General features: G+C 42.2%; 1 protein-coding gene across 1 annotated transcript; it reads left to right on the top strand.

The window, feature by feature from the left end:
* Positions 1 to 31,613: 31,613 nt before the first annotated feature.
* LOC126203857 (fatty acid-binding protein, muscle-like) lies at positions 31,614 to 71,161 on the top strand. The gene is made up of 3 exons (XM_049938233.1): positions 31,614 to 31,771; positions 57,564 to 57,835; positions 70,758 to 71,161. Exons 1-3 carry the CDS (start codon positions 31,693 to 31,695, stop codon positions 70,806 to 70,808), a joined length of 402 nt encoding a protein of 133 aa, XP_049794190.1. The 5' UTR covers positions 31,614 to 31,692; the 3' UTR covers positions 70,809 to 71,161.
* The last annotated feature ends 928 nt before the right edge of the window (positions 71,162 to 72,089 follow it).

Here is a 72,089-nt window from a genome sequence, read left to right as displayed (position 1 = left end):
GGAAGAGTCCCTAGATAACAGAACGCAGCGTGTCATTCTCAATGGAGAGACGTCTTCCGAAGTAAGAGTGATTTCAGGTGTGCAGCAGGGGAGTGTCGTAGGACCGTTGCTATTCATAATATACTTAAATGACCTTGTGGATGACATCGGAAGTTCACTGAGGCTTTTTGCGGATGATGCTGTGGTATATCGAGAGGTTGTAACAATGGAAAATTGTACTGAAATGCAGGAGGATCTGCAGCGAATTGACGCATGCTGCAGGGAATGGCAATTGAATCTCAATGTAGACAAGTGTAATGTGCTGCGAATACATAGAAAGAAAGATCCCTTATCATTTAGCTACAATATAGCAGGTCAGCAACTGGAAGCAGTTAATTCCACAAATTGTCTGGGAGTACGCATTAGGAGTGATTTAAAATGGAATGATCATATAAAGTTGATCGTCGGTAAAGCAGATGCCAGACTAAGATTCCTTGGAAGAATCCTAAGGAAATGCAATCCGAAAACAAAGGAAGTAGGTTACAGTACACTTGTTCGCCCACTGCTTGAATACTGCTCAGCAGTGTGGGATCCGTAGCAGATAGGGTTGATAGAGGAGAGAGAGAAGATCCCACGGAGAGCAGCGCGCTTCGTTACAGGATCATTTAGTAATCGCGAACGCGTTACGGAGATGATAGATAAACTCAAGTGGAAGACTCTGCAGGAGAGACGCTCAGTAGCTCCGTACGGGCTTTTGTTGAAGTTTCGAGAACATACTGTAACTAACCTGTTTCTACGGGTTATTACGTTATTATTGGGAATGTAAATACTTATTTCTTGGGAAGTTAACGTGAGAAGATTAGGGTCGCCACCGACTCTAACCATACAACTAATAAAAGGTTTGGTCGAGTCGGAAAATAAATTAATTTGATCACAGACCAAAAACTCACAAAAATGCATACGTTGTGATGTCGCTCATAGCGGATACAATGTAATTAATAGTATTGACCGCGCACTGTTCACGGCAATCAAACATTTAAAATAAAATAGAAAATGCATGAACACTGCATACGATCAGCTCCCAGAACAAACTTGAAAATAGTACTTACTCTAAAGCACTTGTTTTAAAATAAAAAGGGACACTAATCACTGGACATATGCGTAAGGAAACGCGTTAGATGTGCTAACGGGAAAGCTATGAGGTGAGTGGCTTAGGTGCAAAAACGTAACCTCAGAACACAAGAGAAAATTGTGGATAAAATCATTTATTCCTAAGACATTAAGGAAAAGCATCGATACATTCACCGTTATAATCTACTCCTAAAATCATTGGTGTGAATCATTCATACCACTGCTGTTGCCTGACCGCAATAACTCGTAAAGCGGTACACGTTTCGCAGTACACCCGCGTGCCCACGTGGTTTGTGGAGACGCACTTCGTAGGTATCGTGTCCAAGTTGCAACAATATCACATCACACAATCATGAGCGGTTAAAGTTCTTTAAAACAAGCATGAGACCGGACAGTTAGTGATGACGGTAGCCCAACAAAACTTTAATGTTCCACCGCGAGGTCGGCTCCCCACGGACGAAAGATACATTAAGCAAGGAAAATTTACGAGAAGGCAAAGCTATTAATATTTAGAAAAATGAAAGCTTTTACGGGCACAGCTGAAGGCAAACAGACATTCATACAGAAGCGAGTGCTCACTTCTTATCGACACCTTTGTGTGGCGCTTTTCCGGTGGATCCAAGTCTGGTATAGAAATTTACTAAGTGAAACATCTGCCAAAGTTTTACATTCCTTGCTGCGACAAGGCAAAGCAATCTTTCAGAGTTGAAAAGCGAGACCAAAAGCTAACAGCTCTCCCCTCGCCAAGTAACAACGCGCCACGCTGTCAGTCTAACTCACCCTTCTTCGACTGGAGCACAGCTGTGGACGCTTCCCGTACCGGCGGCAGACTGCCTCCCGCTTCTTCTCCAGCCTCTTCCACGCTCCGCGTGGCCCGGAAAACCCAAAGATGCTATTTCCGCCACCAACCTAACGCAGGTGGATTTCTCACAAGTAGCGAAAACCTCTTTGCCTACTTGACCACTACGAGAGTTGGCTATTCTGTACAACTGCTGCTGAATCTGTACGACTATCGCAGACTTTCTGCAGCAGACTACGCCACCGTCTAGCAACGTGACACACAACCACATTCATTCAATCACACCACTATGATAATTATGAGGAAAGAGAAACAAGGAAAAGAAAGAGAAATGGTAATGAAAATGGGCTACCGGACTAATGAAAGCTGGCTGCAGGACCCTTTCATCACCTTCACCGAGGAGTCAAGCAGTATATTGCTCCCTCCTACATATGTCTCGCGAAGAGACCATGAGGATAAAATCAGAGAGATTAGAGCCCACACAGAGGCATACCGACAATCCTTCTTTCCACGAACAATACGAGGCTGGAATAGAAGGGAGAACCGATAGAGGTACTCAAGGTACCCTCGGCCACACACCGTCAGGTGGCTTGCGGAGTATGGATGTAGATGTAGATGTAGACTTATATGAGCCTTTTCTAAGTCATTTTGACCTCCTGGATCCAGAGTACTGTTATGAAGTGTTCTATGTACGTCGTAATGTTGTGAGTGAGTTGTTATGAGGAATCCGTGAATATCTCCATAAAATTTCAATCTTCTTTCTCTGATACCTGCCGCGAGATTTTCGTTTTTTTTTCGAAATTCCGTTTGTATCCATCTTCTGTTCTTCTGGAGCCAAGTATCTTTCATAGAATTTTGCGTTCTTCTTTAAGGAAATCTTCAGGTCACCTATTTTTCTTCAAGCAAATTGTCAGTCTACTGTAGACATAAGCACTAATGTGTCCATTCTTTACAGAGCCGAAAAAGCAAGTTACATGAACAACGTAGAGGAAATGGAAATCTATACACATTTGGCAAAATAGGGTCCCAAGTTATATCCGATAGTGAAAAAGTTGTTTAGTCAACAATAGTAAATCGTTTCAAATGCGTGTCTGCATCGAATTGTATATGAACGGCAGAGAGATCGCGTAGTAATATTACGAGGGATATTCGGAAAGTAAGTTCCGATCGGTCAAGAAATGGAAACCACTGTGAAAACCTAATAAAGCTTTGCACATATGTGTTCGACAGTGTCTCTGGTATGCCTGTCGGTTACATCACTTCGCTGTTTTCAGTTCTCAGCGCATGGTGAGCACATGAAGATGCGTAGAAAATAGTGTCTCTCGCCAAGTATGAGGTCCTGGTGAGAGATTTCGCCTGATGTTATGCAGCCCACATTACAGAACTGTCATACGGCTCCTGCTTTGTGACAATTCTCGGTCGCAATGTGCAGGGGCAATGAAAATGCTCCTGCAGCGTTTTCGATGGGAAGTGTTTGATCACCCTTACTACAGCCCGTAATTGGCTCCCTCTGTGTTTCATCTCTGCTCACATTAACTACTGGTTATGAAGACAACATCTGCGCACAGACAACGTGTTATATCCTAGACAGTAATGCCAACCGAGCCCGCTGCCAAAAAGGTTGGCAGCATCAAAGTCCGGACGCCGTCCGCATAAGCAGCGCCAGCGATACAGGAAATCGCCGCAAGTCTGCGCGCGCCACCGCTGGCTTCTGGCTTCTTAAGCGCTGGAGTCGCGAGCGCTAGGACAGTTCTGGATTCGCCGCTCAGTTGTAGACTCGCCACCGAATTGTGTACCTGCTAGTCAGTTGTGTGTTCATCGCAGCAGAGTTGTTTGTCGTCAGCCGACGCTGACCAAGCCGCTCCGACTCGAACTAGACAGATTTCTGTAGACCATGTTCACCACTGTGTTCTGTATCGTCGTCAATAAAGATAAGTACCGACTTTCATTTAATCCGAGTGTTTGGGTTTTCATCTTTCTGTTCACTGTTCCAGCGGACCGGTCGGCCCGCTATTAAAAGTGTGGCGGTGACTTCGTAGGCCGTTTCTACAGCGAAGTGTTGTCGCTACGAAGGCCGTCACAAAACAACGAGCTATAGATGAGCGTAGAGAATTGGCGGAAAGCACAGGCGGCTTCCTTCTATGACGAGGGTATTGGAAAGCTGCTACAGCGCTACGACAAATGTCTAAGTCGGAGTGGTGACTATGTAGAGCAGTGGCGGTAAGCTGTAGGTAACTGTTGCAGATAAAATATTTCTAATTTTCAAAGTGATTTCCATTTCGCGATCAGTCGGAACTTACTTTACAAATAGCCCTAACATATACACTGAAATGCCAAAAAGACTGTTATAGGCAGGCGTATTCAAATACAGATATATGTAAACAGGTAGAATACGGTGTTGTGGTCGGCAACACCTATATAACACACACAAATGTCTGGCGCAGTTGTTAGGTCGGTTACTGCTGCTACAATGGCAGGTTATCAAGATGTGAGTTTGAACGTGGTGTTATTGCCGTCGCACAAGCGATGGGAGTCAGCATCTCCGAGGTAGTGATGAAGTGGGAATTCTCCCGTACGACCATTTCACGAGTGTACCGTGAACATCAGGAATCCGATAAAACATCAAATCTCGGACGTAGCTGCGGCTGAAAAAAGATCCTGCTAGAACGAGACGAACGACGAGTGAGGAGAATTGTTCAACGTGACTGAAGTACAGCCCTTCCACAAAATTGCAGCAGATTTCAGTGTTGAGTCATCAACAAGTGTCGGCGTGCGAACCATTCAACGAAACATCATCGATATGGGCTTTCTGAGCCGAAGACCACCCACTCGTGTACCCTTGATGACTGCACGACACAAAGCCTTACGGCTTACCTGGCCCCTATTAGACTGTTGATGACCGGAAATATGTTGCCCAGTCAAACGAGTCTCGTTTGTATCGAGTGGTTGGACGTGTACGGGTATGGAGACAACTTCATGAATTCATGGACCCTGCATGTCAGCAGGGGACTCTTGAAGCTGGTGGAGTCTCTCCAATGGTGTGGAGCGTGTGCAGTTGGAGTAATATGGGACAACTGATATGTCTAGATACGACTCAGACAGGTAACACATACGTAAGCATCCTGTCTGATCACCTGCATCCGTTCATGTCCATTGTGCTTTCCGACGGACTTGGGCAATTCCAGCTTGACAACTAGACATTCCACAGGTCCAGAGTTACTAAGGCTGGCTCCAAGAACACTATTCTGAGTTTAAACACTTCCGCTGGCCACCAAACTCCCCTGTCATGAATATTATTTAACATATCTGGGATGCCTTGCAACGTACTGTTCAGATGAGATCTGTACTCTTACGGATTAGTGTACAGCGCTGCAGGATTCATGGTGTCAGTTCCCTCCAGCACTACTTCGGACATTAGTGGAGTCCATGCAATGTCGTGCTCCTTCACTTCTGCGTGTTCGCGGAGGCTCTATAGGGTATTAGGCGGGTGTACCACTTTCTTTGGCTCTTCACCGTATTTAGGCTTTATTCACTTATTAAAGAGGTCATCATTTATTAGGGTAATTTTGCGTTGCTACTGCAAGTGAAACGTCCCCTTTAAATAATTTTACTGGACTGTGCTTACACTGACACACAATATTTTTAGCGCAACGCAATCTGACTTTCAATAATCTCTACAAGAGAATGGCCCTGACTAACATTAACCTGTACTTTTAACAATTTTACATAATACACGACTGTACTTAAACTGACACACAATATTTTGTTAGCGCAACGCAATCTGACTTTCAGAATTCCCTACAAAAGACCCCTTTGAACAATTTTACATACGACTGTGCTTAACCTGACACACAATATTTTTGTTAGCGCAACGCAATCTGACTTTCAAAAAAATCCCTACAAAAGAATGGCCCTGACTAACATTAAACTATACCTTTCACAAATCACTTACCTCACAAAAATCTTCGCTGCTCAAGCTACTGCAATACAGCGAGCGCCACTACTGCCAGCTAAATAAAAGATTCAAACTATGGAAGGCACTAACTACTGATAGGGATAGTTAGCAAATGAAAGATATTAATAGAGAACAAACAATGTATTTACCTTGATATCATCATATATATAACAGTTCATGACAAATTACAAAACTCCGCCATCTCTCTCCCCACATCCACCACTGCTGGCGGCTCACCTCCAACTGCCCAACGCTACGCGCTGTTCACAGCCAGCTGCCTAACACTACAATGGCAGACAACAATGCAAACTAGCCACAGACTGCACACAGCACAGCCAGTGATTTTCATACAGAGGTGGCGTTACCAATAAAAAAACCTAAACAGCCTACTTACATAGCCCCCATGCTCCCCACAAAAAATTTTACAAATTTTGTTGGTCACTGGCCAATACATATTTGTTAAAATTTTTTTTTCACAATTACAATAACGAAGAAATCAAATGCACACACTTATTGATACAATGTTGGTCAAAAGCAAACATTTTCTCACAGTCCATAAAGACAGTCCTGATCGTTGATCACAGTAAAATTGCCGTGTTTTTCACAAAATCTGAGCAGTAAAAGACAATGCACATAGACGTAGTGGATTTCCATGCAGTCTTGAAGAAGTAGTGTTGCCCTTCCAACGGAAAGACAGTGCTGACTCTTGACATGCTGACAGGTAATGGGCCACAACAGAGCAAACCCACAGCCGAGTCATTCGACGTTTTGAAGAGTATTGGTGGGTAGGTCATCACAGAGCAGACCCACTGTAGTCCTGGTAGAGATTACGGTATTGGTGGGCCACCAGAGGCGCAGACCCACTGCAGTCCTTGTAGAAATAATGGTACTGGTGGGCCATCAAAGATGCAGACCCACTGTAGTCCTTGTAGAGACGGCCAGCAGCCATCTGTTGTGACTGTGCAGGTGCACAATCACCATTGAAGAGTCTTGTGGATAATTTAGCAAGTCCATAACCACCACTTGTGCACTCACAAAGTTTTTGGAATTGTTCTTAGAACCAGCAATGCTGTTATCCAGTCCCTTGCTGAATTATTAACACACATACAAACACTAACAGTCCCTACTTCTCACATATTGTCCATATACTATGACCAACAGAAACGTGTGCAGTGAAATGTAACTTACATGTTACTTAATTTGATGAACTGCTGTCAATTACAATTTTATAACATAAGAATACAATTACAAAGGTACAAAATACATCATTAGAGAACATAACAATACAGAGAACATTTGCAATAATACAGGCTTTACAAAAGAATCGAAACAACATATACAACAGTGTTACAGGAATTATGACATAAGTAAATACATAAAAGATCAGAATAACTTTTGAAACATCAACTTTACACATGAGCATTAAAACAAAACAGAATAAATAATATCTAAGCATATTTACAAGTTAAATAACATATTATTAATACCAATTATATTTGAGGATAACAGTATTCCTCGTCATAGTGAATAGTATTAGAAAAGAAAAAATTCTATGAAACTACACAGAGACAGGAAGAAAACAAATACACAAGGCTACACAAACACATAGGGGAATAACACAATGGAAAGGACAGGGTTCGTTTTCAGTGTAACTTTTGGTACTGCAGTCCCACCCAAAACTTCATTCCATAGATCTTTCGTCTTATTTCCACATTTGTTTCCACCAAAAAAATCCTATTCAAGCATGCTTTCTGTATATATATGTTCACATATTTCTTACCTCATTATTTATTTTCCATTATCTTACTTCATCATTTATTTCCATGAAAATCCTACCTAAACCTGTTGTCCCTAAACCCTACTTTTTTTGGTTATATCCTCTTTCAAAATACTGTTTTGGCCAAACCATTTTCTTATAGATTTTCAATGTATTTCTTCCAATTCATCACAACTCGTTCTCTTATATAGTCTACCCCCTCTTAAGCTAACTTAAATCTACTGAGCTCAGATATATATACCAAGGGACGAGGCAATGCAGCATCACATAAAACAATTAATATAAACAGCACTGAAAAAACGCAGATTTGCGAAGCAAGCAGCATTAAGAAATTAGCAAAGCAATTGTAATATTACAGCTAATCTAAGGCAATGTGCAGCAAACAATAAAAATAAATCATTAGTAAAACTGGCTTAACAGAATAATACAAAGCCAAATTCAGTAACACTATGCCTGGCAAACAGCAGCAACTTATACCTAAACATGACATAGCTCAAGCAGAAAAAATATTACACTAAAAATGGCCATGTCTAATACCTATGTCACATCTTAACACTAGAGTGATGCATGACGAGAACTTACACTAGCAGATAAGTTACCAAATCGTAAAGAAATTGTTTATGCAATTCCTGTGAAGGGAAATGTCTTTTTATGCTCCCTCATTTTTTGGAAATATATCACAAAACTATTATTTACTGGATCTGGAGACAGAAAATATTTATATTAGTACATCTATAAAATTTTATTTTAACCAATGCTGCAGTGCAGCTAGAAACTAGATATCAAATGAAATAAGCAACTATGTACAAAGCATGTGGCATTTCATAAGTAGTAAAAAAATATCTCATCTAGAAAGACAGTAGTCATAATCAGGTGTGTAGACAAACTATTTCTTGTCATTTCATTAGGCATTTCAGTAAATATCAGAAAGTACGATATGTTTCCAAGTAATGAGCGTGTCGCATTTGCGATGCTTTCTACAAAGGAACGTCAATAGCGAGGATAATGACCTCCCTTTTTTTTTCTACCTGTGCCGCTGCTCGCAATAATGGCTTTTTCTCCAGGCGTCTGACACACCTGGCCGCTCACCTGGGTGCCCACGACGCATTACGTGCGGGTGGTCACTGAACTTTCTTACCAAAATATTTACGACACCAGTTTCCGCTACAGTGACAGTCTCATATAAAAATATTTCGCAGGTCAAGAATTTGGGTTACAAATCTGTAGAAACAAAATCCTATAAATATAAGTGTCCAAAAAAAATATTCGTCAGCATTGTGATACAGTCACGCATTTACACAAATTTCATAACTCTTAAAGTACGATTCTTGGTTTCCAACATACTTCTTCACAAGTCAGAGGCCCTAAATCACTATTCATTACTCCTTACCTTATTACACATATACAAATTCGTCGACGCTTCTTCAATACTTCATCATAAGATACATAGCATAATCAAATTCCTCATATAGCATCAGCTTCTTTATCATAAACATACCACAACAGCGTAATACACATCGTCATCATAACATCATAAAACCTCAGCCAAATCTGAAAATCGTCGTAGCTTCCTGGAATAATTTCAAAACCGTAAAAAAATATTCTCTGCTCATTTCAATAGTGTCATCTACCTCAAACGTACCTTAAAAATCATGATCTCATACCAAATACATCATTCAAAGCTCTCATAGTATCACAATGGTTCCGAAAAAATATGAACAGTTTACAAAGTACAGACAAAATACAATTTCATAAGTGTGAAGGTATCCAACTGTGTAATTGCGTAAACATCTGTCACTGACGTAGTAAGAAAAAATGTTTGTCTCTCAGTTAAATGATCTGATAGCTGTGTAATTCTGTGTTAGAGAAATATGGTACCGATGTGTAAAGTTGTATAAGCAAATACCATATTAGCTAGGGCTCCTTGTGCGTGCCAAACACATGGTACACAAAGTAAGCGTGTACCCCCCTGAGGATTAATGTAATTATACCCTCAGGAGTTACAGATTACAGCAATGGAATGAAATGTATCACGGAAAACTTTCTTTGTAATTTAAAAATCTTGAAAGATAAATGGCTTAAGTACAAAATTAATCTCTCAAATGCGTGTCCTGTAGCACTAAACTGTGCGTCATGTTGTAAGATAATCTCTGTGGAAGTCTCGTAGTTATCGTCCTCCGAATGCTAAGTTCTGCAGAAGTCAATGTACTTACCTCATGATAAACAAAAGTGAAATGCTTTGCGTATAGATATCTTAGTTATTATGCTTATTGGCGTGATGAAGAAAGTACTGTACTGTAACGTATTGTTGTGCCACGAAAAAGGCTGTCTCATTGTTGCTATACCACAAAAGTTACTACTAAAACATGTTTTTCTTTCCAGAAGAATTCAGAAAACTGTACAGATATAAAACAGATACACTGCAAAAGCAACATTGTAAACTGTCACTCATTAGTAGCGTCGTGATAAAATCGTGTAGCTGTCACATAAACTAACCTCTGTGTCATCTGGTATCTCTCAGAAAGCACTTTAAATCCAGAATGTATTTTCAAGTAAACCAAAATGTTGCATTAAATCTCATTAACAGTACTGGTAAATGTTCTAATGTGAGCCTTATAGTCGTTACGTAATCGTGCAGCTAACAAGCAAGAATGTACAAATACAACTCTGTGTCGTCTGTTCACTATAACAATACATTCGTAATTTCTGTTTAAAAATGTTCCCTAGGTTCTAGACTGGATGTTTAACTTCAAACATTGTTGTATGTTAACAGATTCTAAGTCTGACAAAGCTTACTAGCAATGTAAAGTGAAAAGTTATATGGCAAAGACAAAGTTAAAAAGCAGATCATCTCTCAATAAACGGATTTATATGCGAAATATGGTGTAACCCTTTGCTCTTCCTAGTACGCAGAGTTTGAACTTGAATGCAATTATCGTGCGGTATACGTCAGTAAAGAATACTGGAATTTTTCTCAAGGTTAGCGTCTATGTTATTTTTCTCAGAGCCAACCGGCGCAGGTGTCTGCCTGCGGTGCGGGTCATTGCCTATTGTCTCTTTGTTGGCGCGCGTCGTTAATGGGATTCGGAGACCGAACTTCTAGAAATTCGCCTTGCCGAGAGGGCCCAGCTCTGTTATAATCCCGCCAGTTCTGATGAAATTCAGGTCTGTCGTTATGTCGGTAGTTTACATAGTTTCTTGTTTGTCGGTCATGTGGTGGAGAATTTCTCCCGGAACCGTAACTGCACGCCGAACTGTTGCGTCTGAAGTTATTCTGCCTCCTTTTTTTTTTTTTTTTTAATGAACAACTTATAGTCAAAATCATCGTGTTGGCGAGTAGCATATCGGTCATTGTTACGTCGTTTCGGCGGTTCCATCTCAAAATTCGATGTACCTTGCCAATTTCTTTCATAATTTCCGAAGTGTCCTGTGTTATTATTTTGTGGCTGTTCCATATTTCTAAGTCCCTCTTCCCGTATTGGGGTGCGAGTGTCCTCTGAAATACGTAATTCTTGTACTACTTGTGCCAACTGATCTTGCACTTCCCGGATTTCTCTTTTGTACTGTGTATTGATTTGATTTTGATTTTGTTTGAATTTTCTAATTTGTTCATACTCTTCAGTGTCAGTGAAGGCTACAGATGTTGTGTCATTCAGATCATCATCTACCTTTGTAGATAAGTTAGTGAACTGATCTGAAAGTTCGGCTACTTTATCCGATAGTGTACTTATTTCCTCAGTGTGATTTTCTGAACCAAGTTTCAGAGTATCTACTGTGTCCTTTAGGTTTTCCTGAGTTTTTGCAAGTTGCATAACCGAATCGGTAGATGCAACTGAGTCAAATTTAGCTTGTAAGGTCTCATGATTTTCATGAACAGTAGTTTGCAGTTCTTTTATGGCTGCTTCGTGATTCTGTAGTGCATTTTCATGACGCGAAAAAATAGGTTGGAAATGCTCACAAATTTGTGTTTTTACGTCGTTACAGACTTTTTGACATTTCGATTCGATGTTATGTAACTCAGTAGTTAAATCTTCACGTGTTTGTTCAACCGTGGAGACTAACTTTTGAAGATTTTGTTCCATTCTGTCTAACTTTTCAAGCTTTTGTCCCATTTGTTTCTGATTTTGTTCCATTTGTTGCATTAATTGCAATAATAATGTATTAGTGTCTGGAATCTGTTTCTCTACGCTTTTCGGCGGTGCATTTGCACCGGCAACATTCACATTTTGACAAGTGGAAAATGTGTCTTGACTCATTTGAGAATACGGTGAGGACCCAAATCCTGAATCCACAGCATTTGCGCGATTGTTTCCTGTCATTTCGGATTCCTGAGGCGAGCTGTCGCCGACCGATCGATCGATAATGCTTCCCTGTTCTCTAATTGTTTCGCTGTCTACACCATTGTTTGCCGCCCGCTCCATTTCCCTATGCACAATTACCAAATTATTACTTTGAACATCAGTTATTTCATTACTCGGTGGCGCTAACACACTGCTTTCGTTTTCACTGTCATTTCGCAGTTTACTTTGGAGCCTAGTATTACGTTTTTCACACGCCATTATTGTCACAGTATTTCACACGACAACACAGAAAAACACAATTTGAAGAGCAAAAATAAGAGAACACATTAACATAACACTGAAAATAATATATAGTTAATTGCAGCTGCGAAATACTTGGTGCAAATCTACATGCATGCCACAACTATTTTACTGTACAACAATGAAAAACTACAACTACAATGGAGATTCTCTCTACAATTACGCGCTAGCAATAAACAAAATCTACACTAATTACACAAACTACAAGAAAAAATCAGAAGATTCCAGTGAGGTATCCTCAGCTAAGGGTCGACATATGAAACGTCCCCTTTTGACAATTTTTTTACATACGACTGTGCTTAACCTGACACACAACATTTTTGTTAGCGCAACGCAATCTGACTTTCAAAAAAATCCCTACAAAAGAATGGCCCTGACTAACATTAAACTATACCTTTCACAAATCACTTACCTCACAAAAATCTTCGCTGCTCAAGCTACTGCAATACAGCGAGCGCCACTACTGCCAGCTAAATAAAAGATTCAAACTATGGAAGGCACTAACTACTGATAGGGATAGTTAGCAAATGAAAGATATTAATAGAGAACAAACAATGTATTTACCTTGATATCATCATATATATAGCAGTTCATGACAAATTACAAAACTTCGCCATCTCTCTCCCCACATCCACCACTGCTGGCGGCTCACCTCCAACTGCCCAACGCTACCCGCTGTTCACAGCCAGCTGCCTAACACTACAATGGCAGACAACAATGCAAACTAGCCACAGACTGCACACAGCACAGCCAGTGATTTTCATACAGAGGTGGCGTTACCAATAAAAAAACCTAAACAGCCTACTTACACAAGCAACGAATTTTGTAGACAATTTACAAGCTCTGTTGTATTTAAATTACGACAGTATGAATTTGATACAATATGTTGAGGTTGCAGAACGGCAAACACAAGAGAAATTTTCAGAAATGCTATTGTACTACTGGAGATTTATAATATCAGAGCGTGATGGGAAATACTGTGACTATAGAAATCACTAAATAACTCGGATTTGAGCGCTGTCCAGCAACCAAGGCAGGTTTGAACCTCAAAAGCGGTCGTGGAGGAGTACTCAACATTTACTCTGATATTTCAGTATCGGAATACAGTGAAAGGTTGGTTCGGGACGCGGGTACTGTAATAGTTTACCTTTCTAAGCAGGCACAAACAAGACCTGTGGAGACTTTCTGAAGTTACATTCAGTTTTACACGGTAGAGTTGACTCCGAAGAACATAGGCATCCTGTACTCTATATATGTGTGTTTCACTCATGGACTTAATGGTGTCAGTCGGAAAGATAAACTACTAATTTTTGTGCTGGAGAAGAGTAAACAAATATTGACTATAGTCAAATCCGAAAAATAATCTCTCGAGAATTTGGCATTTCTCTATTTCTGCGACAAAGGACACATGCAGTCACAGACAATAAAGTTTCGAACTGCGGAAACAAGGACCAATGTGCTTCAGCCCTAGGCTGAACCTACAAACTTGAGGAGCAGTTATAATAGTAATGTTATAAATGCTTCATATATGTGAATATAATCCGCCCTGCCTCGGTACCACTTTACACAAGCAATCCAAGAAATGGAACATTCAAAATACTTATGTTTAACTTTTATTATTTCAGTCAACATTGAAAATGGAAGACATAAAACTAATGCTACATAATCATTGAAATTGTAAGAAATTATATGGTCCTAGCAAACGAAATTTTTTTTGTCAAAGTTGAGGAAGCGTTCTTTTTAAAATTTATTTTATATTTCATAGAGTTTAAAGAGTACTAATCTAACGAAGTTTTTGCTGATTATTTTTGTTAATATGCATCATTATTCAGTCGTTCGCAGTTTTGCTGTTTCCGATAGCAGTATTGGTATAAAAATAGTATACGCGTACATTTTCGAATATATGTAACTTCATTTTCTAGCTCGTTCGCTATAGGATGTTCAGTCAGATATGTAACTTTAGCACTTAACAAACACAAGAAACGAGTTTCCTTACTCATACACTGCCTAGCAAAAAAATGAATCACATTCTTAGATGTCAACGGAACTTTGAGTACAAACGCACTCTCGGAGGGTACGTAAATATCTATAGAGTTGCAATTCTCTCTGACAGGCAGAATGACCACCAGAGCGCACTAGTGTTGTTACCAGGCCTGGTTGGATGTACCAGAGGCGTGAACAGCGTCAGAACTTGCCTGATCATTGTGAAGCACATGGAGGTTCCATGTACTGATGTGAGACAGCGTCATCAGCATTTGACGACATTTGAGGGGCCTTCCGTTTTGACAGTGCCCCGTGTTGGGCGCGTGGAAAGGTAAGGGCAGGGTTCCGGCCGACCACAACATGGGAGGTTTACTATATTGTGAGCGAAGCACATCGTAACCCCTTCAGATCTGCGGCTTCCATCCGATAACAAGTGATGGACTCGAAATTGCAACATTCTCTGTCATCCCGCACTGTAGGTCGGAGATTAGCAGCAGTCGGACTTGGCAATTACTGTGCGATGTGTGGGCCGCCATTGGGACCACAACACAGAGGACTGCATTTGGAATGGTGCCTTGAATGGTAAACAAGGACTTCTGACGAATAGCGTCGCATTATGTTCGATGAATCGCCGTTTTGCACTATCCCATAGTTGAGTATGGTTCACATGGCTCTAAGCACTATGGGACTTATCATCTGAGGTCATCAGTCCCCTAGACTTAGAACTACTTAAACCTAACTAACCTAAGGACATCACACACATCAATGCCAGAGGCAGGATTCGAACCTAAGACCGTAGCAGCAGCGCGGTTCCGGACTGAAGCACCTAGAACCGCTCGGCCACAGCGGCCGGCTAAGTGAGTATGGCTACTATGTATTGTTGCCTGACGCTGAGGCACTCCTGAGGAAAGCGAGATCCCCAGGTAAGTCCCTGATAGAACATGTGTGTAACCAGCTTAAACAACAGCGCCATACCAGAGCCAGAACCCAGTGTATCAAAGACCAGTTACAACATTCTAGATGAGCTTTGACCGAGAGAGGATACAATGGCCTTACCTCATCCTTCCCAAAAGAATAAGCGTACACATCCAGGTCATAGGAGACACAATGTCATACTAATAAGTGGGCTTATACTGCCAAATTATTTTTAAATTTGACTCTGTATTGTACTTACTGAAATAACGTCACATACCCTCTCTGCTTCATTTAGCTCCCTCCTTCCTTTGTGGGTGTTCCAGTTATTTCGTCGTGTAGTGCACAAAAGAAGTACGCTTACCTTTTAAATATTAAAGTAATCGCTTCTGTCGAGATGCAACACGTTTTGTGCGCCGCCTGTCATACTTGATTCTTGTACTACGCAAGATCTTCAAATTCATAGAACCATTTATAAAAATAACGATCTTTTTAAAATCGTGTCATGTCTTTAATAAAATTCTGCTTAAGCATATGTGCAGTAGTCTCACAAGTTATATGTTGCTCTTGCATTTTCTGTGATCATTGACACATCATTCAAAAAATCTTTGTGATGACGTTTTCTTATCTCTTCAAATATAGCAACAAACTTCCATAGACCATCTACCAAGCCATTTCGTTAGCTATCTATCCCCAATTCATTTACATTATACTCATAATTACGGTGGCCCCTCCGTTCCGTTCCTTGACCCAAGGGTTTCTTTTCCAGTTCTGGCAATTCCAAAGTGCAACTCTCCATTGCTCACATTAAAAGTCAATGACCTACAGCCATATATCAAAACTGGTAACACACATTACCTCATAACAATGGGCTAACATTAGCAAATTATACAACAGGAATATAATTAAAGGTTCAGTGCTTGGCACCATCCTGTTCTTTGTCTACATAAATGATTTACATGGCACAGAGGAAGACTCTTCATTAAGTGCAGTGTTTGCTGACGACACAAATATTTTGATAAATGATGCAGACTCAACTATATTAGACACAGTCAGTAGAATAATCGAACAGGCTTAACAACTGGTTCACAAGTAACAGCTTACAAAAATTCAAATTATGCAATTCCAGATAAATAAAAACAATTTACATGTATCAGAAATAGAGATCAACAGTCATACATTGGATGGCGCTCGGAGTGTGAAGTTCTTGGGCATCCAGGTATACTCAGGTGGCACCAGTATGTGGATGAGTCGACTGGAAAGCCCGGATTTGCCTTCTTCGCACTGAGAAATCTGTCACAGAAGAGTAACACAAAATGCATAGTTTCACTCATTTCTATCCTATGGCATAATCCTCTGGGATACTGCAGCTAACATGAAAAAAGTGTTCTATAGAGGTGCGCAATAAGAATCTTATGTAAAATTGAAAACCAAACTTATTACAGAGGCCTCTTCAGAACTTCTTACATTTCCATGCCTGAACACAAATTTCCTAATTGTGTTTGTGATGAAGATAATTCAAAAACTCCAACATGGAAAACAGTCCTATTGGTATCCTGGAGATACGAGCACTGCCTGGTGACATCACAATCTTGTTGGTAGTCAAAGATGGCTGACCTGTAACATGGCGTACACTACGTGCTTGCCAGATCACTTGTGCTAACTATAGAATCCAAGATGGTGGACTTCTATGTATGAGCATAGGCTACTGGTTGATACGTCACTTGTGATAAGTACAGGATTGAAAATGAATGTGGAGATACGAGCTCAGCTCTGTGGTGTCAGAATCCAAGATGCGGATCCAAGATGGCTGACATGAAGATATGAGCACAGACCTAAGATGTCAGAATCCTAGATGACTGACTGGACCATATGAGCCAGTCCTACAGGCCTGAAAGGATTCATGTCTTCTAAGTACAGACTGCAATATAGCCACTGGATTATTATCTGATGTCACAGGTCACTTGTGCTTTGTTTAGAAACGTGTCCCAGATTCAAACCGGTAGAAAATTAAGAAATCCCACTGGATTTTTTAATGCCAGACTGTCCTCAATTTGAAACTCTGTCGCCGACTTTTTCTGCTAAAAATTAGCCCCACCAAGTTTAGAATCCCAAGAACTGAATTGCTTTAAGTTTAAAACTGTTTGCTGTTTAAGCAGTAACAGTTCATGTGTAGTAGGATAGGATGGGGACGTCTTCATCTATATTTGACATGCCAGAGAGGGTTCCACAATCCACATGTTAGCTGCTGTGCGCAGTCTGCACTGACAGTCTCCTCATCTCCCTTCCACAAAGCACCAATGTGACATGGGCATTTTGTTAGAATTTTTACTGAAACATAGGGCAATTTGTTAGTTTCACTGCAATTTCGTCTGTAATTTGGGATAAATTTTTTACAGTTTCTTTGTAATGGGAGCATTTTGTTATAATTTTTGCTGTAACATGGAGGCAATTTGTTACAATTTCATTTCTTACAATTTTTGCTGCAACGGGGTGTTTTGTTACAATTTTGTATAACATGGACCACTTTGTTACAATTTCTGTTGTAACATGGAATCAGTGGTCAAAACCAAGAGAAGCTATACTAGAAAATCAGTCTCTTATGCATTTTGTTTCATGGACATACATTTTGTACTCTCAGTTTTCTAGAATAGGAGCACTATTTCCATTATGTCAGGATATATTTAATACATTTATAAGAGCTACAAAAAACTTGAAGATCCAGTGATTATTCGCATCACTTCTTACTTTAATCAACCTATTCGATTTGCGTATCGAACGAGGAAAAAATTACTGTTCCATAATCACTATCATGATTATTATGAGGTATACATGATGTCCTGTAGAACTTCATATGCTGAATACACAACTTGTGTGATTAGCCAAGCATGCAGTACATGTTGGGAATAAATAATATTAAAGAACCCCAGGTTTACAGAATTTAATGTTTTCAAAAACTTTGAACTTTTCCAATCATTTGCCGAAATGTAAACTGCAATTTTATTATGACTAATTAGATAAGAAAATCAATGGACAAATAAAAAACTCAATGAGTAAGAAATACAGAGACATTATTAGCACAGAGATAGATGGTAAACATGACAGCAGCGTATTGATATTTCGCAGAAGAAAAGGGACTGTGGCCCTCTGCAACGTGTATATTATGATGAATCCAATGAAATTTTAAGACAATTGAAACTGTTGAAAGTATTGACTGGTGCAGGAAACGCTACTCATACATAATTTATTTTAGAGTTCAGAGAAAGACACATTATCGAATAATGGAGCTGGTTGTTCAAGAACTCCACAAAATGGCAAGCGAAACATTCTCATGAAGATATGTTATAAAACAGGGTTTATATGACTTACGACACGCAGATCTTGTAGAAATGAAGCAATATTTAAAGAAAAATAAAAATTTCAAATATATTTCATTGGTCATTGATACATATTCCAAATTTTCTTGGGCACTACCTCTGACAACAAAGATGAGAACAGCACTTGCACAGGTGAAGGACCATTTGCTGTACATAGGCATGAATTTCTGCCCACTAAACCCCCAATAGATCATGATGGTGAGTTTGTCATAGATGTTTAAGGCAGTACTAAAGTGATATGGAATACACCACTATTCAGTATTCCTGCAGATGAAACAAAATATTATGGAACTTTTGATCAGAACAATAAAAATCCATACGCGAATGTGTTTTAATGTTTGTAGATCACACAAATGGATAGATGATCTTTCATAAATGATTGAACAGTATAACCAAAATGAACATCAAATAGTAAATATTAAACAAATTGAAATTCATGATAAATAGCTTATAAATGCAGTACAGTCATGTTAAAATGGTTGGTCCACGCAAACAGAAATTTAATATAGGTGATTTACTACTTATTTCAAAATACAGCAATGTCTTCAAGAAACGATACCGACCAAATCGGTCAGGAAATGTATGTACAGTGTACAAGGTGCAAAGGACAAATCCAAGAAATTATGTTTTTAAGAATAGCAGAGGAAACGAAGTAGCAGGAAACTTTTACGTTGAGGAATTGCAGGGGAACATTGAACCCAATGTGCTTTGCATAGAGCACATCATAAGATGTCGAGGGAACAATGTGCTGGTTTATTGGGTTGACTCCCCTTCGTCGCACATTAGCTGAGGTGGGATCTCAAAGATCTCAAAGACGTGGATAAAACGAGACACTCAAACCCTGAAACACACAGTGGCATAGTATGCATGGTAGAAAGCACATCAAATATTGTTTACTTGATAGTTAGCATCTGGCAATAAAAGAGTTATTCTGTTGGACGAAGCTTGTGAAAGCCATGATATCACATACGCTGCTTATAAAGATCATCACGCTGCAGATCGAATACTAGCTGATAAATGTACGTTCAGAATGAGATATTGGTGTAGGACAACATTATGCTGCATATACAGTTGAAAAAAACCATGCATGAAAAACTTAAATTGGATGTCAGGATAAATTTTCTTCCAATTATAAATGGTCTACATTGTTCACTGAAGAAAACCAGAGTGTTTAAAAAAACCTATTCAGGCATCGTTGTCAGCGGATAAAGGTGTACCGAAGCAGAAAAGCAGAAGACTGATTAAAATGCCTTGGGTCCTGCGAGTACCTCTGACATCATCATCATCACTGGGTGGAGTTCTTCCATTCTTTTCAGCACTGACAGAATTTTCAGTTTCGGAATCAGCAGCTGGAAGAGTGTCAGCCATAGCCCGAGGTGTGAAAAATGCAGAAAACGCCACGGAACAGCTGTATGAAGTGAAAAGGCATTGATGTAATCTATTGCTATTGTGAAAGGAATATGTTTAAAACCATATCGACATGTAGAGGAGTTGATCGTAGAAAAGCTATTAGTGCAATGCTCAACAGGCTGCTTGCAAATAATGAACCGATTAAATTAGTCAAAAATGTCAACATTCCAATATTTCAGGGTGTGTTTATGTGAAATACATTACCAAAGATTATGTGAAAATCTACAGAACTGCAAATTTAGATGTTGTTGGAGGATCCAGGACTCACTGGATGGCATACGGTTAAGAAATCGAAATAACGTCTACCAGTTTCATTTGTTCAAAGACGTACATCTGCCTGAAGAATTACTCACTATTTTCCAGACAACCATATGTTCTACAATTTTTGATGCTGCCAAAATTTCAATACGTACATCTGTAGAAAATTATGTCTAATGTTCCTACTGGTGGTTGCAAAGAAACTTGCATATAAAAACAATCATTAAATGTCTATTCGTCGGGTGTGATGTGTACACTCTAACTTTAAAAATGCGATACTCAGTTCTAGAAACCGATTGCTTTCCATCTGTTGATTTAAACAATGGATATTGGAGTATCACTTTCTTAATGTCAGAGGTAGAGTCGTGCAGATACCATGTGGCGCATTTAATGCATTTTGTACCAGCGTTCGAGTTACATGCAAACATCAGTACACTTAACGATGAGATATGTACAACAAAAGGGGCAATAGACTTTGGACAGGAATGTTCTGTAGGATTCCTGTTAGGTTTCTGAAACTGTCACGGTGCAGAAATCATAGTACAGTAGGTTTACACTTGTGGCTGCAACTTGACGATACGGTACAAAACACATGCAGCTATCATCTACCAGTGGTGTTATTTTGGTGTAATATGAAGGGGAATGTCCTCAGCACAACACTTTCGCAGCGAACCTTGCAGCAGTTGATTTTCATGTCTGAAATCGAATCTTGATTCAGTTCAAGCAGCCGAGATACTGTAAAAGTCGACAGCTTTGTGACTAATTTATTACTTTGTGGCAACAGCGAGCTCCAGCTTTTTATTCTTAAAAGTTGCAGTTCGGGTCATCATTCAGCATGTAGGTCTGCTGCAGTGTGTTCTTGCAAAGTGCTGTGATTGGTGATGTAAGCTATAGTACGTCCATTACACTTCAACTGTCATAAAGCCACTTTGTTGTAAGGGGAAAAACGTGTTCGTAGATTTCTTGGAACTTTCTGCTGCTGTTGATGACTTTTAAGAGCTGTTTAACTGAAGGTAAGCTGATAATAATGAGCTGTACTAGTATGTGCAGATCATTCTGTTCAGTAGTTAAAGGTTACAAAAAATTCCTTCAGTCATTGGAAAAGGAAAAGCGTTATTTACATAGATTATTGGGATAAATTTGACAGAACACTTACCTGTAGAACCAAGAGAGGCAACTGAAATCGTAAATAAAAGACAAGTCTGATAAATGAAATTAGGGCCATATGTTGTTGTTGTGGTCTTCAATCCTGAGACTGGTTTGATGCAGCTCTCCATGCTGTGCAAGCTTCTTCATCTCCCAGTACCTACTGCAACCTACATCCTTCTGAATCTGCTTAGTGTATTCATCTCTTGGTCTCCCCCTACGATTTTTACCCTCCACGCTGCCCTCCAGTACTAAATTGGTGATCCCTTGATGCCTCAAAACATGTCCTACCAACCGATCCCTTCTTCTGGTCAAGTTGTGCCACAAACTCCTCTTCTCCCCAATCCTATTCAGTACCTCCTCATTAGTTATGTGATCTACCCATCTAATCTTCAGCATTCTTCTGTAGCACCACATATCGAAAGCTTCTATTTTCTTCTTGTCCAAACTATTTATTGTCCATGTTTCAGTTCCATACATGGCTACACTCCATACAAATACTTTCAGAAACGACTTCCTGACATTTAAATCTATACTCGATGTTAACAAATTTCTCTTCTTGAGAAACGCTTTCCTTCCCATTGCCAGTCTACATTTTATATCCTCTCTACTTCGACCATCATCAGTTATTTTGCTCCCCAAATAGCAAAATTCCTTTACTACTTTAAGTGTCACATTTCCTAATCTAATGCCCTCAGCATCACCCGACTTAATTCGACTACATTCCATTATCCTCGTTTTGCTTTTGTTGATGTTCATCTTATATCCTCCCTTCAAGACACCATCCATTCCGTTCAACTGCCCTTCCAAGTCCTTTGCTGTCTCTGACAGAATTACAATGTCATCGGCGAACCTCAAGGTTTTTATTTCTTCTACATGGATTTTAATACCTATTCCGAATTTTTCTTTTGTTTCCTTTACTGCTTGCTCAATACACAGATTGAATAACATCGGGGAGAGGCTACAACCGTGTCTTACTCCCTTCCCAATCACTGCTTCCCTTTCATGTCCCTCGACTCTTATAACTGCCATCTGGTTTCTGTACATATTGTAAATAGCCTTTCGCTCCCTATATTTTACCCCAGCCACCTTTAGAATTTGAAAGAGAGTATTCCAGTCAACATTGTCAAAAGCTTTCTCTAAATCTACAAATGCTAGAAACGTAGGTTTGCCTTTCCTTAATCTTTCTTCTAAGATAAGCCGTAAGGTCAGTATTGCCTCACGCGTTCCAGTATTTCTACGGAATCCAAACTGATCTTCCCCGAGGTCGGCTTCTACTAGTTTTTCCACTCGTCTGTAAAGAAATTTATAAATGGTTTATTGAAAAAGACTAAGTTTTATTTCTCATTATAAGGCTGTTTCTAAATAAGAGATTGTGTTGATCAGAACATTGCTTTGAATTTGTAATGATTTTGTCTTTTATCATATCACTGAACTTGTGAGCAAGTGTTTGACAGTTTCAAGTAGTTGCATTGCGTAGAGGCTTTCGTGTTAAATGTGGTATGACCAGCTTTTTTCTCATGATTTTCTGCTAAACAAATGTTTAAATAACGGTATGAACACAAGTTCGGCCCATTGTTATCACAGACGAATTTAATTCTACTTTCCCAGTCTTACATTTCATGTCTCCTGAGCTGAAGGTAAGTTTGTGACATTTAATATTCCATATTCTGGATATCTCATTGGATATACAAACTTTATTTCTGACAAAATTAAAGGATAAAGGTTACAAAATTCCGTATATGTGGGGATTACGTGTCACAGTAAATGTTTTTATAAGGTATGATAGAAAAAGTGCAAACAGTGTCTCAAAATTATCCAGTTTTACTATATTGTCGATTAACGAAATTAATATCGAGTACAGTATTGAAACGAAAGTATATCTCAATGACATATTGGTTCACGCAGTCTACGGATTGTTGCCTATGGTTGGTCCAGGATATAAAAGTGATGAGCCTCCATTGACTATCCAGACATTAGACCATCATGAGTGAAATATTGTGGACCAAGAGGGACATATCGTCGACTTCCGTGATGTAGAAATCATAAAGTGTTTCGAACTGAGAGGAGCATGGCGGTGTGGTATAAAAACAATGCATGCAGTGATTCTCTGCCACTGGACTCATTCTGATGCAGTATGAAGTGGAATATACTCACCGCAACACTTTCGCAGCTGTGATATACTTCCCGAACATTGGAGCGTCTACTTCCCATCAGGCAGGATCTCACTCACCTCATGAGGCTGACTGCCATCTGTCTTATGGCACCAGAGCTAGGACAAGCTTCTAGTGGTACTGGGAATCGAATTCCTCCCCCTCTCTCCCCCCCCCCCCTATGAACTCACTACAAAGGCGAAATAATATTGGTGGCTACATTGTAATATTTTAATATCTTTTGATCTGCCTCGTATACTCGTGAGTGCTCAGTGATTCTCTGGGGTTATTTCATATCGTTTGTCGTTTTGCACTAAATGACGATCATCTTTTTTGTTGCTGAAGTCTGAATACGCTTAGTTGCATGGTGTCATGAAACTGTACGACACTTCCACGGAACGCCTGTTCATCTTCAGACAAAAAATTAAAAAAAATTAAATAAAAGAAACCTGATGTCTGAGGTAAAGTACCACGGTCGACGATAATACTAATAACTAATAATCAAATTTCCATTAAATAAAGAACTGACGCGTGAAAGTATACTAATAACTAATAATAATATTCCATCAAATAAAGAACTGACACCTAGTTACTAATTTCACACAACGGCGTGTACCCTTTAATGTTTTTATTGGAGTATGTACAGATTGCCGTCTCGCTCTTCTAATGATGATTAGCAGTCGCATTGGTCATTGGTGTCCAAACGGCGTGGGGATGGGGGAATGAGAAGGGAGGGAGCAAAATGCACACTTGCCACCTCTTGCAATCTTTAGGCTATATTCTTTACATTTATTACAAAATTTTGAAGCATTTCTAGCGGTCATGCCTTTGCCGAGAGTGGTGGGAAATACTTTAGTTTTGTAAAGTTTATTTTTCTTCCTCCATTCTGAGAAGAATTTGTTTTGTTTCTTTTGCCACCCAGTAGGATTTTACAAACCCTGAAGACTATTTTCTATTTCGAATTTTTATTTTCAATGTCGGTCTACAACACTAGCACATGAATCAATATAATCGCGTGAATTACTCGTTGAATACCCTGCATTTAATCATGAACAGGGTGCAATTTTAGTTCATTGAGTCAAAATAGTGGCATGCATGCCGTAATATAAATATATGTACTTAGCATATACTTTTGGATTATGCTTACCGCTTCGGTGTCAAAGTAATCTACTCGAAAACCCTACCCATCAGTTATTTAAGATACAATAAGTTTTGTGTGTCAAAACTGGTAATTTTAGTATCTTGCCCCGTCTTCGTACACTTCTGCGTATACGTCTGAGCAGGGGCTAGATCAGTTTTAGAGCAACGGGTGCTTTGGAGGCGCAAAGCGACGGTCTTTAACACGGGGCGACAGTGTCCACGTTAAACACTGTTGACCGAACTGAGAGGTACTGCCACTGGGACTATATGAATAAGGAAAGAGTTACTGCAGCGCATACCAAGACACATAGGCAGTCATGTTTCCTCTGCTTAGTATGTAAATGAAATAAGACAAAGAAAGACTACGAGGTGATTAGAGACACAACACAAGCACAGGCAAGGGATTTAGTTCTGCCCTTACATACTCTGGAAAACTATAGCACCATGAGTGGGTGGAGTAATGAACTGTCATCCTTCCAGATGGGTGGCACTGTCTGGACCACAGTGCAATACCTCGTTAGCTGAAAATGGGACAGCAAGTCGCTAATATTAGTAAAAATTACCCCTGACATCCAGTGTACAGCGGCTTGCGAAGTGTGCGCGTACACATAGTAGATTTGGAAAATACGAGAATAACGAAAAACTACTTCGTCAAAATAGTCCAAAGTGATAACAACACTGTCTGGTGCATTTAAAACAACAAAACAATGTCTTCATTCTCACAGAGCGGTCTCAAAAAACTTTGAAAAGATGTTACTACAACTACATGTACAGGGTTATTACAAACGACTGAAGCGATTTCACAGCTCTACAATAACTTTATTATTTGAGATATTTTTACAATGCTTTGCACACACATACAAAAACTCAAAAAGTTTTTTTAGGCATTCACAAATGTTCGATATGTGCCCCTTTAGTGATTCGGCAGACATCAAGCCGATAATCAAGTTCCTCCCACACTCGGAGCAGCATGTCCCCATTAATGAGTTCGAAAGCATCGTTGATGCGAGTTCGCAGTTCTGGCACGTTTCTTGGTAGAGGAGGTTTAAACACTGAATCTTTCACATAACCCCACAGGGGGTTAAGTCGGGAGAGCGTGGAGGCCATGACATGAATTGCTGGTCATGATCTCCACCACAACCGATCCATCGGTTTTCCAATCTCCTGTTTAAGAAATGCCGAACATCGTGATGGAAGTGCGGTGGAGCACCATCCTGTTGAAAGATGAAGTCGGCGCTGTCGGTCTCCAGTTGTGGCATGAGCCAATTTTCCATAATGTCCAGATACACGTGTCCTGTAACGTTTTTTTCGGAGAAGAAAAAGGGGCCGTAAACCTTAAACCGTGAGATTGCACAAAACACGTTATCTTTTGGTGAATTGCGAATTTGCTGCACGAATGCGTGAGGATTCTCTACCGCCCAGATTCGCACATTGTGTCTGTTCACTTCAGCATTAACAAAAAATGTTTCTTCATCACTGAAAACAAGTTTCGCACTGAACGCATCCTCTTCCATGAGCTGTTGCAACCGCGCCGAAAATTCAAAGCGTTTGACTTTGTCATCGGGTGTCAGGGCTTGTAGCAATTGTAAACGGTAAGGATTCTGCTTTAGCCTTTTCCGTAAGATTTTCCAAACCGTCGGCTGTGGTACGTTTAGCTCCCTGCTTGCTTTATTCGTCGACTTCCGCGGGCTACACGTGAAATTTGCCCGCACCCGTTCAACCGTTTCTTCGCTCACTGCAGGCCGACACGTTGATCTCCCCTTACAGAGGCATCCAGAACCTTTACACTGCTCATACCATCGCCGAATGGAGTTAGCAGTTGGTGGATCTTTGTTGAACTTCGTCCTGAAGTGTCGTTGCACTGTTATGACTGACTGATGTGAGTGCATTTCAAGCACGACATACGCTTTCTCGGCTCCTGTCGCCATTTTGTCTCACTGCGCTCTCGAGCGCTCTGGCGGCAGAATCCTGAAGTGCGGCTTCAGCCGAACAAAACTTTATGAGTTTTTCTACGTATCTGTAGCGTGTCGTGACCATATGTCAATGAATAGAGCTACAGTGAATTAATGAAATCGCTTCAATCATTTGTAATAGCCCTGTATATTCCGCCGCCAACTATACAGCCTATAATGACTCAGAGTTTCTACGCTTTCGCCGGCGTGGACGATAGAAACTATGAATATTCTCGGTAATTAATATTTTAACATACACTGAAGAGTCAAAGAAACTGGTCCACCTGCCTAGTATCGTGTAGGGCCCCCACGAGCACACAGAAATGCCACCACACGACGTGGCATGAACTCAATTAATCTCTGAAGTAGTGCTGTAGGGAACTGACACCATGAATCCTGCAGGGCTGTCCATAAATCCGTAAGAGTACGAGGGAGTGGAGATCTCTTTTGAACAGCACAAGACATCCCAGACATGCTCAATACTGTTCGTGTCTGGGGAGTTTCGTGGCCAGAGGAATTGTTTAAACTCAGAAGACTGTTCCTGAAGTCACTCTATAGCAATTCTGGACGGGTGGGATGTCGCACTGTCCTGCTGGAATTGACCGTCTGAATGCACAATGGACATGAATGGATGCAGGTGATTAGACAGGTTCAAAAATGGTTCAAATGGCTCTGAGCACTATGGGACTCAACTGCTGTGGTCATTAGTCCCCTAGAACCTAGAACTACTTAAACCTAACTAACCTAAGGACATCACACACATCCATGCCCGAGGCAGGATTCGAACCTGCGACCGTAGCAGTCGCACGGTTCCGGATTAGACAGGATGCTTACGTACGTTTCACCTGTCAGAGTCGTATCACTCCCACTGTACACGCTCCACACCATTACACAGCCTTCGCCAGTTGAACAGTCCCTGGTGACATGAAGGGTCCATGGACTCATGAGGTTGCCTCCATACCCGTACACGTCCATCCACTTGATACAATTTGAAACCAGACGCTTTTGACTGGGCAACATGTTTCCAGTCATCAACAGTCCAATGTTTGTGTTGACAGGCCCAGGCGAGGCGTAAAGCTTTGTGTCGTGTAGTCATAAAGAGTACACAGATGGGTCTTCAGCTCCGAAAGCCCATATAGATGAGGTTTCGTTGAATGGTTCGCACACTGACACTTCTTGGTTGCCCAGCACTGAAATCTGGAGCAATTTGCGGAAGGGTTGCACTTCCGTCACGTCGAATGATTCTCTTCAGTCCTCGTTGGGCCCGTTCTTGCAGGATCTTTCCCCTGTCCCAGCGATGTTGGAGACCTGATGTTTTATCGGATTCCTGATATTCACGTTACACTCGTGAAATGGTCGTGCGGGAAAATCCTCACTTCATCGCTACCTCGGATATGCTGTGTCCCATCGCTCGTGCACCGACTATAACACAACGTTCAAACTCACTTAAATCTGATAACCTGCCATTGTAGCAACAGTAACTGATCTAACAACTGCAGCAGACACTTCATGTCTTACATAGGCGTTGCCGACCGCAGCGCCGTATCCTGCCTGTTTACATATCTCTGTATTTGAATACGCATGTCTATGACTATTTAGCGCTTCAGTGTATATTAGGTAGTTTCGAACTATGCAGATTGCCTACGGAGGCAACCAAAAAGGAGCAGATAGTTGACAGTGGACAGCGAATACAATAGTGGTATTACAACAAGAAGTTCAAAAATAGATAGAAATTAATTATTTCAATACAAACAAATCTGCAACGACAATGCCTGATCTTAACAATAAATTTGCAAGTGGCGACACATGGTTGATAAATAGTTTGCAGAATGAATGCCACAATCCACATATGCCTCTTACCAAGTCAGAATCAAACTGGAGGTCAACACAGCCAACAACACCAGGAAACTTTCAATGGCGCTATCGTCGCGACTGACGTACAAGAGATCGTCCACACAATGGGAATGTCGCGTTTTAAAATGGGGATGCGTCTAAGCACCTTTATTTAACCCGACATCATTACAGTGAATGATAACGACAAATGTACAAGTATTACACAAATGCAAATACTAGTGTTGCATGTGCTCGTTACCTGTTTGAACATAAGACAAGCATTTCATGTTCAAGTGGGCGTCCTCGGCCAGTGGAAGCATCGAATTAAAATGGTGGGCATCACAGAGCCTTTATCAACCAGTCACATGACATATAAAGTACAATGAACCAAATCACATTCGTTGCTCCATTAAAAATTTTCAGTTTGGCATACTGATGGCTCTCTTCCAAAAGTCTACGTACATACATAAAATGCTGTGATGGTACTCACGACTCCAGAGAGTACTGCACTACGATCGATAAGCCGTGTATGGGTCGGCAGTACGAAGAATGCCGGCCGATGTTGCCGAGCGGTTCTAGGCGCTTCAGTCCGGAGCCGCGCTGCTGCTACGGTCACAGGTTCGAATCCTGCCTCGGACATTGATGTGTGTGATGTCCTTAGGTTAGTTAGGTCTAAGCAGTTGTAAGTCTAAGGGACTGATGACCTCAAATGTTAAGTCCCGTAGTGCTCAGAACCATTTGAATTTCAGTACGGACTGAGGTCCGCCAGGGGCCACGGCTGCCAACCCATACGCATCCTGTGTGTGGATAGCGACTGGTCGATGCCTCGTTAAATACCAGCGGACTGTTATCTTCAGTGTACCGCGTCGTGTGTGCAGTGGCCAGTTACCGGCGGGTCTACAAGCTGCAGTGTTCGTCCGTCGTCTCCGAGACTTTGGCTCCGTAGGCATCGTAATCCAGCTCTCGACTCAGCGTAGCCATCACTCAGACACAGTGAGAAGACCTTAATACTCTAGGGGACCTGTAACAGTAAAGAGGTTATTTGTGCTGTGCATTTCGTAAGAAGAAGCATCATTGAAGTTGAGAATTTATTCATATTTAATAAATATCAGTTTATTACTGCTTGCTGGGAAACTTTCTGATTGAAGGTAACTTTCGCCATCCTCCCGCATTTCCAACATAAACAATTTAAAAACAATACATACCGTTTGTTTAGGCAATACGTTTTGTACAAAACAGGCAACGGCCGTGCCGCTGTGGATACACCGGTTCCCGTCAGATCAACGAAGTTAAGCGCTGTCGGGCGTGGCCGGCACTTGGATGGGTAACCATGGAGGCCTCCATGTACTGTTGCCATTTTTCGGGGTGCACTCAGCCTCGTGATGCCAACTGAGGAGCTACTCGACCGGATAGTAGCGGCTCCGGTCAAAGAATACCATCTTAACGACCGGGAGAGCGGTGTGCTGACCCCACGCCCCTCCTATCCGCATCCTCAGCTGAGGATGAGCCGGCGGTCGGATGGTCCCGATGGGTCATTTGTGGCCTGAAGGCGGAGTGCTTTTTTTTTTTTTTTTTGTACAAAACAGTTACATAGTGCTACATGGCACAGAATCATTACATCTCGTCATGCGGGATCACCTTGAAATCGCCTTGTCCTGTACTCAAAAGTGCGTATCCGTTCAAGAGAGTCCAGTTGTGAATTACAGAGGACGAATAGTGAAATACGGATACTCAAGCATTTTACGTAATTCCCAACAATTTTTCGTTACTGTTCATGCATGCTACATGAACAACCTTTTTCATATAGTGATCACGCCACTACTCAGATACAGACGTCATGACCTGACATAATTTACTAACTAGACATGTTAATACAATAACAGATGCACTTAAATGCCCTCCCATGAAGCCTTATTTGAGATTCATGACAAGTCAGCAGATATGCCTAATATAAATACTGTAACGACATAATCGTTAATAAACGCCTTCAAGAATTTAAAACAGTCCCTGGCTCCCTGTTGACAAAATGTTGAAACTGAAGAACAGATTTAAACTGATCATAATGTAAGAGCAACCTCTAATGAAAAACATTGCACACAGCCGGTCTCGTATGAATTCCGTTGTGGGCGTGCTCACGCTGTCTTCTCTCATATGGTGTGCTGTGGTGCAGTGTTTACCTAGGGGCCATTTACTATTACATTCTCCTGTGGGTGTTTTAGGCTCACGTTCTTACTTGTCACCTTGATTGCAGTATTTTTACTTCACACAGTAATTTTCTTCATACAGCTTCACAATCACTATAGCAGGGACACGAGCCATTTCTCAGACTGCTCTGCTTTCTAATATAATGTTCTGGTCATCTTCATAAAACGATCTACGCCTTCTGATTCTTCTGCCGCTTTGTGCAAATACGAGTATTTGTCACAAAAGTTTATTAGGCGTTATATATTCTTCAGAGAGTTTGTCTTCTCTGCAGGTAGTACCCCACACCGAATTTCCGTCGTCAGCAATTGTTCATAATAAAAACCTTTACTTAACGGGTTCATTCTGAATGGAGAGTTCAGAATATTCACTTATGGTGGACTATAATGCACCCAATCTTTGATTTATCTTCTGGCGGACTTCTGCTGATTTCGTCTGGCACGTTAATTTGCTGTCCCTGACCACTCCCAAGCACTTGGCGGACGTTGTCTAAGCGATATGACCAAACAGCTGTATCTGCGGGCCGTGCGTTGTTCTTCTCCTAGCCGATATTACAGCTTGTCTTTTGGACGCATTTAAGCCTATTCTCCATTTGTAAGACCTTGTTCCCGAGACTTGACAGTCATCCTTGAGTCGTTTGTGCATTGTTTGTGGCCATCTTCTTCCAGTGAGTATGGTGTTATCTTCAGCATATACGACTTTTTCCAGTATTATTGGCGATTTGTGGCAGGTGTGAAGCGCCGGTGGAACAGAGAGTCAGGCCGAGAGTGGATCCCTGCGGCACTCCTGTTTGTGTGTGTCGACCTGTACACATGCCTTCTTCGATACGGAACTGATTGAGAAGTTCTGTCCGCCAGGTATCATGCCAGCAGCTTCACTTCCATAGCAGACGAGCGCGGAGGCTTAAGCCGCTTTGCGTAGCGTCACGTGACCTCCCCCTCCCAGACTCCAGCCATGCCTACGCCCACGCCATCTCTACATACACCACGGGAACTACGAACGCCAAGGACACTAGTCTGTAAGCGTGTGTACTCCTGAACATCGGTTGTCGCAGTTGTCACGCGTTTCCAGCGAAGTTTGCGTCATGTCGGTGGACGAATTTGTTGGCCGCAAATACAAGCTCGACAAGAGCGAGAATTTTGATGAATTTTTGAAAGCGCTTGGTAAGTGATTCTTTGGTCTTTGTAACTCCTGCTTTTTAACTAGACCCACGTACTTACCGTAGAATGTTAGGTTTCAGATCTGCGTGTGTAACATGTTCGTAGAATTTCTGATACATTCTTTCCGGTAATTCCTGAGTGGTTAATTTTACCAAAGAGAAAAAAGCAATGGATTAATACGTGACTCTTAGTTGTCCTATTTTCATTCGTGTAAGAGAGTCTGGCTTGTATGCGTTTGTGCGATCTGTTTTTGTAATTCTATCTCTGCGGGCGTCACTCTTAGTGGGCTGAATACATTTCCGAGCTCTGCTCTAAAACCAGGTTGTTGTTCGTGAGTTATGGGGCAGTCTTACTTCTAATAACTGCTTGTTAATCTTGTCATTCCACATTCTGAATAGTGCAATAAGCCTATCATTATTTGTGTACGTCAGAGGTACCCTGTTATTATAGTCTTCGAATCGGAAAATATTGTGGCATAGGCTGCGTAAAGGTGTCTGTTGTAGGCATACTGGTGTTTTCCGCTGAATGTATACAAGCATCCAATTTCAGGTAAGTGTGTGCGTGTGTGTGTGTGTGTGTGTGTGTGTGTGTGTGTGTGTGTGAGCACGTTTCTCCGTAACACACTTACTTATACACGTGATCCTCGCAAGCTGTAAAGTGTTTAATAGTGTGATCATAAGATAATTCATACTTACCTGTCAATTGGAAAGCTGTGAAACTTTTCTTTGGAACTGAGTTGCTGGTAAACTGACTCTCCTAAATTTTCATTTGAATCGCAAGGTTTCGGTGGTGTGATAAGGGTGGGATGGATCAGTAATCTGCATCTACATCTACATCTGCGTGATTACTCTGCTACTCAGAATAAAGCGCTTGGCAAAGGGCTCAATGAACCACCTTCAAGCTGTCTCTCCACCTTTCCACTCTCGAACGCCGGCCGATGTGGCCGTGCGGTTAAAGGCGCTGCAGTCTGGAACCGCAAGACCGCTACGGTCGCAGGTTCGAATCCTGCCTCGGGCATGGATGTTTGTGATGTCCTTAGGTTAGTTAGGTTTAACTAGTTCTAAGTTCTAGGGGACTAATGACCTCAGCAGTTGAGTCCCATAGTGCTCAGAGCCATTTGAACTCTCGAACGGCACGCGGGAAAAACGAGCACTTAAATTTTTCTGTGCGAGCCCTGATTTCTCTTATTTTATCGTGATGATCATTTCTCCCTATATAGCTGGGTGCCAACAGAATGTTTTCGCAATCGGAGGAGAAAATTGGTGATTGAAATTTCATGAGAAGATCCCGTCGCAACGAAAAACGCCTTTGTTTTAATGAATGCCACTCCAATTCTAGTTTCATGTCTGCGACACACTCCCCTATTTCGTGATAATACAAAACAAGCTGCCCTTCTTTGTACTTTTTCGATGTCATCCGTCATTCCCACCTGATGCGGATCCCACACCACACAGCAATACTCCAGAATAGGGCGGACAAGCGTGGTGTAAGCAATCTCTTTAGTAGACCTGTTGCACGTTCTATGTGTTCTGCCAATGAATCGCTGTCTTTGGTTTGCTCTACCCACAGTATTTTGTATGTGATCGTTCCAATTTAGGTTATTTGTAATTGTAGTCCCTAAGTATTTAGCTGAATTTACAGCCTTCAGATTTCGCATAATCGAAATTTAGCTGATATCTTTTAGTACGAAAGTGAATAACTTCACATTTTTCTTTATTCAGGGTCAATTGCCACTTTTCGCACCATACAGATATCTTATCTAAACCAATTTGCAAGTCGTTAATCTGACGTAGTTTTCAGTAATTGCTTGCTACATTGTGCGGTCATTTCTTTTTCTGCGAGGTGTCTGTTCTCCTGCGGTGTCACTTTAGAACAGCTGTGATGTTTACTCGCGAGTCGAGTTTGCTAACAACGGTAGTGGTGCTTTTATAGTAGCACGAGCATCACTCCATTGTTCCCCCTTAAAGAGCTTACAGAAATTACTCTCATTTTTCGTGATGGAGGAACATACTTAGAAGATGTTCTTATTCCTCCTAAGTGATGACAATAAGCAAAAAGGCAGCTCCGGTTAACATACGAAAAACAAAAGAGAGAGCAAGTAAAATCCTTTCTGTACCTGGGAAATTTAGTAATGTGGAATGGATGCCGTACAGAAGAATTAAGGAGAAGCATATCTATGGGAAAGAGAGCATGTTCAAAATGGTGAAGCAGTTACTAATATCTAGAACAATTCCAATGGAGCTGAGGAAAAGACCTGCTACGTTTTATGCCTGGAGTGTAGTGTTATACATGAAAGAATCATGGACAGTGAAAAAGAAAGAACAAAAATATCTAGGAAGTTTTGAAATGTGGCTGTGGAGAAGAATGCTGAAGATGAAGTGGACGGACAGGCATAAAAATGAAGAAGTAATGAAGAAAATAATAGATGAAAAAATATTATTGGAAATGACCTGAGAGAGGAAAAATTTCGGCTGGGACACATACTGCTTGGGAATCGTCTGTAACAAAGAGTTATACAGGGAAAAAGTGGAAGGATTGAGAAGAAGAAGTATGAAGAGAATTGCAATGGAGGATGACATTAGACGAGAACGGACACATAAAGAGATGAAGGAAGATGCTCAGGAAAGGGCACGATGGAGAACCGTAAGGCAGATACACTAAAGAAATAATGCCTACTAACAGGAAGGGCAACTTGCCGGTTGGAATCTTATTCACACAGACATGAATTCGTTTTTCCCGAGATGTGCTGCCGGTTGGAATCAATTTTAAGTGTCCCAACGTGTGACATTAGAAACCTGTAAAGTAAATGCTTGCTTACAGGCACGTAAATTATCCAGGATTTTACTGTTAAGACCGGCATTATTTACAAATTTTTGTGTCAGGTAGTTTCGCAGTGAATAAACTTGTCAACCAGTGACTGGATTCCAGAATAATGGCAAACAGTTCCATACTTTATTATTGCCGATAAATGGTTCTAGTTACAAGGTTTGTTGCCCTGATCATGATCACAGAGAGTCTGCACATTGAAAAACAAATAGCTAGTCTCGGCTTCGTAAAGGTCCAACCCGTTATCAATAGCCTCACCAATACTCGCCATTAAATACTGGTTTAGTTACTACATTATGCTGTTACTGTTAATAAGTTCAGTAAGGATTATCTAGCACTACAGATATTCCATACTTCAGAAGTGAACAGGCAGTTTTCCAGTTTATGTCGAACAGTTTTTATTAGTGCAGTTTTATTTTAATTCCGTTTGGAAATGCTGTAAACACTAACAAAACAACCTTTAAAATGTCATTTCTTCCCATAGAAAATTAAGCTAGGTTCTCATGTGATAAATGCAAACGTTAGATGATTTACAGTAATTTCGTGTGGATCTATCTCCGGTAATGTAATCAAGAAGGGAGTATCCCCAGCTTGTCAAAACTTCTGGTTAACAAACCAGTAATGGATTCAGTGCATTGTGTGAATGGAATTGTGCGTCAGTATTCACCAGGTACCGACGGCCTCTCTGTTAAGCAGATAAACGGCTGAAGGTCAAGGGCATTCCCTTCTCCCTGAAGTAAGAAATTAGTGAGTCAGTAGCCGGTCAACAGCAGGGAATGGAGAAGGCAAGGGGTAAGCAATCCATTAAACGTTACAATGATTGTTCTTAGTATTAGCGTGTTGGTTAAGCACAAAGTTAGAATTTTTTAATAAAATCTTTTAATATTCACGAACGCAAGTAAGGAGAATTAAGTGATGACTAGTTTCAGCTGATTATGCAGCTGTTTTCAGATTTGGAATGATAATCGAAAACTGCACTAAGGAAGAGTAGCAGAAAGGATTACATAAACCTTCATAATATAAGCAAAATCTCAACTACACACCAATTTTAAAAACATATCTAGTGTTTGTTTGTAAAATGAGGCTAAGACACAACGTCTGCGTCAATTGGCGTTGTCAATGCTATCATTTACTACTGTAGTTTAAGCGTACCTTAAACGTAAGTTTAAGTACTGTAGTGCAGCTAGTTTAATCTTCAGAGCTGTCAGCCGACTTTAAATGCAATCTTCAGTGCTTTCAGCCAAACTGGAAATTCTGATGGCGTTCTTTTTCATTTGAAAAGCGAAACGATAAATAAAAAATACAAAGTGCGACTTGTGGCTGTTTTCAAGACCTTAGCTTATGTAAGAAACGAATTTCAGTAAAATACACCACTGAGATACAATATTAGGTATTCAAGATCCAAGAAATCAACACAAACGTCACTACAAAATATTAAAGAAAATACAATAAACCAAGCACAAATACGTAGAGTACAAACCAGTCTTAAAAGTCCGCAGTTATAGACAGTATTTTGCATACCGTATAGTTACACTAGTAACTTTTCAACAAAACCATGTTATATACGGATATGCTAGTGGATCTAAAAGTACGTGACGCTTATGGAAACTAATCGGTTGTGTGTCTTCACGCAGGCCCACAGGCAAGGGCAACATACCGATACTGGTGCATTAGAACAAACAGTTACAAGAATTGTAACATGTAATATATGAAATAAAATAAAAGAAAAAAGTGAATAAAAGGCTTGATTAGATAATGCGCAAGAACACATAGCCGATTAGTCTGCTTACAACTCTGAATGGGCCACATACCACTAGACCATCTAGCATTTCCGCACATAACATGGTTTTGTTGAAAAGTTACTAGTGTAACTATACGGTATGCAAAATACTGTATATAACTGCGGACTTGTAAGACTGGTTTGTACTCTACGTATTTGTGCTTGGTTTACTGCATTTTGTGTTCTATTTTGTGTTGACGTCTCTGTTTATTTCTTAGGCCTTGAGTACCTGACATTTTATCTCAGCGGTATAAGTACAGTTATTTTATAGAGATACGAAGAGCAGACACCAATCATTTCTTTATGATGGGTATGTAATTGGCCTTTTGCTTATGGAAGTTTATGTAATCCTTTCTGGTACTCTTCCGTTGTGCAATATTCTCTTTTTACTCCAAGTCTGAAGATGGCTGTATAATTACCTGAAAATAGTCATCACTTAATGTTACATACTTAGGTTCTCGACAGTTAAAGGTTGTATTTAATTTTGTAACTTTATATAAAGCTCCTAGGTGGCTTATCTCCATCCTGCCTATTTCAAGAATTAATGCGCTTGAAGTAAGATATTTTCTATATAGTCCTCTGCTCGGGTCTCGGGAATGAACGATGGAAACAGAAACTACCTGTCTAAACAGTTTTTTATATATTTTGAATGACATCAAGAATATATTACTTAGATTGAACAACAATGGTGTTAATGGTAATATAATAGGTAATACAATGTACATAAAGTACAGATAATTTAAATTACATTCATTCTTGATTAGGGAAGTCTTAGATTATGTTGGCAAGACAATATCATCCATATAAACAGAATAAATTTGAAAAAAACTTGGATTAATTGCACATAAAAGAAAGAAAAGGTTATTTTTATTAACAGAATAGATATTCTAAGATTGCAACAGATAGGAAAGGCCATTACATATTTGCAACCATTTGGTTGTAGATGGATATCTGAAGTTCCCATCCAGGAGACTGCATCCTCATAGACCTCATGTATACATCCGTAGAGGACATTCTGTGACTATGTGGTGTATTGCTCGTCGCTGGTGTGCGCAGTGACACTTGGCATTTTCAGCGATTCCCCTCTTCTGCTTCAAGTCCTGGCATCTTCCGTGTTTGATGCGTATACGATTTAGGACAGTCCACAACCTTCTAGGTAGGTGAAATCCAGGAGAGGCTTGTGTATGATCGATAATGACACTTTAAGAACCAGGACTGGCTGAGAACCACTCATCCCACCATGTTGATATTGGTCGGACTGCTTCAGAAGTGAGCCTTTTGCCCAATCATAGACTAGCCTGCCAGCAGTGTACCCCGGGCAACGTAACTAAGTTACGGTTAAATAGTTAACAGATACGGGCTGATGGACCTCTGGTGATCCATAATCACCTCAGGATATCCCAGCTGTTCGAAGGTACATAGGAATCTAGACAGGAGGATTTCACAAAGAATGCATAGTCAGTGCCAGAAAGTTGGAAAAATACACCGTGGCAATCAAGAAATTAAATGGATGAAGATCATTTCGATAAGTGAGATGAGATACTTTGCTCCAACTATTGTGACTTTGCTGAACACGGACTTTGCTACTCGGGAACGCTCGAGGAAGAATTTCGTCATAGAGTAGGAGCAATAGGGGATAAATCGGTGGCAAAATGCGTCACTAATTTCGAACCAGTGTCAGAGAGGATGTTGTTCCTTGAAGTAAGACTTATTGGCAATGAAGCATTTTGCCCTTGTGATGACCATGTTAATCTAGGGGTGTGAAATCACGTTGTGAGGCATAGATACAGTAAAAACGGGGGGATGGGAGTAGTTTGATGCAAAGTGCCAGGCTTTGTAGGCATTTCCACAACTATCAATAACTGTGAGTTTATGTAAGAAGTAATGTGGTGAGCAAACATCCGTTCTTTAATGCCAGAATACGGAATTAAGGTAAAAATTGAAAGGAAATATCGTCCTATCGTCATTGGGCAGATTAAAGCATAAGCTACCCGAAACAGAAATAAAATGCAAAAGAATAACTAAGATATCTACTGAAAAGAGGGACTATGGGCAACAAAGAGAAATACTTAAATAAGGTTACATAATACGGAGCCAACCGCTTTCTGCCGCACACAGCATGGAGCGCTGTGTACAGGGCACGAAATGTAAATATAATGCCGTCGAGAACAAGAGATACGTCAGACCCAGCAACCGACCCCACAAACGTAGAGCCGTAAAGGCAAGATTACACAACTGTTGTGACAGACATTAAGAAAACCAGTTGCACAGACTAATTACATGCGCGGAAAACAATAAATTAGGCAAACAATAAAATTATGAAAATTAAATTAGTGCAGGTATAGTGATAAAATGGTTCAAATGGCCCTAAGCACTATGGGACTTAACATCTGTAGTCATCAGTCCCCTAGACTTAGAACTGCTTAAACCTAACTGACCTAAGGACACCACACACATCCATGCACGAGGCAGGATTCGAACCTGCGACCGGACTGAAGCGCCTGAAGTGCCTAGAACCGCTCGGCCACAGCGGCCGGCGATAAAATAAGTGCAAACATAAAAGCTGTGTAGGAGTATAATGGCCTCTATAAAGTATGAAATTGTTAAAACTTGACAAAAAACAAAAGTTAAAACGAGAGTGAAACGTAAGTCAGAGCATAAAAACCAGTTGGAAGATAAAGAGATGAATAAGGTAAAGTCACTTACACGATAAACAACTATTTATGGATTAGTGTAATGAGTATCCTCATATCATAATAAAACTCATTTCTGCTACCCAATTGATCATTCAGTTATGTACTTTTCTCTGCACCAGAGGGCTTAAGACTTTCTACATCCTGTAAAAGATTTAACTTCTTACCTTTCGTGGGTTCTATTGAATACATGTAAATTTTTCAATGTCGGGGGGCCGGTGGCCACTAGATTTTATGTAGTCAGCAAAAGCCGAATGTTGTTTAATCTGTTCTTTGTTGTTAAGTAAATGATCACTAAATCGTGTTCGAAATTTCCCACCTGTTTGGTCCACATGTGAAGCTTTACAGTCGACGCTCTCAATTCTATAAACCCCGGGGTCACCGTATTTGTCTCTGGTAGATAGATCATTATGGATGTACCGATGCTGGTCTTTATTTGTCGACGAAAAGGCTATGTCCACCCCATACTTTCCAAATAGCTTTGCGAGATCACAGGATAGGCTGCCTACAAAAGGGATTTTGACAAATCTAGTATTAGCAGGTAACAGACCTAGAGGAAATTTAGATTCTTCAGGTTTCTTTTTTGTTGATAAAGATAATCTATAATATTGGGCTTGTATTCGTTGCTGATTGCAATTCATCTTAGGTTTGCTAATTCTTTCTCTACGAGAGACTGACTTAGGGGAAATTCTGTCTTGTGAAAGTATGAATGGCAGGAAGAGGAAAGAATGATTGAATCTCTTGTTGGTTTGCGAAAATGTCAAATTTGTGACTGCCTCTCACTAGTCGTAATTGCAGATCAAAATAATTTATTGAGAACCTTGTTGCCATCCATTAACATATGAGTAAAGGCCATCTGAGGGCGTAGCGAATTAAATTTTCAAGTAGCCCCTAGAGCTCTTCCACAGTACCGTCAAAGATAATACAAATGACGTTGCAGTAACGCCTACAGAAAAGATTCTGCTTGGATCCATCTGTGCCGTTCTTAAAATAGCCTCGTTCTAAATTATTAACAAAAGCACAAGCAATGAAGCCCGCCACACGGCTACCCATGGCTAGGCCCTTGTGTTGCATATTAAACTGATTATTGGATGAAAAATAATTGTATGAAGTGAGTAATTTGTGCAGTCATCTGGCCCCGTCTGCAGTGAGCCAATGCTGTATAGGGAGACTGTTTTTGGTAGCGATAAAAGTCTCATTAATGGTGATATTCACATGTAGATTTTCTATATCTAAAGACACAGAACGCAGTCGGAAGGAAAGATTTTGTCACACAATAGATTAACCGGTTCTTCCTTGTTACGAACTGCAAAATTTTCTTCGAAAACAAGGTTTTTTTGCAATAACTGTAGTAAATATTTAGAAATCAGTTCTCCTGGGTTTCCTATCCCATTTGGAATGGGTAGCCTGGTTTGTGAGTCTTCACTTGCGTAGGGGCCTTGGGTTTCATGACTTCCATCTTTGGGGCTACATCAAGGTCTGTGATATTAGGGCAGGCCTCGAGACATGATTTTAACTCTCTAGCATATGCCTCAGTTCGGTCAACATATATTTCTTGAGTGCTATTGTCTTCAAAAAAGAAGATTTTAGCTATGTAGTCTTCTTTGTAAACAACAACTGGAGTATTACGCTTGTCAGCAAGAATTATCATTGCACCATGCGATTTTAGCTTGTCATTGATGGTATTAAGTGTAAGATATTCTTTATTTTCGAGACTAGTGTAAGTAGCCTCTTTGATTAATTCGCTTGCTCTACACGCTATTTTTACTTTGTTGGCCGTACTGCATGCGTTGGCATCAAGTGAGATTTTCAAATTAGCATCTGTGGCTGTAGTGATCTTTTAATTAAGCCTCGGTTGAATGCAACATTTTAAACCTTTATTCAATAGCTGCATTTCCTGTGTACTGAACTCTATCTTACTTACCTTTACCACCCTCTCGGCATAGGGAAAATCTTTTCTGTACTGTCATATTGCTTCGTAGTGGGGCGGTACCCAAATTCTTATAGTTTATGCAATTTCTGATCATGTGTTTGAGCGATCGATTGGATAGTTTCGCAAAAAACATAATTAACGACTTTAAGTAAATTATAGGCCATTTGGGTAACCACATTGGTCCTCATGGACTTGGTGAAAGAAATGAACATTGTAAGAGGCTAAGTATCTTTTCTGTTGAACATGAAATAGCCCAAGAAGATTGTACACCTGGCGATCACAAATTATAACACTGATAAAGTAAGCCGAGACCAGATTAATCACATCATAGTAAATGAAAGATATAGGAACAGTTTCGAGTCAGACCAAAACGTTTCCTACAGCTAAGCTACAGTCAGACCACAGTCCTTTGATTGGAGTTTTCAGGGTAAAATTAGGAAGTATCCAGAAGAATATGACAGTAAAATATGGTATAAGAAAATTGAAAGAACTGTCGGTCACGGATGACGTAAAAGCCAAACTGAACTAAAATGGCCGGCCGGAGTGGCCGAGTGGTTCTAGGCGCTATAGTCTGGAACCGCGCGACCGCTACGGTCGCAGGTTCGATTCCTGCCTCGGGCATGGATGTGTGTCATGTCCTTAGGTTAGTTAGGTTTAAGTAGTTCTAAGTTCTAGGGGACTGACGACCTTAGAAGTTAAGTCCCATAGTGCTCAGAGCCATTTGAACCATTTTGAACTAAAATGTGAGAGCACCATCTAATGTTCCAAAGGTAGAAGAAATAGGAATTTTGTTAAACACAATGTGTACATACTAAATTTGAGTTATACTTTCACCAGTATTTTGTTAATGTTCTTAGTGGTTGAGCTCTCCTTTCGCACTTCACTTACAAATGCAGTTCTACCTGGGGTCGTGGTATGCCCCCTCTGACATACCTTCCCTATGGAACCCGTGGGCGGCAAAACTGGTGAACAGACGACAGCGTCGGACGTTCGCGCCTTTGCATGTATCTGAATTTATCGCTTGTTTCCATGATTTACTTCGGTACCTCCCTGGCATCGTACTGTATCCCCTGTATGCCTGCGTCTCTGGAAGATAGCAACATTGTCTAACATCTTCTACGAAGAAAGATTCCTGCGCTATTATGTGGGTGTAGCTATTTCCTCTGAATTTTGAAACTGACAAAGCTCGTTCTAGGAATGTAATTTTAATATTCTCCAGTTTCTTGAGATCACCGTAAGATAGTCCCGTATTAGTTGAATTCCATACGTGGCAACTGGCATAACTTTGAGCTTTAACAGCGGTATCGCAGATGACATGTATAAATTTTGCAGCTTAGGGATGTCGTAAATGGCTTTTGTAGGGGCTGCTGCTCGGTCTTGTTTGCAGAAAGAAATTGAGTCTAGTTGTTTGCAGCGTTACTCCCAAGTACAGGGTGACTCAAAAGTCTATTAACATTCTAAAATGCACTAATTCACTGAATAATGTAGGTAGGGAGGTAAACTTGCCTGAAATTAGATGGGGTTTCACTGAAACCAAAAACGAGCGGAAAAATCGACAAGAAGATGTCGCTGGACAGCAGCACGTCGGTAACGCGGTATGGGAATCGTGTGTACAATGAACTGTAGTTAGAGAAGGAGTCACATCATTCGTAGCCAGCCTGCCTGATAAACACCTGCTGCAGGTTGGTGCTCCACACCATATCGCTACAGTGGAAAAGATATCCTGCTCACGTCCTCTGGTGAGGATCGCGTACTGAGCCGCCACGTCTGTCATGTTTGACCTCACAGGTCCCCAGACCTCAGTCCGTATGATCATTGGTTGTGGGATTAGCTGAAGTCCCAAGTCTACCGCGATCGTCCGACCTCAATAGGGATGCTACAATACAATATTCGAAGGATATGGTGATATCTGTTGATATGTGCTGTGTCGTCCGAACAAGACACAGCCAGTTCAAAAGCACCACAGGCGCAAAGATGAGAGCTCGTGCCAGTGTCATAGTGATTCGTCACTTGCGCAAGTTCCACCTGCGCCACAGGCGGCGATGAAGATATCGACTTCGTCTCGGCCAATTGGCAGCTCAGTACAATCCGCCAGTGACTGGATGACAACGGACAGAAGCCTGCTCGGAAGGTAGAAGAGCAGATCTCTCCCACTTGGCTATAGATCATCGTCCAGGGTTGGCTCAGACAGGAAGAACTCTTAGAAGTGACCAGACAGTTGTAAATTCCATTTGCTATGTGCTGTGTAGTTTACCTACGATTACTTGCACTTAGCCATTGAGGGCAGTTTTTGTGTAATAATACATGCAGTGTTGCAGACTTCACTATTAGACTAGTCACAAAGATAAGAAAACCTTTTTTGACTTATTTGTATGACTTCGTTACTGGCCGGCCGGGGTGGCCGTGCGGTTCTAGGCGCTACAGTCTGGAACCGAGCGACCGCTACGGTCGCAGGTTCGAATCCTGCCTCGGGCATGGATGTGTGTGATGTCCTTAGGTTAGTTAGGTATAATTAGTTCTAAGTTCTAGGCGACTGATGACCTCAAAAGTTAAGTCGCATAGTGCTCAGAGCCATTTGAACCATTTGAACTTCGTTACTAATTTCCTGGAGTGTCGTAGAACCTTCGTTCTCCAGTTCTGTTACCTGACCCGGGGGCATAGTTGTGCAATAGTGGCAGGGAGAAATTGTCTTAGCGGTGTACTGTACCAGAAGCCGTTTCACCGATTTATTGACAAATAGTCAGCACGGATTCAGAAAATATCGTTCTTGTGAAACACAACTAGCTCTTTATGCTCATGAAGTAATAAGTGCTATCTACACGGGATGTCAAATTGATTCCATATTTTTAGATTTCCAGAAGGCTTTCGACACCGTTCCTCACATGCGTCTTCTAACCAAATTGCGTGCCTACGGAGTATCGCCTCAGTTGTGCGACTGGATTCGTGATTTCCTGTCAGAAAGGTCATAGTTCGTAGTAATGGACGGAAAGTCATCGATTAAAACAGAAGTAATATCCGGCGTTCCCCAAGCAAGTGTTATAGGTCCTCTATTGTTCCTGATCTATAATAACGACATAGGAGACAATCTGAGTAGGCGTCTTAGATTGTTTGCAGATGATGCTCTCATTTACCGTCTTGTAAAGTAATCAGATGATCAAAACGACTTGCAAAATGATTTAGATATCTGTATGGTGCGAAAAGTGGCAATTGACCCTGAATAAAGAAAAATGTGAAGTTATTCACTTGCGTACTAAAAGAAATCAGCTAAATTTCGATTACGCGATGTCACACAAATCTGAAACTGTAAATTCATATACTTAGGGATTACAATTACAAATAACCTAAATTGGTACGATCACATAGATAACATTGTGGGTAGAGCAAACCAAAGACTGCGATTCATTGGCAGAACACTTAATGGTGTAACAGGTCTACTAAAGAGGCTGCTTACACCACACTTGTCCGCCCTATTCTGGAGTATTTCTGTGCGGTGTGGGATCCGCATCAGGTGGGACTGACGGATGACATCGAAAAAGTACAAAGAAGGGCTGCTCGTTTTGTATTATCGCGAAATAGGGGAGATAGTGTCACAGACATGATGCGTGAATTGGTGTGGCAATCATTAAAACAAAGGCGTTTTTCGTTGCGACGGGATCTTCTCATGTAATTTCAATCACCAATTTTCTCCTCCGAATTCGAAAACATTCTGTTGGCACCCACCTTCATAGGGAGAAATGATCATCACGATAAAATAAGAGAAATCAGGGCTCGCACAGAAACATTTAAGTGGTCGTTTTTCCCGCATGCCGTTCGAGAGTGGAACGGTAGAGAGACAGCTTGAAGGTGGTTCATTGAACTCTCTGCCAGAGACTTTATTGTGAATAGCAGAGTAAACACGTAGATGTAGACGATCACGAACTCACAAATTCGGCCTTTTGTAACAACAGTGGCAACTCGGCATCCCCAGCGGTAGCGTCGAGGCCTTTACAAAACTGGCGACGAGCGTTCATAAAAATATGCTGTACAGTGCTTTTCAAGACACTGTCACTCTATTTAAGGTATTGCTGACTTGTTGAGCATGTGTTGTAAAGAACATTGTCTTTGCTAAAAATCAGTTGGTGTGCTAGTTATTGCTTTTGTATCACATAAAGCACCATATGTCGGTCATTTCGTGGTCATTTTTGGTTTAATGAAGCTCCATGTCATTTCAAGCAGTTGTATCAATTTTTAGCTCTCTACCTGTATTATTCCGTGAAATACTGCATTGTCAAATTTTAACCGTACTTTTGGGCCACCCTGTGTTTAGGGCAGGATACTAATTCTAATGTTAATCCACCACACGTGAGATGATCTCTTTCTGCTATTCTTCCTGCTCCTCAAAATTTCATTGCTGTGCCCACTTTCTGAATGTCTCCATATTGCTTGTAGGTTTTCCAGGCTGCTCGTGGGGGTGACTATATCATCTGCATACGTAAGCCATTTTACGTTACATGTGTCTATTGTCTGTCCAATGTCCGCTGTCATTCCATTAGAAAGAGCCAGACTCATCGCATCTCCTTGAAGAATCCCTCTTGTTTGGATGACGTTCTCCGACATTGATACGCTATCTTACAATCCTATGTGGTTTGCTTCTATAATGGACTTATTTATTTATAGTACACAGCATGATTTACCTCGTATATTCTCCAGTTTCTGGATAAGAATCTTCCTGTTGATATTGTCTTTAGAGTAGTCTATAAGGATCGTGTAGAGTGGGGTAGCTGGCTGTACTAGTGCCGTTGTTATTTCTTGAATGACTTCTAGAACAGCGTGCAGTGTTTATCTGCATGGAGTGAAGCCATACTAACTCGTTGTGATAATGGAAAGTAGTCATTGTTGATTGCGGCCCAACAGGAATCTAGAGAAGACTTTAAACATAATGCTGTCCAGAGCAATTCTTCTTTAGGAATATGGTCTTCTTTCTTGTCTTTGCCTTTGTTGAACACAGTTATGTCTTTCTCCATTGTTGTGGGACTGTGTTGTTCTTGAGGTATTCGTTGAACAGTTATGCTAAAGTTCCTACCAGATCTAGGATTGCATCCGATAGGTGTTCATGCACGTCCGAACAGGCACAACCGTCTTGTTATTCAAATGGCTCTGAGCACTATGGGACTTAACATCTGTGGTCATCAGTCCCCTAGAACTTAGAACTACTTAAACCTAACTAACCTAAGGACATCACACACATCCATGCCCGAGGCAGGATTCGAACCTGCAACCGTAGCAGCCGCGCGGTTCCGGACTGAGCGCCTAAAACCGCTAGACCACCGCGGCCGGCTCTTGTTATTCCTTCAGTTCCTTTTAAGGTGGGTGACTGCTCTGTCTGTTAGTTGTTCCACTACCTGTGTAATGTAAATCAGTTTGACATTTTGTCCTCTTCTGCGAGGAGGTTACTGAAGTGTAGTTCGTTGAGGGCCTTAGGTTTTTGAAAGGTTTCATTTCTGTCTCATCAATTTATTTCTGCTCTTTGAATAGACGATATATTTTTTTCTTTCAGTGGGCGTTTGTACTTCTGACGTCTTTCAGCGTACTTCGCAAGCGTGCATTTCCAGTGGCATGGAGAAGCTGTATGGTTCTTCGTGTCATGAGGTAACATTCTTCGTCAATCCATGACTTCGCTGTGTGTTTAAGCTGGTTATTTTGGTGGTGGTGTGTGTGATCATGTCGTTCAGAGATGCTGTTGCCTCGTCTAAGTTTCCCTGCCTCATATTGTGGTTATTGTTGATAGATCTGCTATGTTCGCTAGCCATCTTTCTTCATCTGTGTGCCTCGAAACTTGTGGTTTAATGTTTTTACCTGCGTGATTCTGTTTTCCTGTGGTCAATTGGACTTTAGGTATTACTGGAATGTGTTTCTTAACTGTGACTTTTTCTACTTCCTCGTGGGCGTGAAGACCAGGTCGACTATGATCCTCCCGTCTGGTGGTAGTTGGTTGTATTCCTGCTCCTGATTTAACGGGTTCAACCGATAATCCGTGCTAAAATCTGTGAACATTTTTAATTTTGAGTTCCATTTGTCTATGCGCCAATTTAGGTGCCGTACCAGAATGCTTCGCTTGCCAGCTTCTATGTTCTCCAGTGCCTTTCCTAGGTCGTCGATGATGCTCTCGCTTTCAACATTGGACGGAAGTAGGCGCTTGCTGTGCACATTTTACTGGTAAGTACGTTAGGGTATTATGTGTATGGTCGATTAAGCTGAGGAGTTGCAGGTGCTGGTTTAAGAAACAGCTTAGTCCCTTTGAGGGCCGTACTTCGCCGCCTTTATTGGCTGAGTCCCTGATCCTTTTGACTTCTGTACTGAACGCTTCTGATAGTAATACTACGTTGTTCTCTTCCAAGTTGAGCAGGCGCTCATGGAAAATATGGATTTCAGGCCTTCTACGGACGTAGTCTTTGTTATTACGTTGCTGTGGTAGTTGCGTTCTTGTTGTAAAAGAAATGATTACTAATTTATCTGAAAGAATAAAAACCATTAAAAGAGAAATGTTACAGCCTGAAACAAGAAAAAGGAAGTCATGGATGATGACGAGATATTATAACTGATGGATCTACACTCCTGGAAATGGAAAAAAGAACACATTGACACCGGTGTGTCAGACCCACCATACTTGCTCCGGACACTGCGAGAGGGCTGTACAAGCAATGATCACACGCACGGCACAGCGGACACACCAGGAACCGCGGTGTTGGCCGTCGAATGGCGCTAGCTGCGCAGCATTTGTGCACCGCCGCCGTCAGTGTCAGCCAGTTTGCCGTGGCATACGCAGCTCCATCGCAGTCTTTAACACTGGTAGCATGCCGCGACAGCGTGGACGTGAACCGTATGTGCAGTTGACGGACTTTGAGCGAGGGCGTATAGTGGGCATGCGGGAGGCCGGGTGGACGTACCGCCGAATTGCTCAACACGTGGGGCGTGAGGTCTCCACAGTACATCGATGTTGTCGCCAGTGGTCGGCGGAAGGTGCACGTGCCCGTCGACCTGGGACCGGACCGCAGCGACGCACGGATGCACGCCAAGACCGTAGGATCCTACGCAGTGCCGTAGGGGACCGCACCGCCACTTCCCAGCAAATTAGGGACACTGTTGCTCCTGGGGTATCGGCGAGGACCATTCGCAACCGTCTCCATGAAGCTGGGCTACGGTCCCGCACACCGTTAGGCCGTCTTCCACTCACGCCCCAACATCGTGCAGCCCGCCTCCAGTGGTGTCGCGACAGGCGTGAATGGAGGGACGAATGGAGACGTGTCGTCTTCAGCGATGAGAGTCGCTTCTGCCTTGGTGCCAATGATGGTCGTATGCGTGTTTGGCGCCGTGCAGGTGAGCGCCACAATCAGGACCGCATACGACCGAGGCACACAGGGCCAACACCCGGCATCATGGTGTGGGGAGCGATCTCCTACACTGGCCGTACACCACTGGTGATCGTCGAGGGGACACTGAATAGTGCACGGTACATCCAAACCGTCATCGAACCCATCGTTCTACCATTCCTAGACCGGCAAGGGAACTTGCTGTTCCAACAGGACAATGCACGTCCGCATGTATCCCGTGCCACCCAACGTGCCCTAGAAGGTGTAAGTCAACTACCCTGGCCAGCAAGATCTCCGGATCTGTCCCCCATTGAGCATGTTTGGGACTGGATGAAGCGTCGTCTCACGCGGTCTGCACGTCCAGCACGAACGCTGGTCCAACTGATGCGCCAGGTGGAAATGGCATGGCAAGCCGTTCCACAGGACTACATCCAGCATCTCTACGATCGTCTCCATGGGATAATAGCAGCCTGCATTGCTGTGAAAGGTGGATATACACTGTACTAGTGCCGACATTGTGCATGCTCTGTTGCCTGTGTCTATGTGGCTGTGGTTCTGTCAGTGTGATCATGTGATGTATCTGACCCCAGGAATGTGTCAATAAAGTTTCCCCTTCCTGGGACAATGAATTCACGGTGTTCTTATTTCAATTTCCAGGAGTGTAAGAAGAAGCTACAAAGGAAAAAAAATGGCTCTGAGCATTATGGGACTTAACATCTGAGATCATCAGTCCCCTAGAACTTAGAACTACTGAAACCTAAGTAACCTAAGGACATCACATACACTGATGCCCGAGGCAGGATTCGAACCTGCGACCGTAGCAGTCGCGCGGTTCCGGACTGAAGCACCTAGAGCCGCTCGGCCACAACTACAAAGGAAACCCAGATGAATATAGGAGATTGAACAAGATTATCATGGGGAAAATCAGAGAAGCAAAAGAAGAAGAACTAAAACAAAAATGTCAAAATATTGGAAGTTTTGAAAGTAAATATGAGAATTCAGTATTTATAACATACCAAAAGAAATGTCTGGGAACTTCCATACGTGACTTTCACCTACATAGCGGGAAGCCGGATCCACCTGAGGTCGCTGGAAAAACAAGATCAGGCATTATAGCAGAAGAAGTGAGATGAGCGGTAAGGGCCATAAAACATGGGATAGCAGCAGTACCACCGAATGGAATGCATTCTGAAGTTGTTTGACGAAGAACAAATAATATGGATGACCAAACTGTTCAGTTAAATTTATAATTCGGGCATCATTCTTCAGAAATGACTTCGGTCATAGTTTTCAATCTTCCCAAAGCTGCTAAGAACTAAAAAAGTAATTGCTTCCATGCAACACGTTGGATGAATCGCCTTCTGAAAATATAACATATGAAAAAGGAGACGCACCACAAGGAATTACCCGAGTGGGACGGAATTCGGTAGATGTCTTGTACATGTACAGATAAACAAATGAGTACAATCGCAGAAAAATTTGATGATTTATTCAAGACAAAGAGCTTCACAAATTGAGCGAGTCAGTAACAAGTTACTCCACTCTGCCCCTTATGCAAGCTGTATTTAGCTTGGCAATGTCTGATAGATTTGTTGGACGTACTCCTGAGAGATATCGCACCAAATTCTGTCCAATCAGAGCCTTAGATAGTCAAAATCAAGAGCTGGTTAGGATATCGTGCCCATAATCCTCCAAACATTCACAGTTGGGCAGAGATCCAGCGACCTCACTGGCCGAGGTAGGGTTTAGTAAGCATGAAGACAAGCAATAGAAACTCTCGCCGTGTGCGGGCGGACACTATCTTGCTGAAATGTAAGCCCGGGAGGGCTTGCCGTGGAGGGCAATGAAACGGTCGTCTACACTCTTGCTCATAAATTAAGGATAATTGCATAATGTCATGCCACACAACGTGGCATTACACAATACTGGCGGTAATAGCATAGGAACATAGGGAACACACACGACACAGATATGTAAGTCCACGGTATTGGAGATAAGTTGAGAAAACCGTCACGAAACACATGTGCTGCAAAACGCCACTGTTTCCTGCGCATGTACCCCGACATCAATATGGGATATGATCACCGTGCACACGTACACAAGCCACAAAACGGGTTGGCATACTCTGGACCAGGTGGTCGAGCAGCTGCTGGGGTATAGCCTCCCATTCTTACACCAGTGCCTGTCGGAGATCCTGAAGTGTCGCAGGGGTTTGAAGACGTGCAGCGAAACGTCGACCGAGAGCATTCCAGATGTGCTCGATGGGATTTAGATCTGGAGAACAGGCAGGCCACTCCATTCGCCTGCTATCTTCTGTTTCAATGTACTCCTCCACGGTGGCAACTCGGTGGGGACTTGCATTATCATCCATGCGGAGGAAGGTGGGACCCACTGCACCCCTTGAAAAGGCGGACATGCTGGTGCAACATGACGTCCCGATACACCTGACCTGTTACAGTTCCTCTGTCAAAGATATGCAGGGGTGTACGTGCACCAGTCATAATCCCACCCCACACCATCAAACCACAACCTCCATACAGGTCCCTTTCAAGGGCATTAAGGGGTTGGTATCTGGATCCTGGTTCACGCCAGATGAAAACCCGACGAGAATCAGGCTATACCTACAGTCGCCTGTGAACGTAACCTGGGACCACTGTTCCAATGACAATGTTCTGTGTTCTTGACACCAGGCTTTACGGGCTCTCCTGCCACCAGGGGTCAGTGGAATGCACCTTGCAGGTCTCTGGGCTAATAAACCATGTCTGTTCAGTCGTCTGTAGATCGTGTGTCTGCAGGCAACTGTTCCAACGGCTGCGGTAAGGTCCCGAGCAAGGCTACCTGCAGTACTCCGTGGCCGTATGCGGGCACTGATGGTGAGATATCGGTCTTCTTGTGGTGTTGTACACTGTGGACGTCCCGTACTGTAGCGCGTGGACACTTTTCCTGTCTGCTGGAATCGTTGCCATAATCTTGAGATCACCCTTTATGGCACACGGAATGCCCCATGCTACGACCTGCTGTGTCTGACCAGCCTCCAGTCGCCCTAGTATTCTACACCCCATAACGTCTTCAATATGTGTTCTTTGAGTCATTTACGACACACAGTCGCCATTAACACGTCTGAAAACGTCTGCACGCTTATTCGCTGCACCTTACTCTGACATGCACCAACACACCTCTGCGTATGTGGACTGCTGCCAGCGCCAGCGTGTGACGACCGCACCATGTATCTGCATTTCAGCATTATCCTTAATTTATGAGCATGAGTGTAGAATACCGTCGGCGCACCACTGCGCTGTAAGGGTGACGACAAAAGGGGTCTTGCTATGAAATGAAATGGCACCTCAGACCATTAGTCCTGGTTGTGGGGTGACAGTCTGGTTCGTATACCACTGCTGTCTGAGCCATCTCCAGACACGTCTTCGCCGCTTAATTCGAAACGGGACTCATCACTGAAGACAAATCTACCTCAGTCAATGAGATTTCAGGCAGAATGTGCCCGTCGCGAATGCAGACTGGCTTGCTCGTGTACAGCGGTCAATGGCAATCGGCGCGAGGGCCACCGTGAGCTCAACCCCATTCCTGTGAGCTGCCTATTGATGGTTATTGCGGGTACTGAAGTACATGTTGCACGTCAGATCGATGATAATGATGAACCCGGGGCTCTGAATGCCCCTCTGACGTCCGCTCCTCAGGTTCTGTCATCACCAAAATAATAATTGGCTCCTTCTACCGACCCCCCGACTCAGATGATATAATAGCTGAACGGTTAAAAGAAAACTTGAATCTCATTACAAATAAGTACCCCACTCATACAGTTATAATTGGTGGAGACTTCAATCTACCCTTGACTTGTTGGCGAAAATTCAAAGCTGGTGGTAGGCAGAAAACATCTTCCGAAATTGTACTAAATGCTTTCTCTGAGAATTACTTTGAACAATTAGTTCATGAGCCTACACGAACTGTAAATGGTGGCGAAAACACACTTGACGTCTTACCCACAAATAATCCTGATCTAATAGAGAGCATCATGACGGATACAGGGATTAGTGATCACAAGGTCATTGTAGCGAGGCTCAAAACCATATCAACCAAACCACTAAAAATAAACGCAAAATATGTCTATTTAAAACAGCAGATAAGAATTGGCTTGATGCCTTCCTAAGAGAGAGTCTTCATTCCTTCCAAGCTAATTATGTAAGTGAAGACCAGATATAGCTCAAATTCAAAGATTCAGTATCGACAGCAATAGATAGAGTCATACCGCATAAGTCAATAAGAGACGGGACTGGTCCACCATTCTACACAAAGCAGAAGCAACGAAAAAAATGCCGAATTCAGAAGAGCGCAAAATCCCCAAGACTGGCTAAGTTTCACGGAAGCTAGAAATTTAGTGCGGATGTCAATGCGAGATACTTTTAATAGTTTCCACAATGAAACATTGTCTCAAAATATGGTAGAAAACCCAAAGAGATTCTGGTCGTATGTAAAGTACACCAGTGGAAAAAAACAGTTAATACCGACACTGCTCGATAATGATGGAAATGTTACAGATAATGGTGCTACTAAAGCTGACTTACTGAATACAGTTTTCCGTAATTACTTCACGAAAGAAGATGAAGTAAAAATTCCAGAATTCGAAACCAGAACAGCTGTTAGCATGAGTGACATAGACGTAGATGTTTTAGGTGTTGCGAACAACTCAAACCACTCAAACGACATAAGAAAGGCAAGTCTTCCGGCCCAGATCGTATACCAATCAGGTTCCTTTCAGAGTATGCAGACACAATAGCGCCTTCCTTAGCTATCATATACAACCGCTCACTTGACGAAAGGTCTGTTGCTAAAGAACGAAAAGTAGCACAGGTCACACCGATATTCGAGAAAGGAAGCAGGAGTAACCCACTGAATTACGGACCCATATCACTGACCTCAATTTGCAGTAGGATTTTGTAGCATATACTGTACTCGAACATTATGACTCACCTTCAAGAAAATGACTCATTGATACATAACCAACACGGATTCAGAAAATATCGTTCTTGTGCAACACAGCTACTAGCTCTTTATTCCCATGAAGTAATGAGTGCTGTCGATGGATCTCAGATCGATTCCATATTCCTAGATTTCCAGAAGGCTTTTGATATCGTTTCTCACAAGCGACTATTAATCAAATTGCGTGCGTATGGAGTATCGTCTCAGTTGTGTGACTGGATTCGTGATTTCCTCTCAGAGAGGTCACAGTTCGTAGTGATAGACGGTAAATCATCGAGCAGAACAGAAGTGATATCTGGCGTTCCGCAAGGTAGTGTCATAGGCCCTCTTCTGTTCCTGATTTACATAAATGATGTAGTTGATCACGTGAGCAGACCCCTTAGATTATTTGCAGATGATGCTGTAATTTACCGTCTAGTAAAGGGCTGTCAATTCGACTAAATACCTAGGAATTACAATTACGAGCAATTTAAATTGGAAAGACCACATAGATAATATTGTGGGGAAGGCGAAAGAAAGACTGCGCTTTGTTGGCAGAACACTTGGATGATACGACAAATCCACTAAAGAGACGGCCTACATTCCACTTGTCCATCGTCTGCTGGAATATTGCTGCGCGGTATGGGATCCTTACCAGGTAGGATTGACGGAGGACATCGAAAAAGTGCAAAGAAGGGCAGCTCGTTTCGTGTTATCGCCCAACAGGGGTGAGAGCGTCACTGATATGATACGCGAGTTGGGGTGACAGTCACTGAAACAAAGACGATTTTCTTTGCGGCGAGATCTATTTACGAAATTTCAATCACCAACTTTCTCTTCCGAATGCCAAAATATTTTGTTGACACCCACCTACATAGGGAGAAATGATCAATAAAATAAGAGAAATCAGAGCTCGAACGAAATGATTTAGGTGTTCCTTTTTCCCACGCGCCATTCGAGAGTGGCGCGTAGTAGAGAAGTAGTATGAAAATGTTTCACTTAAGTGTGAATTGCAGAGTAACCAAGTAGATGTAGATGTAGGTCGACCACTTTTTTCTTGACGCTGTGTTCGACCGTAGTTCACGCATTCCTACCAACATCGTCGAACAGTGGCATGGCTGCTATTTAAATGTCGAGCGATTCGCGGATTACTCTAACCGGCTTCTTTGAGCCCAACTACACGTTTCCTACCTGCGTATATCGTTCACGGGCCTGTCTGCGAGGCATAGTTACTGTCCAACTGAGTACACGGAATGAAATTCGCAAAGACTTTGTGCCCTGGTATCGACATCCCAACTGTTTACCATCCTTGCCAGCTGCGCGGTAAATAAACTGTCATGTGACTAGGGACTCCCGTCGCGTAGACCGTTCGCCGGGTGCAAGTCTTTCGATTTGACGCCACTTCGGCGACCTGCGCGTCGATAGGTGAAATTGCACTGCAGCGTCACACGTTGAACTATCGGCAGCCAAAGTTTATAATTCTTCATTTCCTGCCGATACCTGTCTGAATATCAGTTTGTGACCAATTTGCAAGCTCCTTCGTGAAGCACTTTTTCTTTTCTTTTTTGCCGTTGAGTGTATTCTCAAAACTTATTCACAAATCAATCTGCAAAGTTTGTGAAGCACGAACAGCATCTACAGAGTTTTCCTTTAGAAATGCTATCGATACTCGAGAGTCTCTGTTCTGCATTCAGATCTTACTCTAGAGATGCAGAGACATGAATTGAGACTCTGTGCCTGTTATATTGATATTTTGCTAGAGGCATTTGGGTTATGGCTGTATAGGAGAATGCTAAGTGTGGCATGGACAGATGAAATTACTAACAACGACATTATCCATAAAACGAAGGGAGAAAAAGAACTCCTAAACGCAGTAATCTTCAGAAAACTAAACTATCTCGGTCATGTAACGAGAAATCGAAAGAGGTAAAAACTGCTGCTGAACGTTCTTCAAGGAGAGGTACCTGCTTCATAAAAGAGGACGAGCTAGAGGAGGAACGTCTTGTATCGGAAACAAAGACATGGACGTCACATACGAAAGAACAGTTTTTTCGAACAAGTAAAATTGATGTAGTTGTGATTTTCACCAACACCCATAACGGATAAGCGCTAGAAGAAGAAGAACAATTTACTGTTCATTTGGCCTCGTAAACTGAGCTTCAAGCTCTCGATCTTGTAATGAAAGCGTTAGCGTAAACACTAATGAGAGCTAAGCAAGTATACTGCACTTTAAACCACAAATAATTGTGTGTACAACGGTGTGCAAAAATTACAGACGAAACTAACTTTCACGTTGTGTGTCACTCCCAAGTAACAAATCTCGATTAAACTTAGACAACCCATAGAAATCGTTACACAGCTTGTACTGCACATGTTGTTTTTGCTTGTTGAGCACTGCAGCCCCCAAGGTTCTTAATTTCAGTACTGCTTTCGTTAAAGAGTTTGGTTTTAATTTCAGTGGCTTCCTGTACGTGCTGATATAGTAATGATTAGACCTTTATAAAACTAGAGCATCAGAGAATCGAATTTGGTGGTTTCCTGGTTCCAAAACACGATCTGCTACTGACGATTATCCGTGCTGCCCAGATAACTGCCATTGGATTCTTTAAGGCGTGTGTTGATTCGTCTGTTAGTAGTTCCTCTGTGTACTCGAGGGATTTTGTATTACACTCCTGGAAATTGAAATAAGAACACCGTGAATTCATTGTCCCAGGAAGGGGAAACTTTATTGACACATTCCTGGGGTCAGATACATCACATGATCACACTGACAGAACCACAGGCACATAGACACAGGCAACAGAGCATGCACAATGTCGGCACTAGTACAGTGTATATCCACCTTTCGCAGCAATGCAGGCTGCTATTCTCCCATGGAGACGATCGTAGAGATGCTGGATGTAGTCCTGTGGAACGGCTTGCCATGCCATTTCCACCTGGCGCCTCAGTTGGACCAGCGTTCGTGCTGGACGTGCAGACCGCGTGAGACGACGCTTCATCCAGTCCCAAACATGCTCAATGGGGGACAGATCCGGAGATCTTTCTGGCCAGGGTAGTTGACTTACACCTTCTAGAGCACGTTGGGTGGCACGGGATACATGCGGACGTGCATTGTCCTGTTGGAACAGCAAGTTCCCTTGCCGGTCTAGGAATGGTAGAACGATGGGTTCGATGACGGTTTGGATGTACCGTGCACTATTCAGTGTCCCCTCGACGATCACCAGTGGTGTACGGCCAGTGTAGGAGATCGCTCCCCACACCATGATGCCGGGTGTTGGCCCTGTGTGCCTCGGTCGTATGCAGTCCTGATTGTGGCGCTCACCTGCACGGCGCCAAACACGCATACGACCATCATTGGCACCAAGGCAGAAGCGACTCTCATCGCTGAAGACGACACGTCTCCATTCGTCCCTCCATTCACGCCTGTCGCGACACCACTGGAGACGGGCTGCACGATGTTGGGGCGTGAGCGGAAGACGGCCTAACGGTGTGCGGGACCGTAGCCCAGCTTCATGGAGACGGTTGCGAATGGTCCTCGCCGATACCCCAGGAGCAACAGTGTCCCTAATTTGCTAGGAAGTGGCGGTGCGGTCCCCTACGGTACTGCGTAGGATCCTACGGTCTTGGCGTGCATCCGTGCGTCGCTGCGGTCCGGTCCCAGGTCGACGGGCACGTGCACCTTCCGCCGACCACTGGCGACAACATCGATGTACTGTGGAGACCTCACGCCCCACGTGTTGAGCAATTGGGCGGTACGTCCACCCGGCCTCCCGCATGCCCACTACACGCCCTCGCTCAGAGTCCGTCAACTGCACATACGGTTCACGTCCACGCTGTCGCGGCATGCTACCAGTGTTAAAGACTGCGATGGAGCTCCGTATGCCACGGCAAACTGGCTGACACTGACGGCGGCGGTGCACAAATGCTGCGCAGCTAGCGCCATTCGACGGCCAACACCGCGGGTCCTGGTGTGTCCGCTGTGCCGTGCGTGTGATCATTGCTTGTACAGCCCTCTCGCAGTGTCCGGAGCAAGTATGGTGGGTCTGACACACCGGGGTCAATGTGTTCTTTTTTCCATTTCCAGGAGTGTATGTGTGACAGAGATGCCCATGTAGCTAAAATCAATGACGTGAATACCGACCGTGACTGCCGTAGTTAGGTGACTGCTTGTAACTTACCCTGAAATCTGGCGCTGCAGCAGTGAAGCGGTTGATAGTAAAGCGTCGCACATCTATTACAGGGGCGGGCATGTTGGCTCGCAAGATGGCCGGCGCAGTTAGCCCCGTCGTGGAGCTGACAAAGGAGGGAGACACCTACACGTTCAAGTCTGCGTCGGCGTTCAGGACCATGCTCATCACCTTCAAACTCGATGAGGAGTTCGTGGAGGAGACTCCGGACGGCCGCAAAGTGAATTCGACCATCACCCAGGAAGGCAACAAGCTGCACCACATCCAGAAGGGCGAGAAGACCACCACCACTGTGCGGGAGTTCTCAGACGAAGAGCTGAAGATGGTGAGTAGGGTCGGCGCGAAAACATTGTGTAGGACTGCTTCCAGTCCGGATCCAAAGCCTCAACTCTTTTGACCGGTCTTTAGGTGTGGTGTAGGATCTCAGCAGTCTCAAAGATACCTACAACCTTCGTCTGTAATGGTGCAAAATCCTGGCGCCTTGCGATATCACCCACTGGCACGGCGACGCATCGAACGGCAAGTTGTCGACACTTGCGGAAAAAAGGCCAGACCTCAGAAGTTCATGTGAAGTGTAGAGCGGGTTAATGATGTCACATTAGCACCAAATGTCACTACTATTCCGCTCAATGCCGCCGGGGACGTGTGACACAATGGGAAGGTTTTCACAGCCCCTGCTACCCACATTTGACTCCTTCTTTTGATGTCTCTGCGATGGAGATCAGAAATGTGACGCCCAGCGTTTAAATTATTCCGTTTTCCAGTGGGTTGCAGAGGAAAAGATTCCGACACACCGCCTATCAGAATCGACAAGAAAAGGCCACAGAAGATGGCATAAATGGTGTCAATGAACTACCCCTTTACTTGGGAAGTTGATTTCTACACGTTTCGTGAACGGAAACGACAATTCACAGCGAGATGAGCTACGGGAAAGAGACCTCATGGTCCTGTGTAACCCCAATTAACGTAATCCGCTCTCCTTTGGAGTGTATCACGACCACAGTGTTTGCTCCGGTATGCTAGAGATCGTTCAAAACCATTTGATGAAAATCAAACGTGATCCGAAGCAGAAATGGGTGCTTATGCTTTTTCAGCCCTAATGTTTCGCGCACTCCTCTGGCGTGATCTCAGGAGGTCGCGACGTCGAAACATGCGTGAATAAAACGTCAAAGGATCCCGCTAAGATCCCTGAGTGCCACCCACGGGTGTTCGCTGGGCACTTCAACAAAAAATGCCGCTGTATACAGGCAGCCATTTACTGATTCCTTGGCACTAGTATGACAACTACCTCTTTAAATTACGCTTAGATTTAGCACGTTACCAGCAGGCGCTAGTTCAGTGACGCAGCGCTTAGCTGTGATCACGCCATAGGAGGGCGCGAAACAGGAGGGCTCAAGAATCATAAACACATTTTGCTGCTTCGGATCACGTCAAATTTTCGTAGTATGAGTTTGAACGGTCCCTTGTGGTTCCGCCCTGTACACCAGACAAAAATTGCGCTCGTGCTGCACTCCACAGGGGTGCGATCACTCAATTTGGTTGCAGACACGCGATGCCCTCAGAGATGGGTTGATTCGTTTGGGGGACGTCAACAGCGTAGAAGTTTGTCAAGAACGTCGCCCTGTTACTCATCGCACTGAGAACTGTTGTTTTCCATAGCGAGATGTCTAGGCATCAACGCCCCAAGTAAATGGGTGGTTTCATTGACGGCCTCTATGCCACACACTGAGGCCTTCTGGTGTCGATTCTGAGCGGTAGCTTGTTGGAAACATTTTCCTTGGTCACCCATAAGAAAACCGCTGAGCGTCGCTGTTCTGACCTCCATGGTAGGTGCACCAAGAGATGGGGTGAAATGCAGGTAAGAAGGGCTGTGAGGACTTTCCAATCGTCGGATACGTCGGGCAGAATTGTGCTGTAGTTTGGTGTCAATGTAACATCATTAATCCACTTCACACGAATTTCTGAGATTTGGTCTTTTTTCCGCATGTGTAGACACCTTGCTTTTTGAAGCATTGCCGAGCCCAAGGGTGAAGTCACTGGATGCCTCGATTTTGCACCTTTAATGAGAGGGATTGTAGGTACCTTTGAACCAAATTTCCAACTTCTGGTCTTAATGGGAGACAATTATGGGAATCTTAAATGTAACCCTTTAATTCTGTTACGTAGTGAAGGAAAAGAAATATCTTAGGGACCGACCCTCCTCTTCTTTATTTGTAGTTTCTTACTTATAGTGCCTAAACATAAATTTCCTAAAGCAGTGCAAAGCCATTAAAAATAAAATAAAAAATTTCAAAGAAGTCAACTTTGAGAATTAAATTTCTGCCCACTATTAACTACAAAAATTTTAGTGTATTAACATTTTCGCCAGCAGCTGAGTTCGTGGAGCGGAAGTGTGGCAATCCTAATCTCCTAGGACAACAATCTTGAACAAGGAAATTGAAAGAATTGTCAGGAGTCAAAACGAAATACCTTGTTTGTTAATCAATAATTCGCACTTTTATTTTTCTTATATTATTCATTTTGCACCATTGCTGCATCAACAGTCAAAACATTTCCGTTGCATCAGTTTTAAATCTTGAATTAACTACATAAAGTTCATAAGATAACAATGAAAGTAACTTTAAAAAATTTGAACCCTTGGTATAAACTTTTATACTTACTTAATTTCCATCTTTATTAATAAATGGCTATGTTTATTACCTTCCCCCATGAACCATGGACCTTGCCGTTGGTGGGGAGGCTTGCGTGCCTCAGCGATACAGATGGCCGTACCGTAGGTGCAACCACAACGGAGGGGTATCTGTTGAGAGGCCAGACAAACATGTGGTTCCTGAAGAGGGGCAGCAGCCTTTTCAGTAGTTGCAGGGGCAACAGTCTGGATGATTGACTGATCTGGCCTTGTAACATTAACCAAAACGGCCTTGCTGTGCTGGTACTGCGAACGGCTGAAAGCAAGGGGAAACTACAGCCGTAATTTTTCCCGAGGACATGCAGCTTTACATGCAGCTTTACTGTATGATTAAATGATGATGGCGTCCTCTTGGGTAAAATATTCCGGAGGTAAAATAGTCCCCCATTCGGATCTCCGGGCGGGGACTACTCAAGAGGACGTCGTTATCAGGAGAAAGAAAACTGGCAATCTACGGATCGGAGCGTGGAATGTCAGATCCCTTAATCGGGCAGGTAGGTTAGAAAATTTAAAAAGGGAAATGGATAGGTTAAAGTTAGATATAGTGGGAATTAGTGAAGTTCGGTGGCAGGAGGAACAAGACTTTTGGTCAGGTGATTACAGGGTTATAAATACAAAATCAAATAGAGGTAATGCAGGAGTAGGTTTAATAATGAATAAAAAAATAGGAGTGCGGGTTAGCTACTACAAACAGCATAGTGAACGCATTATTGTGGCCAAGATAGACACAAAGCCCATGCCTACTACAGTAGTACAAGTTTATATGCCAACTAGCTCTGCAGATGATGAAGAAATTGATGAAATGTATGACGAGATAAAAGAAATTATTCAGGTAGTGAAGGGAGACGAAAATTTAATAGTCATGGGTGACTGGAATTCGTCAGTAGGAAAAGGGAGAGAAGGAAACGTAGTAGGTGAATATGGATTGGGGGGAAGAAATGAAAGAGGAAGCCGCCTTGTAGAATTTTGCACAGAGCATAACTTAATCATAGCTAACACTTGGTTCAAGAATCATAAAAGAAGGTTGTATACCTGGAAGAATCCTGGAGATACTAAAAGGTATCAGATAGATTATATAATGGTAAGACAGAGATTTAGGAACCAGGTTTTAAATTGTAAGACATTTCCAGGGGCAGATGTGGATTCTGACCACAATCTATTGGTAATGAACTGCAGATTGAAACTGAAGAAACTGCAAAAAGGTGGGAATTTAAGGAGATGGGACCTGGATAAACTGAAAGAACCAGAGGTTGTAGAGAGTTTCAGGGAGAGCATAAGGGAACAATTGACAGGAATGGGGGAAAGAAATACAGTAGAAGAAGAATGGGTAGCTCTGAGGGATGAAGTAGTGAAGGCAGCAGAGGATCAAGTAGGTAAAAAGACGAGGGCTAATAGAAATCCTTGGGTAACAGAAGAAATATTGAATTTAATTGATGAAAGGAGAAAATATAAAAATGCAGTAAATGAAGCAGGCAAAAGGGAATACAAACGTCTCAAAAATGAGATCGACAGAAAGTGCAAAATGGCTAAGCAGGGATGGCTAGAGGACAAATGTAAGGATGTAGAGGCTTGTCTCACCAGGGGTAAGATAGATACTGCCTACAGGAAAATTAAAGAGACCTTTGGAGAGAAGAGAACCACTTGTATGAATATCAAGAGCTCAGATGGCAACCCAGTTCTAAGCAAAGAAGGGAAGGCAGAAAGGTGGAAGGAGTATATAGAGGGTTTATACAAGGGTAATGTACTTGAGGACAATATTATGGAAATGGAAGAGGATGTAGATGAAGATGAAATGGGAGATAAGATACTGCGTGAAGAGTTTGACAGAGCACTGAAAGACCTGAGACGAAACAAGGCCCCCGGAGTAGACAACATTCCATTAGAACTACTGATGGCCTTGGGAGAGCCAGTCATGACAAAACTCTACCATCTGGTGAGCAAGATGTATGAGACAGGCGAAATACCCACAGACTTCAAGAAGAATATAATAATTCCAATCCCAAAGAAGGCAGGTGTTGACAGATGTGAAAATTACCGAACTATCAGTTTAATAAGTCACAGCTGCAAAATACTAACGCGAATTCTTTACAGACGAATGGAAAAACTGGTAGAAGCGGACCTCGGGGAAGATCAGTTTGGATTCCGTAGAAATGTTGGAACACGAGAGGCAATACTAACCTTACGACTTATCTTAGAAGAAAGATTAAGAAAAGGCAAACCCACATTTCTAGCATTTGTAGACTTAGAGAAAGCTTTTGACAACGTTAACTGGAATACTCTCTTTCAAATTCTGAAGGTGGCAGGGGTAAAATACAGGGAGCGAAAGGCTATTTACAATTTGTACAGAAACCAGATGGCAGTTATAAGAGTCGAGGGGCATGAAAGGGAAGCAGTGGTTGGGAAAGGAGTGAGACAGGGTTGTAGCCTCTCCCCGATGTTATTCAATCTGTATATTGAGCAAGCAGTAAAGGAAACAAAAGAAAAATTCGGAGTAGGTATTAAAATTCATGGATAAGAAGTAAAAACTTTGAGGTTCGCCGATGACATTGTAATTCTGTCAGAGACAGCAAAGGACTTGGAAGAGCAGTTGAACGGAATGGACAGTGTCTTGAAAGGAGGATATAAGATGAATATCAACAAAAGCAAAACGAGGATAATGGAATGTAGTCAAATTAAATCGGGTGATGCTGAGGGGATTAGATTAGGAAATGAGACACTTAAAGCAGTAAAGGACTTTTGCTACTTGGGGAGCAAAATAACTGATGATGGTCGTAGTAGAGAGGATATAAAATGTAGACTGGCAATGGCAAGGAAATCGTTTCTGAAGAAGAGAAATTTGTTAACATCGAGTATTGATTTAAGTGTCAGGAAGTCGTTTCTAAAAATATTTGTATGGAGTGTAGCCATGTATGGAAGTGAAACATGGACGATAACCAGTTTGGACAAGAAGAGAATAGAAGCTTTCGAAATGTGGTGCTACAGAAGAATGCTGAAGATAAGGTGGGTAGATCACGTAACTAATGAGGAGGTATTGAATAGGATTGGGGAGAAGAGAAGTTTGTGGCACAACTTGACTAGAAGAAGGGATCGGTTGGTAGGACATGTTTTAAGGCATCAAGGGATCACAAATTTAGCATTGGAGGGCAGCGTGGAGGGTAAAAATCGTAGAGGGAGACCAAGAGATCAATACACTAAGCAGATTCAGAAGGATGTAGGTTGCAGTAGGTACTGGGAGATGAAGAAGCTTGCACAGGATAGAGTAACATGGAGAGCTGCATCAAACCAGTCTCAGGACTGAAGACCACAACAACAACAACATGTTTATTACCAAATATTGAATCATAGCTTTTTAATAAATGAGTGTCTTTTATTATTGGACACATGAAAATGCGAGTATTCTCAGAAATTTAGAATTTGTTGCAGAAATGTTAAACATCGAACTGAAAATAAAATGTTTTATTTCTAGAGGCTAAGCAGTGTTATTGTTGGACGTAACTTTATCATTTTACAGCAAGGCACTTCGCATATGTATAACATTTTATTTTCGTGCGACATAATTAAAAATAGAAAGATATTATTTTTTCTAAAGTATTAGAATTCAGCACTTATCAGTAAACATTTCAGTTCTTTATATAGACTGTAAATAAAAGTAAAATAATGTTGCCACCTAGATAACAACCGAAGACTACATAATTACTAGAGTTTAGACATTCTGAATTTTTTTACTGGCGATTGCGTTAATCAGTCTGGAATGTTTCTTTAACAGCAGTCAAATTCTACAACTTCAAAAGGCAATTTTTCAGAGTTCTTGTAAGGGCTGTGTTGTATTGTATTAAATAACGCTGAGTCACTGACCTGTAAACCCCATAATGAAGCAAAGCGAAGAGGGACAGCCCGTAAGGTCCCCTTGTAAGATAAAACGCCCAACAATTATGCATGTCATTAGTGCACACTAAACTTAAATCCACAATCAGATAATGAATATTAGCATTGAGAACCTCCCTCCTCTCTTCCACCATCTACTTACTTGCCCAGTTTAGACAGCTGTAACTTTCTTAAAGTGAAGCTCACATTCATGCTTTTAGAATTACTACTGCACAGAAAATATTAGTGTCAGTCCTTTGACAACTACATTACCATTTCTTAGAGCGATTACCTCACACAATTGATATTATGGGTGAAAACAGTGGAACATGCTTCTAGTCAGCACTAATCATATGTTACAGAGCACCCTAAACATTGAGGGCCGCATATTTACTTTGAGATTAATTTTGATCGTAATTGGCATCTTTTATTACGAATAAGAACTTTTTTTCTCAAACCATGAAATCAGAAATTTGACATCCAATGTTTGAAAAGCCTTTTTTAAGTATTTCTATGCATAAGAGCTTGAGACATTAGCATCCATGTTCTTCATACGTAAGTTTCCTATGGCCCATTCAGGTTTTCTTAAGTCGTTCATTGATCACTAAGTATCACATGTCGTCCTTAGGTTAGTTAGGTTTAAGTAGTTCTAAGTTCTAGGGGACTGATGACCCATCTGAACCATTTATCACATGTCCTATTCAGCTCCATGTTATTTTAGTGATAATTAAGACTTCTACTCAAGTTCATTATTTTTTCCTATAGTTCCACCCACTACATAAGTTAAAAAATGAAAGGTGTCTCACCTGACTCTAAAATTTAGGTGACGAACTGAGCTCCTGAGGACGGACGGTGGTCTTAAATCCCCTCCCCTCGCGAGGCGTTCTCTCCGCGGTCCGCGCCCACGCGTCAGCGGTCGGTGAGACGCTGGCGTCGGCGTCTGTGGTGGCGTCGATGTAATTGCCTCGTCCGAACTAGTCGCACGTTCGTTTCCTTTTCTGAAAGTCTTTTTAATTAGACTCAGTGCTGGTTACCATGCCCTGCTGAGGTTGTAGCCTCAACCTCGGTTGATGAGTCCGTCCCTGGTACGAATTTCGATAGCCTCTCTAACGATGCTGTCTCAGTACTTAAATGTCTGCCAGGACCCTGGTATGTTGGTAGTCCATTTCGTTATTTTCGGACAAACTGCGCTCTGCGACCGCCGACTTGCTACGGCAACCAAGTCGAGTGTGCCTCTGATGTTCTCGGCAACGATCTTCGATGGTGCATACTATTTGTCCAATATAAGTCTTGGCACAATGACACGGAATCTGGTATATGCCGGCCTTCCGCAAACCGAAATCGTCTTTGACACTTCCCAATACTGCTCGAGTTTTATTTAGTGGGCAAAAGACAGTTCCTACTTTGTGTTTCCTCAATATTCGTCCTACATTACTGGCCATTCAAATTGCTACACCAAGAAGAAATTCAGATGATGAACGGGTATTCATAGGAGAAATATATTATACTAGAACTGACATGTGATTACATTTTCACGCAATTTCGGTGCACAGATCCTGAGAAATCAATACCCAGAACAACCAACTCTGGCCGTAATAACGGCCTTGATACGCCTGGGCATTGAGTCAAACAGAGCTTGGATGGCGTGTACAAGTACAGCTGCCCATGCAGCTTCAACACGATACTACAGTTCATCAAGAGTAGTGACTGGCGTATTGTGAAGAGCCAGTTGCTCGGCCACCATTGACCAGACGTTTGCAGTTGGTGAGAGATATGGAGAATGTGCTTTCCAGGGCGGCAGTCGAACATTTTCCGTATCCACAAAGGCTCGTACAGGACCTGCAACATGCGGTCGTATATTATCCTGCTGAAATGTAGGGTTTCGCAGGGATCGAATGAAGGGTAGAGCCACGGGTCGTAGCACATCTGAAATGTAACGTCCACTGTTCAAAGTGCCGTCAATGCGAACAAAAGGTGACCGAGACGTGTAACTAATGGCACCCCATACCATGACGCCGTGTGATACGCCAGTATGGCGATGACGAATACACGCTTCCAATGTGCGTTCACCACGATGTCGCCAAACACGGATGCGACCATCATGATGCTGTAAACAGAACCTGGAGTCATGCGAAAAAATGACGTTTTGCCATTCGTGCACCCAGATTCGTCGTTGAGTACACCATGGGAGGCGCTCCTGTCTGTGATGCAGCGTCAAGGGTAACCGCAGCCATGGTCTCCGAGCTGGTAGTCCACGCTGCCGCAAACGTCGTCGAACTGTTCGTGCAGGTGGTTGGTGTCTTGCAAATGTCCCCATCTGTTGACTCAGGGATCGAGACGTGGCTGCACGATCCGTCACAGTCATGCGGATAAGATGCCTGTCATCTCGACTGCTAGTGATACGAGGCCGTTGCGTATTACCCTCCTGAACCCACCGATTCCATATTGTGCTAACAGTCACTGGATCTCGACCAACGCGAGCAGCAATGTCGCGATACGGTGAAGTGCAATCGCGATAGGCTACACTCCGACCTTTATCAAAGTCGGAAACGTGATGGTAGGTATTTCTCCTCCTTTCACGAGGAATCAAAACAACGTTTCACCAGGCAACGCCGGTCAACAGGTGTTTGTGTATGAGAAATCGGTTGGAAACTTTCCTCATGTCAGCACGTTGTAGGTGCCGCCACCGGCGCCAACCTTGTGTGAATGGTCTGAAAAGCTAATTATTTGCATATCAAAGCATCTTCTTCCGTGAGAAGGCGCCTGAGACCGCGCGGCTATCCCACGTGGCAATTGAAATTACTCAAAAAATCAGTAGGCTAACATTTTTTGGGGTCATGATTACCCATTCATCCCATTAATGGAATACTTTTCAGTCAGGCATGAAAAGCCGCCCCAAAAAGTTATAAATGTTTGAAAGTTAATGATAGAACGCTTCACTTCTAAATCATGAAATAAGAACTGAGATCTTGAAATTGTTTTTGACACAGGCTTATAATGTTAGCACCAGGTTTTCTAAGTGGTTACCATCCTCGGTGGGCCGGCCGCGGTGGTCTAGCGGTTCTAGGCGCTCAGTCCGGAGCCGCGCGACTGCTACGGTCGCAGGTTCGAATCCTGCCTCGGGCATGGATGTGTGTGATGTCCTTAGGTTAGTTAGGTTTAAGTAGTTCTAAGTTCTAGGGGACTGATGACCATAGATGTTAAGTCCCATAGTGCTCAGAGCCGTTTTGCAACCTCGGTGGCATCAAACTGCGTACATGAGGCAAAATTCTCTACTTTGTTATTATGTCGCAAGTGAAGGTTGCCATACATTATCTTTGCAAGTTGTGAGAGACCTTGAAGGGCATTGTACCAGTGTAAACACCAGATGCAGCAACTTGTAAAACCTATGGCAAGCTATGGAGCATTTTGATCACGTTTTCACATTCATATTTTAACCCTTTCGCGGCTGCTAGAACCGAGCATCCAGTCCGCCCGACCGGCTAAAGGTGGTGGAGATACTGCGCTCCTCGCTGGAGAGCGACAAACAACCCTACGACCGCTGCAGGCTGTGTCCACTGTTGGCTAACCGCACGTTCTACAGCACATAAGACTACTCTTCAGTAATACTTATCATAAAACCAGTATCACACTGTGAGAGATTGCAGGGCACTCTCACTTCTGATTGGGTGTAGGAAATACGATCTACGGCGATTTGACTTCATACATTGTGATGAAATGGTGGGCAGCAGTCTATGGTCTTGTTTGCGTGCTCTAGGGAAAGAAATGCTGTCAGCTTTACCTACGTTCAAAGGAACAGGGTGCCGACTTAAACGACTGCAGTAAAAGCACAGCGTTGGTGGGGCAACAAAGCGCGTTTTTTCTGGAGAACGGTGAGGAGACATTTCCAGATGGGTCGTGCCGCGGGCGCATTGTGCAGAAACCCATTAAGCTTTGGCGCCAGACGTCCAGGTATACGGCCTAGCGCCGAAAAGGCGTCAACAGCGCATTGTAGGCCTTGTTACCGGGCAAGCCGCCAAAAGAAATGTAAACGTTCTGCAAATGTCCGTGGGACAGGAAAACTGGCGCCCAGACATGCAGACTCTGTTTCAAAACAAGTTTTGTCAATGCGAGTTTGTGGCCGTTCTTTGCAAACTATAAAATGGACACAATGGGGGAGATGACAAGCTGTTTGTGACGGGCTGTGCTTCCACCCTGTATTGCGTTAGCAAAAGACATGGCAAACGTGTGGGAAAGAGGCCACGAAGGTGAATATTTTTCCGTTTTCTGCCAATTAACTTTAAGTCTCTGGTCAAATCGGTTTGCAGTGCCAAGACCATTCACCGGGCTTAGAATGCCGGGCTCCAGCTCGTGTTTGGCTTGTTTGAAAATGGGGGAAGTCAAAAAAAGAGGAATGTGCTTTTGGAACCGAGCTGATGAGGAAATGTGGAGAAACGGAGATAGCACTCTTGTACAAGTCTCTTGTACTGGTGAGACTTGCGTCCTTTGCTAGGGCGCGACTTAGAGCCTGTGCCAGTCATCTTCTGAACCATCAGAGGTACTCCTTATATCATCACGGTCAAAACGAGTGACGCGTGGGTGTACTTATTTGTCTTGAGTCGGCCGTCCAAAAATTTGACTTATTCCGACACACACAGTCGTGGCACGGAGTCAAATTGGTTTGGCAGACCAGCAAACGGGTCCACCTGCACGCTGGAATCCGTCGGGGTTTCAGAGGTTCTTAGGGAAGTACCTGCATTCTGAATTAACTGAATGCGAGACCGCATACTTGCATTTTTTGGGAACACGCATTTAACAACAGATTTCCGCCGTCCATGACTTCAGTCGCCAAACGCATCGTAGTGTGCCGCCTTGACCAGTAGGATGGTAAAGTATTCGATGCTGCGACGTAGGGCTATAATATCTATTTCTCAGCACCCTGTTCTTTTTCCTCTTTTTGTATGGTAGAACATAGATGCTTGCTGGGGGCGTAGTTTGACGCCATAACCTGGATTCACATGTATGAAGTGAGATAGAGCGAGTAGTGTTCTGGTTAGTGTCGTGTGTCGATCCCCAGCAGATCACTTTGTCCACCATAGATCCCATTTTAGTAAGGCTTTTGTTAAATAAATATTTTTTGTATGACGTTTCTTTAATAATTGTGTTGTCTTGTCTTGTTTAAGATCAATAAATCGATTGTGAATTAGACTATAACTTCTCCCTGAGTTCTGATTAACAGTTCCTTCGCATTTTTATGGTAGTCTAGATCAGAAACATAAGGAGTAGCTTTTTCATTTGGTGTCCACTGCGCGGATCTTTTACTTCATTAACAGTAATCGTCTTTCAAATGTACAGTCACAGTGGCTGCAGTGATAACTACGAAAGAGAATCTCAAAACTAATCCCTGCTTTCTGTTATTAGTCTTTCTCGAGGTGAAGAAAAGTGAGCTCAGAAAAATGATAAGATTTTTTGTTTTTGAGAACTTTTAACTTAAGATTTACACTAGCAACATAATTGCGTGCAATATATAAAATCTCGTTAATATCGGACCAATATGTTCTAGACATAGTTTTAAAGGGAAAAGTTCCTAGCGAGGGCACCCAAAATTCGGACGATCTTCTGTTCCTCGCGGCAGCGAGGGGTCACCGAGAAACTGCAAGTATTATGCTATACCGTTCGCCTTTTGAAACATCTAACGTGTGAGGACAGTTCATGCCTTTCACATCACATGTGTTTGTACCATATGTACTTCGTAGATTAATAAATTACAGTTACTTGACAGCGCGTGCCGTTTTCTGTTCTTCGTTGCCGAGAATGTTGATGAGAAACTACATGTATTTTGGTGCACTGTTGGCCTTTTGTAAGATATTGTACATCAGTTCATTTGGATAGTTCATGCCCTTCAGATTATATAAATTTGCGTAATTTGTCTTATGTACGTTAGGAAATCAAATTATAAGTATTCGAGCGACTCGTATGCAGAAAGGAGCAGATGAAAGCTGTAACGCTTTCCGACATTATGAAGAAGAGTAGTTAACGAAGACGTTGGCAAGTGTGTTGAAATTCGAACACTAGCCAGTCGCTAATTTTATGGTGCACGTTTACCTGCTCCCGCGTCCAGCCGTCACGACTTCCTACTTGCCAGGCATAAGTAAATTTTATACCCGTAGCCGTCTGGCCGCTCTCCTTTCCGGGTAGACATGTACGCCCATAGCCACGAAAGGGACACCATATTTATTAAGAGGTTACCACCTGGGGTGGTAATCACATTGATAAAACTCTCTGCTTCGATATTAAGTCGCAAGTGGAGGTAGCCATGCGTTATCTTTGTGAATTGTTAGAAGATTAGAAGGGCATTAAACCAGTGTAAAACTCAACTGCAGCGCCTTGTAAAATATGTGGCAAGATATGGAGTATTTGGATCACATTTTGACAAGTCACACATCAAATTACAGCTTCGCTAAGAGCTACATGCTACATTTTAGCAAAAAGAAAAAATCAAATCCCAGGTTGTGAATTGATCTCTAGCTTGGCAGTGACTCCAAAGTACCTAATGTTAACTTTGAGGCTAAATTTTGAGCTGTGTATCTGATAGTTGCTAGTAGTTGCAAAGGAAACTGGTCATACTCCATAACTGCGTTCCAGAACAGTACATTTTATTTGATTCTTCGAAACTGTGCCAGAAAGTCGACTAACTTTTAATTTTATTTTTCAGACCATGACAGTGGACGACATTGTGTGTACGAGAATTTACAAAGCAATATAAGACTGCAGCTTTCATCACTGAAGACAATTATTTCAATTTTTTAAAGCGAATTGTCAAGAAATTGTAAGAATTTAGATTCTGTACCCTGTGATACAGTTTCATAACGGCTTATTTGATAATTTCTGTTTAGAATGAACTTGTCAGACCGTTTATTAGCATGTACATGTATTCCAGTTTTTTATATTTTTATATTGCAAGTTGAAGGTTTCATTCTGAACAGATCTTGATATCTCTAAAATGTTTTTGTATTTTACATTTGGTATAATTGTTACATGTATTTAAGTCAATGTTTTCTTAAAATTCGAACATAATGCTGAATTTACTGTGTATTAATAAAATTATTTCACATAAAATGTTTGATCTCATGATTCATGTAATTTTAAGAAACGTTTAAAACTGCAGCTGGTTTCCTTGATATGTCTAATAGCTGCAGAAAGAAGTAACTATTAAAATTTGTCGTCAAGAACGTACTTTGTTCCATGAGGAATGACTGACATTTTCTTAAGTTAAAAAGGAAATGAGAAAAGGTAAAGCAATAAAGTCATCTCGACTTATTATGTCTGGTTACCTGCCATTTGAATTTTCCATCGGAAATACGCTATTCCTCGAATTTTTTGTTGAGCAACATAATTTGACAGAATATTACAATGTCAAATTACAGCTTATACCTTCCTTGACCAGATTTATAACTGACTTGTGGTGTTACTGCTAATACACTCCAAAACGAGGTGCAAATATATAGCTGTCATGCAGCTCATGTGCTTATGTGATAAGACAGCAGTGGCTTGTGAGTGCTTCAACTATGTCCTAGAAGTCGATTACTTAATTTTTCTCTCCCTGGAGGATTAATATCAAATCAAAGATTAAGTTATGGGGCAATTTTTTTTTCAATGTATAAAATCAAATTCCAGTCCATCAGATTTAGTGACAGGGATAGCAAGGGATGAAGGGAGTAACAAGCACAGATAATAGGGTTCTGTCTGCTTTAGTAGCATAAAGTCATCACACACCTGGCCCACTGTCATTTATGGCACAGACAACAGGATGTGGAAGATGATATATAGTTGTCTCACACACTTGTGTCTTGTGGCTTAGCTTCCATTATTATGTGTGCATATTCAACTCATTATTATTATTATTGTTGTTGTTGAAGGTGATCTCATAAAGTATTCTCTGATGAAATAACAGTCTGAACTTTGAGTATCATAAGTATCGCTCTTTAATGCAACATACTGTTTCAATGTCAGTGACAGCAAATGAGTTCTTGTAGGGAAGTCATCC

This window comes from Schistocerca nitens, chromosome 9 (genome assembly GCF_023898315.1).
Source record: "Schistocerca nitens isolate TAMUIC-IGC-003100 chromosome 9, iqSchNite1.1, whole genome shotgun sequence".
In the NCBI taxonomy this organism is placed as follows: Eukaryota; Metazoa; Arthropoda; class Insecta; order Orthoptera; family Acrididae; genus Schistocerca; species Schistocerca nitens.
This window is presented reverse-complemented; position numbering and strand designations above follow the sequence as displayed.

Excerpts from the sequence above, each read along its gene's own strand:
- LOC126203857 (XM_049938233.1), top strand. The coding sequence starts at position 31,693 with ATGTCGGTGGACGAATTTGTTGGCCGCAAATACAAGCTCGACAAGAGC. Across the intron at positions 31,772-57,563 it reads TGAATTTTTGAAAGCGCTTG|GGGCGGGCATGTTGGCTCGC; the intron begins GTAAGTGATTCT and ends CATCTATTACAG. Across the intron at positions 57,836-70,757 it reads CAGACGAAGAGCTGAAGATG|ACCATGACAGTGGACGACAT; the intron begins GTGAGTAGGGTC and ends TTTATTTTTCAG.